This window comes from Engystomops pustulosus, chromosome 6 (assembly GCF_040894005.1).
Source record: "Engystomops pustulosus chromosome 6, aEngPut4.maternal, whole genome shotgun sequence".
Classification (NCBI taxonomy): Eukaryota; Metazoa; Chordata; class Amphibia; order Anura; family Leptodactylidae; genus Engystomops; species Engystomops pustulosus.
In genome coordinates this window covers 20,482,300-20,554,388 of record NC_092416.1, presented here as the reverse complement: position 1 = coordinate 20,554,388, position 72,089 = coordinate 20,482,300, and the positions used below count along the sequence as shown (strand labels likewise).

Below are 72,089 nucleotides of genomic sequence, written 5' to 3'. Positions count from 1 at the left end.
ATAGTAAAAATCATAGTTAGTAATGGCCACATCCCTAAATGCCCATTCTATCAAAATGTAAGATTAAAAATGATCAAACAATTATATAGGTCCCAAATTAATATAAATTAAAATCCCAGCATGTGTCGCAAAAAATGATACCTTGCATAGGTTGATACACCACAGTGTAAAAAGTTATTGCCAAAATAGAAAATAATTTTTTTTACAACAGATTCAAATTTTCTTTTTTTTTTTTTACTAAAACCTTAAAAAAAAACCTATATAAATTTGGTATCCCTGCGATTGTACCGAATCAAAGCATAAAGAGGAGGTGTCATCATTTAGGGCACAGAATGAAAGCCGTAAAAATAAAGCCCGCAAGAAAACGTGGCAAATGTGGGGTTTTTTTGTGAATTTCTACCCATTCGGAATTTTTCTTTTCGAGCTTTCCAGTACATTGCACGGAATATTTCATGGAATGAAGGGAGTAAAAGTCAGAACACATACACGAAAAAGGGCGGAAAAGTGTAAGGGTTAATAAAAGATCTACAGGATGTAATCCAGGATCTGTACAGAATAAGTCATGTCCTGTATGTACTCTGTGACTTATCTGAGCAGCATCTCTTGGACCCAGTTTTTACCCTCCTATCGTTCTCCTTCTTCTCTTGTGTGTCCTGAGTTTGCCAAGATCTGATCTGATATGTATTTTGTATATTTTCTCTTATCATGTATTTGCCTCTCATTATCTGCAGATGCTTTGTTATCTGTATTGTTTCTGAGCACAGGTTTTAAACATTTTCCTTTTTTCTTTAATCATCTTTATTCAAACCTTTAGACAGTATAATATTAAAACAAATTACAGTAAAGAAAGATTTCCCTTCATGCAATTTTTTTTTTAGCAAATATATTATTATAATATATATTATATTATTACATAGTACTTTTCCATAAAAAAACACACAAAATCTGGTATATAGGTACAGGCGGTCCCCTACTTAAGAACACCCAACTTACAGACGACCCCTTGTTACAAACAGACCTCTGGATGTTTATAATTTACTCTACTTTAGCCTTAGGCTACAATAAACAGCTATAACAGTTATCGCAGGCGTCTGTAATTTAACTTTATTGTTAATCCTGGTTCTTATGACAATCCAAAATTTTTAAAATCCAATTTTCACAGAGACCAAAAAAAATTCTGCCTGGGGTTACAATTATAAAATATACATTTCGCGTGTCGCTTTGCTTACCCAATTTTTACAATACAAAGTTTAACGTAAAATAATAGTTTTTCCACAACCCGGACCCTATGCCATCTTGTACATGTTCCATCTACTAATCCCAATATACCTGATTGGAGATCTGTATTGTTTCTGAGCACAGATTTGGAACAATTTTAGTGAGTTTACAGGTTTAATACCTATTTGCTGTGTTTGGCTTCTCTTATTTTGCTAACGTTGATACTTAAACAGGTTGGTCACTGCACCTAGTTCCTTGATAGTCAACAGGAGCCACAGGTCACGTGACCTGCAGGCAGCAGAACTCGGGACTCATCTTGTAGACAATACAAGACCTTACACAAGACAACACTAAAGCGTATGATTTATAGTGGAGAGAACAGCCTGTGATAGACTCCCATTCTGCACTGGTCACATCATAGAGATATTCAGATCTTCCATAAAGGAGGTATCTGACAGTGAGGTAGAGATATGAGATGAGAATATACAAGCTAGACAGAATGTAACAACTAAGAGTAGTAAAGAATGAATACAGTAGATAGGATGGAGGATGCCAAGGAGCATACAGCTCTGGTGATAGATTATTAGATACTACGTGTTATCTGATATTCTAGCTAAAAGATTTAGAAATCATATACATAGAATGGTAAAGAAATAGGAACAAAAAGAGCAGAAAAATGGAGCCAAAAAAAGTGTCATTACTCACCGCAAAGTTTTGAGATCTTGTAGGAAAGTGGTATCAGGAGAGAAAACTGCAGATACTTATACCCAAAAATGAGAGGAGGAGAGATGTAGAGGGAGGAGGATATATGTAGAGGGAGGAGAGAGGAGGAGAGATGTAGAGGGAGGAGAGGGGAGGAGACAGGAGGAGAGATGGAGAGGGAGGTGAAAGAAGCAGAGATGTAGAGGGAGGAGAGGGGAGGAGAGGGGAGAAGAGGGGAGAAGAGAGGAGAAGAGATGTGGAGGGAGGAGAGGGGAGAACCTAGGAGGAGAAGGGAGGAGAGATGTAGAGGGAGGAGAGAGGAGAAGAGATGGAGAGGGAGGCGAGAGAAGGAGAGATGTAGAGATGTAGAGGGAGGAGAGGGGAGAAGAGAGGAGGAGAGGGGCGGAGAGAGGAGGAGAGATGTAGAGAGAGGAGAGGGGAGCAGAGATGTAGAGGGAGGAGAAAGGAGGAGAGATGTAGAGAGAGGAGAGGGGATGAGAGAGGAGAAGAGATGGAGATGGAGGCGAGAGAAGGAAAGATGTAGACATGTAGAGGGAGGAGAGGGGAGAAGAGAGGAGGAGAGGGGAGGAGAGAGGAGGAGAGATGTAGAGAGAGGAGAGGGGAGCAGAGATGTAGAGAGAGGAGAGAGGAGGAGAGAGGAGAAGAGATGGAGAGGGAGGCGAGAGAAGGAGAGATGTAGAGATATAGAGGGAGGAGAGGGGAGAAGAGAGAAGGAGAGGGGAGGAGAGAGGAGGAGAGATGTAAAGAGAGGAGAGGGGAGCAGAGATGTTGGGAGAGGAGAGAGGAGGAGAGATGTAGAAGAAGGACAGTGATAAGGAGAGATATAAAGGGATGAGAGATGGAGGAGAGAAGAGGAGAGATGTAGAGGGAGAAGAGAGAAGGAGAGAGGAGGAGAGATGTAGAGGGAGGAGGATATATGTAGAGGGAGGAGAGTGGAGGAGAGATGTAGAGGGAGGAGAGGGGAGGAACGAGGAGGAGAGATGTAGGAGTGAGGAGAGATGTAGAGGGAGGAGAAATGAAGAGGGAGGAGAGAGGAGGAGAGATGATGAGGGAGGAGAGAGGTTAGAGATGTAGATGGAGGGGAGAGGAGGAGAGATGTAGAGTGAGGAGAGAGGAGGAGAGATGTAGAGGGAGGAGAAAGGTTAGATATGTAGGAAGGATGAGGGAGAAAGAGAAGTGTAAGGATAGGAGAGATGTAGGAAGGGAAAGAGAGGAAGAGAGATGTAGCGGGAGGAGAGGTGTAGAGTGAGGATAGAGGTGGGGTGCATACAACACAGTGGGTGTTTCCATCCATTGGCCCGAGTTTGCCGGTCTCTCCTATGCAGAGTGGGCCTAAGGGTCATTCAGAGGCCTGTATGGCAGGGAATGCTGCATGTTATTCCTAGCTAGCCTTGTGGTGAGGATCTACATGTGAAATGCACAATGCAGAGGATGAAGTGGTTAGGAACATTCTGGGTGACCTGGTGAAGAGGCTGGGGATGGGGAGGGCCTCTCTCCTTTGGAGGGGGTTCTTCTTTAGTGTTAGTTAGGCTGTCATCTCCCCTCCTAGTGATGGGTTAATGCTACACTGTAGATTTATGTTTTGTTTTCTGTAGTATGTATGCAGACATGTAAGCCTTGCAGGATCCACCGTGGGCTTTAGATTTTTGATTGATGATGTTCAGGTTATGCTTTGTATCATGTTTTCTTTATGTTTATGCTTTACAAACATAGTGTATACATTGCATATGATGTATATATTTGTTTTTGTGGGGTATAGTGTTAGGTTGGGAGGGGGTCGTTGTTTGGGGGATATGGTTGGTTTGGTGATAGGCTATTTGTTGAGGGGGTGACCTGTTATTAGAGGTTATGGGTTGTATTTATGTTATTTTAATTTTATTTCAATTTGTGTTTGTGGTTTGCTCTGTTTGGTTGATGGGTTTGTTTTCTGCCTTAAAATAGGTGCATGTGGTGGTATGTGGTGTTATTTAATTATTTTGGTGTGGGTAACAGTGTTATTTTTTTTTTTTAAACTGTTATAGATCAGAACGGAGCTTGACTAACAGTTGTATTACTGTTAATATTTTATATATATTGTATATAATAATGGAAGGGATTACCAATGTTTGGTTTCTGTTATGTATTCTAGTTATGTTCTATACTTTACATTTAAATAAAAGATTTTCAGGATGTAATCCAGGATCTGTACAGGATAAGTCATGTCCTGTATGTACTCAGTAGCGTATCTGAGCAGTATCTCTTGGACCCAGTTATTCCCTCCTATTGTTATCCTTCTTCTTTTGTGCTCTGAGTTTGCCAAGATTTGATTTGTAGCTGGAGGATTTTATGTACTTTGTATATTTTCTCTTATCATGTATTTGCCTCTCATTATCTGCAGATGCTTTGTTATGTGTATTGTTTCTGAGCAGATTTTAAACATTTTCAGTGAAGTTAGAGTATTAGTAACTGCTTACTGTGTTTGGCTTCTCTTTTGAGTTTGCTCCTTGATACTTAGAAGACACTGTAGTTAAGTAGTAGTTAACAGTAGTTAAAGGGGTTTTCCCATCTGGGCATTTACATTTAATTTAATTAATTTGCCATATGTAAACATTAAAATATGTTCCTGTGTGAAGATAATTTCTCATAAATGCAGTCATGTTGTCCCTTAGAAACAAGATAGCTTCCTTGGATACAACCACCCTGCACTCTGGTAGCGGTGGCCAGACATACGCTAGTGAGTCCTGCCGGACCACCTGGCTTCAGCAATCATTACCACAGGACGGCTGTGCGACATCCAGTAACTCCCGGACATTGTATATACAATAACCTTTTGTTTCTTTGTGCAATCCCTCCAGCAGAGGTGGCCGTATCCAAGGAGTCAGTCTTGTTTTAAAGGGACCATATGGCTACATTTATGAGAAATTATCTTCACACAGGGACATTTTTTTAATAACACCTAATTGAAGAAATGTTTATATATGGAAGATTAATGAAACAGAATGTGAATGCCCAGACGAGAATACCCCTTTAAGTGCAGTTGGACACTAACCTAATTCCTTAGTAGTTAACGGAAGCCACAGGTCATCTGACCTACTGGTAGCAGAACCCAGGACTCATCATGTGGACAATACAAAACCTTATACAAGACAACACTTCCTTCCTTCTTTCTCCCCTCCTGTTCTCTCTCCCCCTCCCTATAGACAATGGGGCAGATTTACTTACCCGGTCCATTCGCGATCCAGCGGCGCGTTCTCTGCGCTGGATTCGTGTCCGGCCGGGACTCATTAAGGTAGTTCCTCCACCGTCCACCAGGTGGCGCTGCTGCCTTTTTTTAAATGCGTCGTTTTTTCCGAATACTTTGGGTTTTTCGCTCGGCCACACACCCCGATTTTCGTCGCGTGCATGCCAGCGCCGATGCGCCACAATCCGATCGCGTGCGCCAAAATCCCGGGGCAATTCAGTCGGGAAACCGTGAATCGGGCCTTTAGTAAATGACCCCCAATATCTCAAATGGTTTCTTGGTATGTTTGGGGGTTGGGGGGAGAGAGGGTAGAGATGCGCGGTGTTTGACATTATCAGTGGCACCTACCTGCCTATGTATGTCTAGTGGAAACTCACCTTGTTAGAGCTTTGATTAAATTGGTTAGGAAAAGATGGGCAGTTATAGAATTTCATTCAGTATTTTCTACATCCTCCAGGGGGGTTAGTGTGTCCATTTATAATTCCATTGATTTTAATTTAATTCCCTCGAAAATTGATTTTTAGGGAAGATATATATTTTCCCTCACGTGAAATTATACGGGGTAGTTTGTATTTTAGCTTTCCCGTACATCCCACCACCATTTTCCCTGCAGGTCTTGAAGGTTTAACTAAAATTTGTAGAACAGAGGAATAACTGTCCCATGTGGTCCTTTGGAGCCCACAACTGTGTAAAGGACCCTATTGAAGATAGAATTACAATGGTGGGTGAAATGAAAATAGCCCAAAGATTTAACACTCCTCTTTCTAAATTCTGTACGGAAGTTGGTTTTTGGGATGTGTGCGGAATAAAATATGGTAATAAGAATGCTTTCTCATGTTTGCCAAGCTCCTTTGGTTCTATGTCTCACATTGACCTGGTTCTCGCTACAGAAAATCCATTTCTCTTTTGTTAAGGCCATGAAATATGATGTAGAAAGTCTCTCGGGCCATTCTTTGACTGTTTGACTGTGTTAAGTTTGGTAATGAAGGTGGAAGGTTTAAGAAGACCTCCCAGATTGAATCCTTACTGGTTAACTGTTTTGGCCAATGACCATAAGGACAAAGTGGAGATGATCAGTTTCTGGGAAGATAACAATGATTCCCCTCAGATTCAGTATGTTTGCATGGTGGTAATGAATCAAGCGCATGAGGATTATCTAAAATCCCCTGCAATAGGAATTTAAAGCAATTCAAAAACTCTCAACGCATTTTCATTTTTCACTCCCCACTCTCAAAAATCTTTAACTTTTGTATTTTTCCATGTAAAGAGCTGTTTATGGGCTTGTTTTATGCGTAACAAATTGCACTTCATAGTGATGGTATTTATTATTCCATACCATGTACTGGGAAGTGGGAAAACAATTCCGAATTTTTGAATAGAATTTTTAGGTTTTTTTTTAATATATATATTTTTTTATTTTACTATTTTTCCGACCCCCAAGAGTACTTTAACCCCCAGGTTGTCTGATTGATGGCAGTATGGCAGTATATGGGTATTTTGCACACCATCTATTACAATGTGCAAATCGCACATTGTAATAGATAGCCTAAAACATGACAGCTTTGGATCTTTGTGTGACCCTAGGCTGTCATGGTAATGGTTTGCCATTCCCCGATGACGTCACGTGGAGCGACGATCCAAGCCAAGTTGGCAGTTAATGCCACCGGCAGCTTTGCCGGCGGCGATCAAAGGGTTAGTACCTGCGATCGTTGCTAGCACCGATCACGGGTGTTAGAGACGGTTGTTTGCTCCATTGTGAAGCAAACATCCAGTGAATATGAAGAGGGCTCAGCCCGTGAGCACGCTTAATACTATCCTATACGCAAAAAGTCATATAGGGTCAAAAAAGAATATGAAAAATTTATTGAGAACAAAGCGCAACAAAGGGTGTTTTTCTCAGGGCACAGAAATACTTGTAAGAATCAGGCCAGTCAGGGAAACTTCTGTCAGATGTAATTCGTCAGCAACAAGGGAGCCATAGGATTGAACTAACTAAAACGGATTTATTGTTGAGTTTATGGATTCTATTCTTAAAACTTTTGTCAACTTTTATTCTGCCCTATATTGTTCCCAGTTAAACAACAGTAATGAAGAGTTTTTTTTATATTTCACTGCCAAGTATTTCCAACTCTCAGAGGGAGATGTTAAATGGTCCTTTGATAGTGGAAGAACTATGTCTTACTCTAAGCACTTTTTCTGGAAATACTATCCCGGTTTTGGACGGTCTACAGTTTGATGTTTATCAGAGATTTAGTGATACATTATTGCCGATGTTGCTGCCAGTGTTTGACGGTGGTATTGGTATGGGGGAATGAAGAAGTTCAATGAGTGAGGCATTGATCATGCTTGTCCCTTAAAAAAATAAGAACCTATCAGAAAGGTTGAACACTGATGTAAAGATTCTGGTGAAAGCATTATCTATTAGGCTGCAAAAAGTAATAGAGGAGTTGGTCCATCCTGACCGGTGTGGGTTTATTCCATGAAGGCTAGTTCCGAACGACTTTGAGTGACTCTTTCCGAGTATGCAGCTGTGACAGGAGGTGGGGGACCGTTCCATCCTGTCATAAGACGCTGCAAAGACATTTAACAGGGTGGAGTGGTCCTTCTTCTGGGCAGTCATGTCTTGGTTTAATATGGGAGATAGGTTTTATTTCCTGGGTGAAACTATTACACAGTTTCCCCATGGCAAGGGTTAAGATAAATATATTATATGGAGGGGAGAACAGCCTGTGTTAGACTCCCATTCTGTACTGGTAACATCATAGAGATGGTCAGATCTGCTATAAAGGAGGTATCTGGCAGTAAGAAAGAGATATGAGATGAGAATATACAAGCTATATGCATTGTTACAACTAAGAATAGTAAAGAATGAATACTGCATATATCATGGAGGATGCCCAGCAGCATACAGCCTCAGGTTATAGATGGATACTACATGTTATCTGATATCCCAGCTACAAGATGTGGAAATCACAGGAAGAGAATGGTAAAGAAATAAGAACAAGAAGATCAGCAAAAAATATCAAGATGAGAGATGTTTTGTAATCATTTAAGAAATGGCTCCCAATGGCATCAGGTCCAACGATGTGTTGCCAGAGTGGAAAGTAATGATGCAGAAGGGGAATCTACAAATATGTATACCCAAGAGGGAGAGGAGGAGAAATGCAGAGGGATGAGAGAGGAGGAGAGATGTAGAGAAGGGAGAGATGAAGATTTTGTGTCGATGCACGTTGACCTGTTTGTATTTTTTGCTGATGTATCGTGTCTAGTCATGTGTACTTTTTAACATATGAAAGTGTGAAGCCTGCCCTGGAGTGATAAAGTTTTCCTCTTGTTAAAGGGGGGATCATAACGGCATAACGTAGCACATGTGTGGGCCGTCCAGGTTCCACCCAGTGTTCTCAGGAGAACGTACGTGCTGAAGAGACATGGGAGCTCCGGGAGCCGTTCAGCTGGAGATGCTTAACATGATTGGGAATGCCAAGGTCCTGGGCTGCCATGTAGTTGCCACTCTGGATGAGACACCGAGATGCCACACTGTCCATCAAGGTTGTTCCTCTATTGAGCTTTCATCTAAAACCTCCCCTTGTGGTTGTGCAGGGTGTCTGCATTTCATTGTGTTGATAGTCCCTGTTGCCTTTGTGCAGTGAAGAGGCTTGAGGGGGTCCGGCTGTAAGCGGTCAACCAGGCGACTGTGACCCTTTGACTTTATACATATTGGAGAGGAGGGTGATATTCCAAATACCTTATTTTCTTCTGTCGGGGCATAAATGAATATAGGAAAACATGGAAAAAAATGTAAACTCAAAAATGTCTTCAGCAGGATCTGCAAAAATATTATAGTGTTAATCTTTTCATTCACTGAGTATTAAGTATCAGAATCGTAAACCGCTAAATTCATGTTTCAAAAATTACTAAGAGACTGGGGGATTTGATTTATTCTAAGCTGCACCAATATTCTACTAGACTTTGCTCATTGGAGCTATCTCAGTACTAACTATATTACATTTTGTAGTGAGAATTTTCTTATGGACCTCGTATTTGGAGACTGAGTAATAATTGGCAAAAGCAAAAGTCTGACTGGCTGTTGGATCTAATTTAGACTAATCTTTATCAGCATCTTAGTGTGAGTTGGACTCTATTTAGATATCTTACTTCTAATTTGACTTGGGTTTCATATTTTGATGCAGGTTTTTTTCACAGAGATGATGCACACTCCCTAGGGGGCACAGTCTCCGTTTGGAGAAAACAAGGTTTAATCACCAAAGGCGACAGGCCTTTTTACTGTGAAATAGCCTGCCTCAGGCACTGGTCACAGCAGGGACAGTGGAGAGCTTCAAGAAGGGTCTAGATCAGTGATGGCGAACCTTTTAGAGACTGAGTGCCCAAACTACAACCGAAAGCCACATATTTTTCACAAAGTGCCAAATGCCAATTTAAAGTAACTTATTGCTCCCTGCTGTGTCACAAATTCAAACGTATTGGAGTCCTGAAGACACCAATACAGTAGAATGATGGAGAAATTCGGATTATTATTGAAGCTTCCCTCTAAGGTCCCCTTAACAGGATGAATTGCAGGCCCTGAGAAGGGGCTTCAATGATAATCCAGCTCTGCCTACTCCTCCTTGCTCCTCCCTTACTCTTCAAGTTACTTTATAATAGTGCTGAACATGGCACGGTCTGGGCTGCTTGTGACTGCAGGACGAGGAGTCCTGAATGGTGACCTTTGTGCTGGGTGATGGCATGGGTGCCCACAGAGAGGGCTCCAAGTGCCACCTCTGGCACCCGTGCCATAGGTTCGCCAACGCTGGTCTAGATGCATTTTTACACCTAAATAACATTGATGGTTATGTTATATAGAATTGCTTCCCATAAAATTCTTCCTCATCCAATCATTTCCCTTCCTTGGTTGAACTTGATGGAACTGGCTGTAACTGCTGTTGGCATTACTACCTGAGATGGCGGCAGGAGACTAGATGCAATAAAGTCTTTCATACACTCTCACTCAGAAGTTGCCTGAGTTAAAAAAGAAGAGCTTACCATGAGTAGTACTAATCCAAGTCAAATACAGAAATATTGAATATTCCTGCTATGTAATACAGTACATACATGATTTAGAAAATATCTGTCTTACTGCTCCAAAACTATCTGTAAGAATAAATGGATTCATTGATATAACTATCCATTCGGCTCTCTGGCTGGGGAGGGAGGAGAAGGGTAGAAACGCTGAATGGAGGTGTGAATAATTAGCAGACTACAGCCAGAAGGGCATTCTGTGAGTATTAGGCCATTAAATTAGAGACAATTATCTTAGAGTTGAGAATGAAATGAAGGAGTGTTAGAGAGTTAGCTGGGAGGCCACGGAGAAGAATATTGCAGTAGTCCAAGCAGGAGATGATGAGGGCATACAATGATTTTGTAGGCTCCAGATTGAGGAAAGGTTGGATGTGAAAGATGTTTTTGATCTGCAGATGAAGAGTATTTTCTTGAGAGCCAGGTGCCATTGCTGGGCCTTTGTAACAGTAAGTCAGAGTGGTGGGAGATGTTCAAAAAAAGGGTGGCGAGATTCTTCCGCAGGCTCTTGAGCCTCAGAAATATTGATATCTACTTCCTGTATCAGGGCCTGATGAGGAAACTTGAGCATCTCGTCTCAGCTAGAGGTAGTTTTGAGGACAACGCCAGAGTGAAATTTTTGCTCAAGAGTTGTCAGTACGATGGACGGGCATCTTTGATTTTTGTGGGGGATTACAGGAAATACCGCTTGTCCGACCCTTACAAAAACTGCAACACGTCAATGAGTAGTGCTGTTGTCTTAGAACTGGTAAACAATATGGGATTATGGGCACAACGTGTTATATTGTAGGTTGACTGCTACTCATAGGTTTCTGGGTCCAAGTTCAACCTGGATATGTATGAAAGTCTCTGGATTTTGATCTCCCTCTTCTAGGGCCCCATAACTCATATAGTAGGCTTAAGATTGCTGCTCAAAAGGTGGTCCAGTAGATAGGTTGTGTCTTGCCAGAGTTTATCTGGATTGAGGTCTATAGTTTGATTTTTCAGTTGCTATGGGGGAATAGGCTTAACCTAATTAAGAGGAAGGTTACTTACTGCACATGGAAATGAGAAGGGTTGTGTATGGTCAACCTTGAGGTATTCCTACTAAAACCTTTCTGAAGGTCAATGTTGCAAACCTCTATAACGAGAGGGCTCCTCCATGGGTGTACTCTGGCAGTGCGTGTGAAGGATCTCCGCACACTGCATGGACATGTTCCAGCTAACACTACCCCAGCTCTGAAGGTGATCAACTTGTGGGGTCTTAGAATGAGGAAAATCTGGATTATGTTAAGGAAACTCCTTGCCAGGAGGGTTCTTTTGACTCTGGCCCTCAGGGATTGCCCAAGTCGGGATCTTGGGGTGGGTCTGAGTTTATTGAATTCTATCAGGATCCCCTTGAAGTTTTGGGACTTGTCTTGGTGCTGCTTCCATGGAAAGCTGTGTGTGAAGGGTCAATCTGAAGTTTAGGAGTTCTGAGGAAAGGGGTTGTCCCCTTGAGGAGTGCAGTGGCCTGCTGGAGAGCATGGACCACTTCCTGCTTCATTGTCCCAGAGGTATACAGCAGGTTGGACGATTCCATCAGTTGGCCCAGGTTGTCTGGTCTCTCCTGTGCGGAGAGCCTTTCTCCTGTGGATGGGATTCTCCTTTGGAGGGGGTTCTCCTTTAGTGTTCTTTAGTCATCTCCCCTCCTAGTAATAAGCTGATACTGCACTGTAGATTTTTGTTTGGTTGTTTGGTTTCTGTATCGCAAGTATACAGAGATGTTGGACTTGCAGGCGCTGAACTTGGGCTTGTATTTTTGATTGTTGTCGTTCAGTTTATACTTTGTATTATTCTATGCTTTATGTTTATGCTTTGCATAGTATCTATACTGTATATAGTCTAGTTTTGGGGGGGTATAATGTTAAGTTGGGAGATATGCAATGTTGGGAGGATGTTAGTGTTGGGATTTCTTTATAAACTCATTTTGGACAATGGTCTTAACACAAAATTGGGATGTTTGACCAATGCCTGAGAGTAAGGGGAGAGAATGGGCATGGGGTTTATTTTAGTGTATATTGTGCATTCTGTGTTTGTAATGAAAAAAAAAGAAAAAACAATCCATGTTATTAGTGGTGGGTGGTCTGCTATTATAGGGTTGTGGGGTGTGTTTATGCTATTTTAATTTTATCTTAATGTGTGGGTGTGGTTTGTTGCTTTTGGTTGTTGATGGGTTCTGGTTCCTACTGTAAAAAACAAGGGTGGGGTTTACAGGGGTTTTAAAAAAATTTCAAAAAATTGGGCTGGACCAGCAGTGTTACTATAAATATCTTGTGTATATTTTATATAATAGAATGGGGATTATCAATGTTTGGTTTATGTTATGCATTATTGTTATATTTTATATTTTCAAAACCAAAAAGAAGTTAGTGCTCTACTAAATTTTATACTTTATTTTATACTTTACCTTTTAGTAAAAGATCTATATGATGTAATCCAGGATCTGTACAGGATAAGTCATGTCCTGTATGTACTCAGTGGCTTATCTGCACAGCATCTTTTGGACCCAGTTTGCTTTATCCTATTGTTATCCTTCTTCTTTTGTGCTGGAGGCAGCTCTGAGTTTGCCAAGTTCTGATCTGGAGCTGGTAGATATTATGTACTTTTTATATTTTCTCTTATTGTGTATTTCTTCTCATTATCTGCAGATGCTTCTATATCTGTCTTGTTTCTGAGCAGATTTTAAACATTTTCAATGAAGTTACAGGTTAAGTAACTACTTACTGTTACTGTATTTGGCGTCTCTTATTTTTCTCTCGTTCACATTCAGTTTCATTAATCTGCCCTATATAAACATTTCTTCAATTAGATGTTATTTTAAAAAAAAATGCACCTGTGTGAAGATAATTTTTCATAAATGTAGTCATGTTGTCCCTTAGAAACGAGATAGCTTCCTTGGATACGACCACCCCTGCAGGAGAGATTGCACAAAGAAACAAAAGGCTTTTGTATGAAATGTCCTGGAATTACTGCAGGTCCCACAGCCGTCCTGTGGTAATGATTGCTGAATCCAGATGGTCAGGCAGGGCTTAAATAGGCCATGTCTGGCCACCCCTGCCTGAGTGTGAGGTGGTTGTATCCAAGGAAGAAATTTTTATAACTTTTCATTATTCATACACCCCTTTAAGACTATTATATAACATACATTGGCTAATACTTCTATGCAGATATTTGTATCTTTGTCATCTGATGTCTCATAATTTACATAATACATCCTATTGTCACTCTGGACGGTCGTTGGAGATTTCTCTGGCTACCGACATCTCATTTATAACTTATTACCGGTATTTCTTCATTTTATTTTACAATTTAATTTATCTCTGATTATTTATTCCATCTGTATTATAGTTGTTATCTCCTTTCTAATGCCATCTATAAGTACCTGTCTGACTTTCAAGAAGTTGTAAACTTTCCCTGCTTAAGAAAATTACGAGCAGAATATGTGCTTAAAATCCAAATCGCTTTTATTCTAAAGCAAGTTCTCCCATAGGATATCATTGAAACCCAAATGTTTAGCTCCACAATGACAGAATACCTTGGATTTAAAGCAGAAATTGTGCTTAACCCCTTAACAACCTGGTCCTTTTTAGTTTTTTCACTTCCATTTTTCACTCACCACCTTCAAAAATCCATAACTTTTTATTTTCCACATAAAGAGCTCTCTGACGGCTTATTTTTTGCGGATCAAATTGCACTTCATAGTGGTGGTATTTAATAATGCTGCATCTATGGTGGAATAAATATTCACTTTTTCACTACTCCTGGAGTGCTGCTGCTTCATCTTCCTTCATTGACAGTATTTAATATTCCATGCCATGTACTGGGAAGCGGGAAAGAAATTCCAAATGCGGTGAAAATGTTGATAAAACGCATTTGTGACGTTTTCTTACGGGCTTGGATTTTACGACTTTCACTGTGCGCCCCAAATGACAGGTCTAATTTATTCTTTGGGTCGGTGCAATCACGGGGATACTGAATTTGTATAGGTTTTATAATGTTTTCTTACATTTACAAAATTAAAACCTCCTGTACATTTTTTTTTTTTTAAGTTTGCCAATAACTTTTTCAAACTTCGATGTACCGAGCTTTGGGTGGTGAAGTTTTTTTGCGAAATTTGATCGTATTTTCATTGCTATAATGTTTAGGACTGTGTGACCTTTTGATCACTTTTTATTGATTTTTTTATATTTTTCAAAAAGGAAAAAAAAAGTGCCATTTTCGACTTCGGGCGCTATTTTCCATTACGGGGTGAAAAACCATTATTGTATTTTGATAGATCCGGCATTTTTGTAAGCGGCGATACCTAATGGGGCAGATTTACTTACCAGGTACATTCGCAGTTTTTCCGAATCCGTCGGGTTTTCGTTCGGCCACGCCCCCCGATTTCTGTCGCGTGCATGCTAGCGCCGATGTGCCACAATCCGATCACGTGCGCCAAAATCCCGGGGCAATTCATTGAAAATCGGCGCAAATCGGAAATATTCGGGTAACATGTCGGGAAAATGAGATTCAGGCCCTTAATAAATGACCCCCATTGTGTTTAAGTTTTTTACTGTTTATTAATATTTATATCAGTTCAAGGGAAAGGTGGTGATTTGAATTTTTAGGTTTTTTTCTAATAATTTTTTTTTACTTTTTTTTATTTTTACTTTTACTATTTTTCAGACTCCCTAGGGTACTTTAACCCTAGGTTGTCTGATCGATCCTATCATATACTGCCATACTACAGTATAGTAGTATAAGGGGATTTTCCTGCTTATTCATTACAATGTGATGACCCGAGCCTGTCATGGCGACAGATCGACGCTCCCCGATGACGTCACGGGGAGCGACGATCCGCGGCAAGATGGCGGGGCAATGCGTCCGGCGGCGATCGACGGCAAAACAAAGCAAATGCTTGCCGGCTATGGAAAGGGCTCAGCGTAAGTTGGGAAGAGGTTACAATCCAAAGAAAAATCCATAGGAAATCATTGAAACGATTGATTACAGCAGATGCGGGGGTGCGCTTACATAATGTTGTATTTTGATATTTTTATCGTAAACCTAGTTACAATTGAAATAAGATCCGGTTTTACAAAACGCTTTCAGACCAAGTTACTCGTAATCCAAGGTTCCAATATATTTTACTTTCTCTACGGTTCTGACCAATCATCATGGTAACAAAATAGGTGATGGGTTATGTAGTGTAGGATACATAGGATTATACACTACACGTATCAAAATACAGGAAAGACTATTAATACAGTGCAATATGTATACAGCATCTACATGATATAACAGGGTCCCCATTACATCCACTGAGCCCCCCACCTCTAAAGGTAAAAGTTGAGGATCCATACAGGAGGTTCCTAGAGATTTACTATATACAGATTTTTGAAGGAAGATGACGTTAATAGAAGGGAAAGTCATATAAAGCTATTAGAGGGATCCTTGACTGTGCATTTGACTCATTGACCCAATTACATGAATTGCCCAACAGATAGTACAAAATAATTGGTTACGCAATTTTGACTGATCTCCTGTGACATCATCATATCACTGAAGCCTTTACTTATAAGTCGCTGTGTGTGAGCAGCTAATCCCAATATCCCTGAAGACTGCGGACAGATAGTAAGCTAAGGACTATATATGTGTATAATCTCCAGTGTGTACTATGAGGTGTAGGGTCACACTGCTTGTCTATACTATGTGTGTACTATGTGTATAGTCTCCTGTATATACTATGAGATGTAGGGTCACACTGCTTGTCTATACTATGTGTGTACTATGTGTATAATCTCCAGTGTGTACTATGAGGTGTAGGGTCACACTGCTTGTCTATACTATGTGTGTACTATGTGTATAATCTCCAGTGTGTACTATGAGGTGTAGGGTCACACTGCTTGTCTATACTATGTGTGTAATCTATAGTGTGTACTATGAGGTGTAGGGTCACACTGCTTGTCTATATTATGTGTGTACTATGTGTGTAATCTCCAGTGTGTACTATGAGGTGTAGGGTCACACTGCGTGTCTATACTATGTGTGTACTATGTGTATAATCTCCAGTGTATACTATGAGGTGTAGGGTCACACTGCTTGCCTATACTATGTGTGTACTATGTATATAATCTCCAGTGTGTACTATGAGGTGTAGGATCACACTGCGTGTCTATACTATGTGTGTACTATGTGTATAATCTCCAGTATATACTATGAGGTGTAGGGTCACACTGCTTGTCTATACTATCTGTGTGCTGTGTATAATCCCCAGTATATACTATGAGGTGTAGGGTCACACTGCTTGTCTATACTATGTGTGTACTCTGTGTATAATCTCCAGTGTGTACTATGAGGTGTAGGGTCACATTGGTCTCATCTTCCTCCTGCTTGTAAGAGTTGAAATGGAGAAACCTATGTCCAGCAGGAGGCAGGGGACAGACTGAAGCTACAAGACATAGGTTACACTGATAGAACTCTGCACAATGAGGTGAGGGACAGAATGTGATGGTGAAGGAAATCTTGCCTATTAATCATTAGCCACCATTTCTGACTAGAAGCTGACATTTGCTTTCTTTTTACTAGGAAACCTCCAGTTACATTGGGACAATGCGTCTTCAGATTACAATGTCTGTGGTTTTGGGTGAGTTTTGTCTGTTAGAGAGAACAGAGCGATATCTGATAGACAGTCAGATATATGACCAGTAGAAGATGGGACATGGATTTTATGTATAACTATACTTTGTATGTTACAGGGGATAATACATAACAGGGGCTGGACTGGCATAGACTATCCCTCATCATCGGGATAATGAATCTCACATTGTATTCCCACAAAGACAAGTTACAGCATTTCAGATATCATTCCAACCTGTCTCTATCAGTCCTGGTGTACACAATTTTGGTTGTAAATCTTATGACTATGGTTGGATTCTTCTCATGAATAGCTTCTCCTCTCTGCACACTACAGTTCTCTCTATCTCCTGCCCCTCCCGCCTGCATTACAAGACCTGCTCAGACAGTCACTTCCTATCAACAAGCAGCAAAGTGCATAGACTTATAGGGCATATAGCAGAGCTGACTCTGTGCTGAGAGTGTCATTGTGTGTTATATCCATCTCGTGGATCTCATCATCTCTCATTTCAGATCTATCTCATCTCTCTTTATCTATGTCAGGTAGATACTACTCTGTTTCCCAAAAAATAAGACAGTGGGGCACATTTACTTACCTGGTCACTGGAGTTAACAGAAATTTCATTGTCCATCTAAAATGCACCTTGTGGCGATTCACTACAATTGTGCAACCGATATCCTGAATGTGTCACTTCCTCGCTCAGGTCCGACAGAGTTCACCATCTTTTTAGTCGTGCATGTAAGTGCTTGGGCTTGCGGCACAATTTGAAAGTTAAATCCCGCACTCAGCCTGAATCAGTCATACTCTTCAACAGCACGAACCCTAATTTGCGTCGCATAGAAGCAGCGCAGCTGCGCCACAAAAGGGTCGCTTACGCCACAATCCCAGTGCAGACACTTCTTAAATACCTGTGCAAGCCATTTTAGCCCCGAAAACGGTGCACAGTCCGACAAAAGTGCAGTGTGGTCCTTAGTAAATGAGTCCTAGCGTCTTATTTTATTTTAGCTCCTAAAGACGCATTAGGTCTTATTTTCAGGGGAAGCTGCTTGTTACTTCGGTCAAACTTTTCCCGATGCTCGAGTGCTCGTTACTCGGGTCGAACTTTTCCCGATGCTCGAGTGCTCGTATCGAATAATGAACCCCATTGAAGTCAATGGGAGACTCGAGCATTTTTCACTGAAAGAACACATTGAAAGAACACAGTGAACACAGTGAAGAACACATTGCAGATGTTCTGTACATCTTCTAATTTATCAGAAGACACGAGTGCCGAACGGTGTTCTTCACTATAGTATGTGAGGAACAATATGTGTGACGAACACATTGCAGATGCTTCCATACATCTGCAATGTGCTTTTCACACATAATGGGGCAGATTTACTTACCCGGTCCATTCGCGATCCAGCGGCGCGTTCTCTGCGGTGGATTCGGGTCCGGCCGGGATTCACTAAGGTAGTTCCTCCGATGTCCACCAGATGGCGCTGCTGTGCTGAAGTACCCCGAGGCCCGTCGGAATGCACTGAAGTACACCGGCCTATTCCTAGTGAAGGTAAGCACGTGCCGAGCGACACTTTTTTTTTTTTTTTAAATGCAGCGGTTTTTCCGAATCCGTCAGGTTTTTGTTTAGCCACGCCCCCAATTTCCGCCGCGTGCATGCCAGCGCCGATGCACTACAGTCCGATCGCGTGCGCCAAAATTCCGGGGAAAATCGGCGCAAATCGGAAATATTCGGGTAACATGTCGGGAAAATGCGATTCGGGCCCTTAGTAAATGACCCCCAATATTCTTCTCATACTATTGTGAAAAACACAGTTCGGTGTGCGTGTCTTCCGATAAGTTAGCAGATGTACAGAACATCTGCAATGTGTTCTTCACTGTGTTCTTTCTGTGCTTGGGGTGGGCTGTGATGTGAACAGGGTTGGACTGTTGGTCCTGCTCCGGCCCGCTCCACTCCAGCCTTCACTTCAGCCCCCGCTCCTCTCCTCCATGCCCGCTCCAGCTCCCCCCCCCCCCGCTCCGCCATGCCCGCTCCATCTGCACTGTGCTCTTTCACTGTGCTCTTTCACTTAAATGATCCTCTGTTCACTGTGTTCACTGTCTTTTCTTAATTATGCTCAATCTCAAGAAGGGGAAATACTCATCCGAGCAACAAGCCGTTCCGAGTATGCTAATATGAACGAGCATCAAGCTCGGACAAGTATACTCGCTCATCTCTATTTATAACCAATGAATTCTTCACCCATGTCACAAACTCTGTTAATGATCTACTAATGTATGGTGTGCGGGGAGCTGCCAGTAGGTCTTCTTTTTGGGGGGAGTTTTTATTTGGTGAAACAGTGTAGTAGATTGTTCAGAAGCTAAATAAAAGTGTATATAAACCTGTACCCTGATAATCTAAGCACATTGTCAGCACACAGCTTCTCAGAGCACTAGATGGATCATGAAGTGTCTACTCAGAGAGTCCCCACTCACAATCTGGAATATTACACTGATCATCACTTAGGGAATTGAGCTAAAACAGTAATAAAACAGAGTAACATTGTAAAATAAGGGATTAAAATGGTGGTTTCTGTCTTTAGCTAAATAAAACCTTTTCCCAGGATAAATAAGATGAGTTTTATAGACGTAATCTGTGTCCAATTTGTAAGATACTAGTTATTATGTCTCGTTCACCAGTTTTGTAGGATATTACATGCTCTATTTCTGGGCCTTTTTGGGGGTTTTCCAATTTTGTTGTGGTATGTGGTAATATTTTTCATCACTTTTAATTTTCTTCTTCTTCTCTATAGTTCTGGCTGTTTTGTGCGGTCTTGAGCCTGCAGTCACCACAGGTAAGAATCTGCTGTGATGTAAGAAGACTGTAATACCTGCCCTATATCATTATATGACATGATGCTATATGTTTATATTCCATGCCTTCCTTTGTGTTTAGCAAATCCCATAATTATTAAACCGTGTAATGGAACATCGTGTGTCCCCCGCTGCCGCCCCTGTCCTCCTGGACGCTTCTGCCCTGCTGTCTGCATTGAAGAATCGTGATCCTGGGTGATCATCGAGATAAAAGAAGGATAATTGTGTATCTGTAATAATAAAATCCTCAGTATCTTGTACTGATCACTGCTGTGGTGTCTGATTATTATTATATAAAGAGATCAATGTGGGCGGGGCTTCTGATGTGTGATTGACAGCTCTGCTCTTCGGTAGAAGATAATTGATGGAGGCAGGAAGCATGCGCCACATGTACCAGGCTGATACACAAAATGTATTTCCCCAAAGGGAAATTCAAATATTGTGAACAGCTCAGACACACAGTATAAAGTACATAAAAGAACATACAATAAAATACATAAACATGTTAACAGGTTGACAAGCACAAGACAAAAAATATTCACACCACAAACGTAACAGCTTGTTCTGAAATCTTATAGTCATTGGAATAAAGGTTCCTTTGAGCCTATTGGTCTTGCATTTCAGATAAATGAGGCTTAGGGCCTCAGGACAGGGGCACATTCTGGACTGCCAGCTTTCTTCCCTCTGTCAGGTATCTGCCTATGGCTGAGAAGCAGTGGCCTAGGAAGACCACCTTCTCCTGGCAGTACTGGAGTGTATCTCTGGAAGCTTTGCAACCCTTCTGGAACAGAAAAAACATAAGGTCAATAGATGCATCCTGGCAAATCTGGAAAATGGGGGTACAGAAAGAGTAGGTCATCGGCATACTGTAAAAGGAGAACATCCAGGTCAGGGCTAGTCTGCCAGTCTACTCTCTGTAGGGCCGTGGAGTACTGGCTGGGTGAGTTTTACCCCCCTTGTGGGATTCTGCACCAGGTATACTGGAATACTGAACTGGTAAAGGCAAGTAGGTACTGTAAGGGCACAGAGAGGAAAACATTTGCCAAATCAATAACAGTGAATAATATGTCATTCTCGGGGACTGCTGCAAGTGTGGGACACTCATTTGCAGCTTGGAGGTCATAGACCATCCTACATGTATCTGGATGTTCTTTCTGATTCTTTTTCTTGACTGGAAATAGGTTAAAATGATCATCGGGCTAGCAGGCGAGGAGTCCAACTTCAGTTCTACAATGAGAGGAGCTAACTCTGTCTGGTGAACTTGCTGACGTCCTCGTTCATTACCACCCTTCACCCCCTTTCCCACCCTTTTGGGGCCGTCTCCGTTTCCTAGAGTCACTTCGGTAATGTCTCTCCTCCCCGCAAGTTGAAGAACGCCCACTGTTGGTTTTTAATCAAAAAGGAACAAAAGTCAGTCATAAGCTCTGTCATACAGTTGGGGGGCTCGTTCTTGCTTATTCTGTTCTTGGAGTACACAGGAGGACATAACATCATACTGTATTCTTGTATAGTCTTCAAGTCTTCTAGGTAGTCTTGGTCTTGCATTTCAGATAAATAAATCTACCACTGAAAAAACTCACTCTATCTTCTACAAAACTATACTATGGTGTGGCTCTTCTATACACAACAGTAGATCTCCCCCTGTCCTGACCCCAGGCTCCGGCCTCCTCCATACACTACAGTAGATCTCCCCCTGTCCTGACCCCAGGCTCCAGCCTCCTCCATACACTACAGTAGATCTCCCCCTGTCCTGACCCCAGGCTCCGGCCTCCTCCATACACTACAGTAGATCTCCACCTGTCCTGACCCCAGGCTCTGGCCTCCTCCATACACTACAGTAGATCTCCCCATGTTCTGACCCCAGGATCCGGCCTCCTCCATACACTACAGTAGATCTCCACCTGTCCTGACCCCAGGCTCTGGCCTCCTCCATACACTACAGTAGATCTCCCCCTGTCCTGACCCAAGGCTCCGGCCTCCTACATACACTACAGTAGATCTCCCCCTGTCCTGACCCCAGGCTCCGGCCTCCTCCATACACTGCAGTAGATCTCCCCCTGTTCTGACCTCAGGCTCCGGCCTCCTCCATACACTACAGTAGATCTCCCCCTGTCCTGACCCCAGGCTCCGGCCTCCTCCATACACTACAGTAGGTCTTCCCCTGTCCTGACCTTAGGCTCCACTTTACACTACAGTAGATCTCCTCCTGTCCTGACCCCAGGCTCTGTCCTCCTCCATACACTACAGTAGATCTCCCCCTGTCCTGACCCCAGGCTCCGGCCTCCTCCATACACTACAGTAGATCTCCCCCTGTCCTGACCCCAGGCTCTGTCCTCCTCCATACACTACAGTTGGTCTTCCCCTGTCCTGACCCCAGGCTCCGGCCTCCTCCATACACTACAGTAGATCTCCCCCTGTCCTGACCCCAGGCTCCGGCCTCCTCCATACACTACAGTAGATCTCCCCCTGTCCTGACCCCAGGCTCTGTCCTCCTCCATACACTACAGTTGGTCTTCCCCTGTCCTGACCCCAGGCTCCGGCCTCCTCCATACACTACAGTAGATCTCCCCCTGTCCTGACCTCAGTCTCTTCCATACACTACATTAGATCTGGCAGGGTTGCGGAGCTGTCCGCTTCTTGTGGTGCTGAATTACCCAGAAATAATAAAATCTGCTGCATAGAATTCTGCATGCCATTCTGCAGAACAGCTTTATATGTGGTAAAGGAAACTATCCACGAAAGAGATTCAGGGATATATACTGAGATCTTGGGATGTCTTAAATATTACGATCTGATTTGGGACTTTGTGGTTCTATGAGTTTGAGTGAATTGAGTGAACAATTAGAAGATGTAGGTGCTATGTCTCCTTTGAATTTTAATGATATTTCCCCTACTACAGAAAGGAATATCCTATGCACAAGGTGTAATGTATTGGGAGCCATGAGCCATTTGCGAACTAAAGAGCTAAGGAGTGGCCAAGAGGACTCACTTTCTCCTGATTGCTGCATAATGGGGCAGATTTACTTACCCGGCCCATTCGCGATCCAGCAGCGCGTTCTCTGAACAGGATTCGGGTGCGGACAGGATTTATGAAGGTAGTTCCTCCGCCGTCCTGCGCTGGTAGTTCCTGCGCTGAAAATCATCAGAACGCGCCGGAATACACCGAGCTGGACCAGGTGAAGGTAAGCGCTTCCCAAGCGACACATTTTCGGTTTTTAAATGCGTGCGCCAAAATCCCAGGGCAATTCAGGTACAATCGGCGCAAATCGGAAATATTCGGGTAACACGTCGGGAAAACGCGAATCGGGCCCTTAGTAAATGTCTTTAGTGGGGAAATCTCTTATGAGCACTCTACCATTCCTACAGACAAAGTAGAAAAAATTGCTTAGGAAATTGCAATTTCCTGCACTTTGACAACTCTGGAGTTTGTAACCTTTGACCCCCTATCCAAGTGCAAAAGACAGATGCAGGTGTTGTTTTAGGCTATGTTCCCGATGAAGACCGCTCCAGAAACTTGTTGGGATGTCTTTATAGGGTATTAACAGGGCATGTTAGCCAACCACTTGATGGAAAGCGTTTGTACTGCCTTTGTGGGTCTAATTAGGGTATAGTGTGAACCTACAGGGTGCTATGGGGGAGCCTCCTCTAAGAAATTTTGCTTGGCTGCTATGCCCCTAACTATTGGATGTTTTGCTCGTGTAATCTCACTCATTATTATATTATACAAGGTAATGATTAGTGTGCTTTATGGTTTATAGATTTGACTAAGAAAGAGCTTACATATGGTTTTGGGCTGTGCTTTTAATGTACAAACAGTAAAAGTTACGTTTTATGTTGAATACTGTTAGAAATTTTTATCTAGGACTCAAAACAGTCCTTACTTCAGTTGTACAGGTGACTTTAAAATTAACTCTTTCATGGCTGCCCCGGTACCGGGAGAGAGAACAAACCCAAGACACAGACACGGTCTTCAGCTGCAATTAAATCACACTGTTTATTTCAAAACCAGTTGTATATATCAAAACAGAAAAAGCTTGCAGAGGGCGTGAAAAAGGAGATAAGGTGCTTGGATGCTATAGGCTTAGTTTAAATGTACTACAAATGCCCCTCTAATACTTTCTAACAAAAGGTTAATAAATTGTGCTCGGTTCTCAGGGACCTTGTTTATACTGAGAAGAAAATTTAGGCAAGTCAAAACAGGAGATAAGCAGCTGCTAGAACCAAAATATATACCAAAAGATGAAGGACAGACTGGCTTCTCATTAAATATCAAGGGAATTACCTGGCAGGCAAGCGAACAGGTTACATAAAAATGAAGTTTGAATCATGATATTAGCGGGACAGAGTTTGACCCCCAACGTGACCCTAGGTTAATACTTAAAATGGGCGCTTGATTATTCAAAATGGCAACTGTCTGGTTCTCTTGGGTCAAGATGGTCACTGTATCTAAAATGGTTGACAGTACGCAAGATGGCATCCGAAACCAGTGCAATCTCCTTAACAATTCCCCCCCTTTTGATTCTTGCTGGCCTGTAACTCCATCCTGAGCGACCTCCTAAAGCTCCAGGTACTTACAGGTACGTTAAGCCCGTACCTCATGGACTTGTTAACTCTTCACCAAATCCCCTGGAGGCCAGTCACTCAGGGGTTAAAGGTCTGCACACTCAAATCACATCACTGAGTTTCCATAGTTCACAGGTTTATAAACAGGCTGGTTCTCCAACAGGCACCATCATCCTCCACTCCGGGCACTTCTCCTGTTATGGTGCTTACCTGGATGGCCATCTGGGACATGGTGGACTTGATGAGGGGGACCTCACAACACACAATAAGTGACAAGAGTAAAATCACAATCCCCAATATCACCCCAACTTAAAGGAAACCCTTCAAATCCCCTCAATCACAAAGTGAAGGACAAAGTGTCCACCCCAGAGTTTCTCTTGAGGTTCCCTGGACAGTCCTTCAATCTTTTCAAGAGCATGGGTAATGGATCCATGGGGGGCGATGTCATCTGGGATGTACATTCCACAAGTCGCTCCCACCATCTTTCAGACTCCTCCCTACTCAGCAAGAGTCATGTCTAAAACCATGCTTTGGAAAGCATCTCCGATATAATACACAAATCTCAGTGATGTCATTGTTAAAGTAGGTCATTGTCTTGTTGCACCGACCGTAGGTAAAGTCTCCTACCCTGAGGGGCATCCTGGTCAGCCCTATAGATACAGTGATAGTCTTAGTTGAGGTGTCCCTGAGCATACAGTCAGTGAGAAGAGACCAGCTAGCAAGAAGAACAAGTAAGTTTGCAAAAGAAAGCGTGGAAGCATGTTGGCTTCCCCTCAGCTTCACAGGTGTGGCACTGGTCAGCAGGACTTGGAAAGAACCATCGTAGTGAGGCTCCAGACTCTCCTTTGGTGTGTCTCTTTACCACCACGTAGTCTCCAGGCTTTAGGTTATGCATCCTGAGGTCTCTGTCTGGATCTGAAAAGGAATCAGAAACACTTTTGCTGACCTTTACCAAGGCCTGGCTCAACTGTGGCATATTCCACCTGGTTTCCTGCCGTCAGCTATAGGGTCTGTGGGAAGTAGAGGCTTAGTCTTGGTGCACAGCCAAAAAGTACTTCAAAGGGGGCAATCCTATCCTTCTGTTAAGGTGGTCCTAACTGAATAGTGGGAAGCAGGAAGGCACTCGGGCCGTGGTTTCCCTGTTACTTCCATGGCCTCCTGGATCTTTAACTTAAGAGTGCTGTTTAATCTTTCAATCTTACCACTAACTTGAGGATGGTAAGGGGTGGTCAGGGCCTGTTCTACACCCAGGAGGGACAAGTTTTGAGTCTTTACCTGTCCAGCGAAGTGGGTTCTGAGACTGGACTCTATGGTCTCTGGGAGTCCAAAACCTGCACAAAATCTCACTCACCAACTTCTTGGCTGCAGCTCTGGCAGTAGCCTTGGTGGTGGGAAAAGCTTCTGGCTACCCTGGAAAGAGATCAATGCACACAAGCATGTATTCCTACGTACCAATTTTTGGTAGCTGGATAAAATCCATCTGCAGTCTCTGGGAGGGATACAGCAGCTTGGGTGTCACCTTCTGTGGGGTCTTTACCACTTTACCTGGGTTGTGGCGGGCACAGACTATAGAGGCTTTCACTAGTTTGATGGTTTATGAGCACTAGCATAGCTATTTTGGATGTGTGTGTGTGTGTCCATGGGCTACTTGACTTACTGTCGGGTGCAGGGCTCTGGGCAGGCACACTCTCTCTCCCAGCATCCAGGTCCCATCGGCATCTGGACTCCAGCTTTCATCCACACTTCCTTCACTTCTGATGACTCTTGGGCCACCAGGGACTGGAACACCTGTGGATCAAACTTTTTAGCTCAGAACTCACCGCTGAGACTTCATATGGGGAAGAGGCAATGCAGCAATCAAGGGGCAGCAGACCTTATCTCAGGCTGCAGTAGCTGGCCAGTCCTAGAAACATGTGAAGAGGCTTAGGGCCTCAGGACAGGGGCACATTCTGGACTGCCAGCTTTCTTCCCTCTGTCAGGTATCTGCCTATGGCTGAGAAGCAGTGGCCTAGGAAGACCACCTTCTCCTGGCAGTACTGGAGTGTATCTCTGGAAGCTTTGCAACCCTTCTGGAACAGAAAAAACATAAGGTCAATAGATGCATCCTGGCAAATCTGGAAAATGGGGGTACAGAAAGAGTAGGTCATCGGCATACTGTAAAAGGAGAACATCCAGGTCAGGGCTAGTCTGCCAGTCTACTCTCTGTAGGGCCGTGGAGTACTGGCTGGGTGAGTTTTACCCCCCTTGTGGGATTCTGCACCAGGTATACTGGAATACTGAACTGGTAAAGGCAAGTAGGTACTGTAAGGGCACAGAGAGGAAAACATTTGCCAAATCAATAACAGTGAATAATATGTCATTCTCGGGGACTGCTGCAAGTGTGGGACACTCATTTGCAGCTTGGAGGTCATAGACCATCCTACATGTATCTGGATGTTCTTTCTGATTCTTTTTCTTGACTGGAAATAGGTTAAAATGATCATCGGGCTAGCAGGCGAGGAGTCCAACTTCAGTTCTACAATGAGAGGAGCTAACTCTGTCTGGTGAACTTGCTGACGTCCTCGTTCATTACCACCCTTCACCCCCTTTCCCACCCTTTTGGGGCCGTCTCCGTTTCCTAGAGTCACTTCGGTAATGTCTCTCCTCCCCGCAAGTTGAAGAACGCCCACTGTTGGTTTTTAATCAAAAAGGAACAAAAGTCAGTCATAAGCTCTGTCATACAGTTGGGGGGCTCGTTCTTGCTTATTCTGTTCTTGGAGTACACAGGAGGACATAACATCATACTGTATTCTTGTATAGTCTTCAAGTCTTCTAGGTAGTCAGCTCTGTCGCCCACACTTTTTTGTAAACACACTTATACTTGCAAGGTCACTTTTACTGTCTGCTAACGCAGATAACGCAGCTACACAGCCCCCGAGATCTCCCTCTCTTTAACCCTTTAAACTCCAGACCGCAGGTACTAGAGACATTGCAACACTTTTTATAGTAATTTTTCTCTAATCGTTAGGATAAAATAAGTTTTAACTGGGCCATAATAAACCAAAACAGCGTCCCACTTCAAGAATTATCCAAACAGAGATCTGAAATTAGATGAAATCATCATCAGCCGGCATTTATTTCAGACATCAGTCAAGACCCTTCAAGGGTGCTCAGCTGCTAAACTACAACAAAGTAGAGTCAACAGAGTAGAGTCATAGGCAATTGACATGAAGGGAATATAAACTGTCCTAAGATGGCCACCACTGAAAAATACTGTCCTAAGATGGCCGCCACTAAAGGATGGTAGGGCGTGTCATCTTCTCTAACCACCAGATACAGGGGTGGAGAATGCATTCCGGACACCATCTTTCCCTCCCGATGAAAAAAAAAATGTAATAAACTTTCTTTTTCTCAAATTCTCTCCAATAAAAAACTTTGAAATGTCCCTCATCACCTGTCTCTATCTCAATGGGCACTCTGAAGGATTCCTGTCACTCTGTCCCAGTCCGTCTGTCAAAGCCAGAGGCTTTAACCCCTTCCCGACATTTGACGTACTATTACTGCATGGCGGGAGGTGCGTTCCCGCAATAGAAAGTAATAGTACGTCAAACTTCTGGCCCCAGCTCCTGAACGGAGCCGGGGCCAGAAGCTGCGGGTGTCGGCTATATATTTATATACTAAATATACTTTATTTAGGCCTCTCAAAGTGACTTGAAACCTGAGCAGGTCCCTCAATAGCAGGATTTTGCTTTTTTTATGAAAATGTGAAAAATTGCACCTAACGTTCAAAGCCCCATAACATCTTACAAAAATAAGAGTATGCATAAAAAACCACGGAGGTATAAAGTAGACATTCGGTGAATGTTAGTTATTACGTTTTTTGGTGTTATGACTCCTGTGTGGAAAAAGTAGAAAATTTTGAATTTCGAAAATTGCTAATTTTTCCAAATTTTCACCAAATATCTGATTTTCTCATAAAGAAATGCAAAACATACCACCAAAATTTTTTAACTAACATGAAGTACAAAGTGTCACGAGAAAACAATTTCAAAATCACTTAGATATGTTAAAGCGTTCCAAAGTTATAACCATTTATAGTGTCAGAGGGCAGATTTGAAAAAATGGGCCGTGTCAGGAAGGTGAAAAGTGGCTTCGGCGTTAAGGGGTTAAGTGTCTGTTTGCAAGTCTGATCAAGTTTTCTCACCACAATGCTACCAGCCCTTATGTTCCATTAGGTCAACTTTTCCATTTAGGACACTTTTCCAACAGTCCTACTTAACTCAACAGCCAACCTTTTGTCTGTGCATCTTTCCCCTTCATGTGAAAAACAATCTCCCTCCACAATGCACTTGGCTCAATTCCAATTAACTACTCCTCATAAATGCCTACTACTACAACACTGCCAAACTTGTCCCCACAGACACAGCGAATCCAACACCTCATGTGACCGACCCCAAAGAAACTAGATACCAGACTTCCACAGAGGACTCTTTACCAAGTATGTGTGTCTATGATGTATATATGCTATAAGTATATAATGAATATACAAATATGTATATTTTGTTAAGGTTGCAGGGTGGTCTCATTCAACTATGGAGACCAGCCTTCCCTAGTTACATCCCTGCCTAAAGACAGCATATAATAGTATCAGTATCTAACAAGATGAAATGTGTGAGAGGAACTACTGAAAGTAGGTAAGTGTCCTCTATATTATACTTCTCCTCTATAACTTGATAGTATTAGTCCTGTAACTATAAGGTAGGGGGTAGAGATGAGTCTAAGAAGGATTTTCATCCTCCCTTTAGGACTAGATATTCACTGTAGCTTTACCCATCCATGACCATACATTGAAACATACATCTTATATATAACAGAGAATTACATCCATGGGGGAATATTAAAGGTTGCATCTGTATCTTTGTTAAAAATTGAAAGGATTTGGATAAAATAAGCGGATTGGTTGGATATGATATAGCTTACAATTTGCACTTTACATTGTGCTGAGATTTCCTTCTCTGAGAGGGGAGAGAGAGGTGATCTGTTTACTAGTAAATGTAAAAATGGATCCTATCTACAGCCATATGTTGATCTGTTACCTACTGTATACTGACACTTATTTACATTTTTTCAATTAGGAGAATCTCTCTTTTACATATAATAATGAAGTACTTTAAAAAATAAAGAAACTACAACTTACTCAGGCATGACAGTAGCACCACAGCAGTTCGGGCCATGTTCAGTTATAAGGATCAGACTTTTACTGTAAATTATTAATGGATTTGATAAGAGTCACAAATCTTGATTCAAAATTATACCAGTTTAACTCTGTGCGCCATTGTGATACATGGTGGAATCAATAAAACACATCCGAGGTGTGACTTTAGGGATTGTCCAATCTGATCCACCTCTTCGTAGAATGAAGTCACCCCCATGAATAACGAATGGATGTGACTGTGACTTATTGGGGAAGTTCAGTCGTTCAATTCTGATGCAGCGGCCACTACAGGAGAAATGTGGTATTACAAGGCAACCTTACCAATAAATGAAAAACTGTTTCATACATAGACATGTTGAGTCCTCCAGAGCGGGAGACTCTCTTTGCAGTAGCTTTCTGCTCTGGATCATGCTCTATGAGATCCATATGGATTAATCATTAGGAGAAATGTTTGGTACTATACATGAGAGATAGACCAGTGAGACATATGTACCGACTGGCCTCATCTTGCTTTCCTATTGGTGATAAAAGTATGAGAAAGACTCTAATTTCCCATGGACGATGCCATAAAGGAGGCAAACAAGCAATGGGTCAGAGACATGCACCTGGAGGTAAAACTACTCAGTAAACCCCCAGAGACGTTTGTCTTAAGGATCATTATATTATATGGGTTTTCACCTTATATGATACAATATTTCCTATAGATGTATATAATTGTAGTATCTCTGGTACTTACCTGGATTATGCACTGGGTACAGACTTTTGGCTATGGAGGGGTAAGTGATGAGTTTATATACATTGAGGGTTAGGGTGTGACCTGTGACCTGTGCATTATTTTTCATGGGTGTCACAAGAATACATGTAATAGGACCAGGAAACCAGAAGTACAGACAATTATATTGATGTAAGAACAGGTACAATTGGGAAAGATGCTGCAACTTTATGTAAATGAGTTTATTGTTGGGTAACATGAAACATATTGGGGGTCATTTACGTCGTTTTACCCGAATTTTACCGATTTGCGCCGTTTTTCCCTGAATTTCCCCAGAGATTTTGGCGCACGTGATCGGATTGTGCCGCATCGGCGCCGGCATGCATGCGACGGAAATTGGGGGGCGTGGCCTGTATATATTTATACAGTATATACTTATCTCTCTGTATCGGAGAACAGTATAGACAGAATATATTTATCTCTCTCTATCGGAGCAGAGTATAGATGAGTATTTCTCTGTAAGGGGCATCCTATTTATAGATCTATCTTAAAAGGGACACAATATATATAGATGTATATTCATCACTGATGTCACTGTATACAGTGGGTGGGGGGGGGTCACTGTATAAACTGAAATGAATTCTGGGTAGGCACTGTATAGACCAACTTAGTGTGATGTTGCTGCGTACTCTATTATCAATCAAGCATTGTATGCAGAATTTTTAATTTAGGGGAGGATTGGGGATAATTTGTGTAAATTTTTAGCATTCGCCCTGTTGAGTAAATTACATAGAAATTGCCCTGGGACAAATAATGGGGCAGATTTACTTACCCGCTCCATTCGCGATCCAGCGGCGCGTTCTCTGCACTGGATTCGGGTCCGGACGGGATTTAATAAGGTAGTTCCTCCGCCGTCCACCAGGTGGCGCTGCTGCGCTGAAAAACATCTGAATGCGCCGGAATTCACCGAGGCCGGCTGAGTGAAGGTAAGTGCGTCCCGAGCTACACATTTTCCGTTTTTAAATGCGGCGGGTTTTTTCTGAATACATCGGGTTTTCGTTCGGCCACGCCCCCCTCGATTTCCATCGCACGCATGCCGGCGCAGATGCGCCACGATCCGATCGCGTGCGCCAAAATCCCGGGGCAATTCAGGTACAATCGACGCAAATCGAAAATATTCGGGTAACACGTCGGGAAAACACGAATCGGGCCCTTAGTAAATGACCCCCATTGTGTCATTACATCCTAATATTAGACCAGGAAATATAGGACTCCATATTATGTAATAACATCCTGATAAGTCCAGGATAGGGAAGAGCAGCAGGTGACACATGGCTTCATCATATGGAGAGTCACAGGTCACAATGACTTATAAAACACAACTGATACAATATATCTTTAGTAAAAGCGCAGCCAACCGAACAAATACAAGTGTAGAGATGAGAATCTGATCCTTGGGTAGGGATGTAATGAAGGAGATTATATCAGGAATGTTATAAGACGTTTTAAAATTTGAGCATTTATAGTAAAACGTCTTCCAAAAAGGTGCAGCTACAGACACAGATTTCTATTCTTTATAGGGAAATTTATTACAGATCTTTTCCAAGATTGTAATTTAGTATCAGGAATAATTTGGGATCCCATCCATCTAATGGTCACATCTCTGCATCTGCTTTTTAATACATTTAAAAAATGTCCCCTTCCTGTCTTCTATATTAAAAAAAAACCCATATTTGTATTTGTGATATGGCAGAGTATTTTGATATTTTGTTTTCCATTTACTTAGGCTGAGTTCACATTTGCGTCCAAACCTCGGTTCCTTAACCCTTTCAGGATGCAGCCAGTTTGTACGTTAAGACTTCTTTTTTTTGGGGAATATGGCACATGTTGTTTTACATGGTTATAACTGTTGACACATTGTACTTCATTTTAGTGGTAAATTTTGGTTAATATGTTTTACATTTATTTATTTTAAAAAAAGCAAAATTTGCCCATTTTTTTGAGAAATTCCACATTTTAAAAATTTTAAATGATCTGCATTTGAGACTGATAGTTTTATCACTGAAATGAGTTATCCTATATACCCGAGTATAAGCCAACCCGAGTATAAGCCGAGGCCCCTAATTTTACCACCAAAAACCGGGAAAACCTATTGACTCAAGTATAAGCCGAGGGTGGGAAATGCATTGGTCACAGCCTCCCAGTATGTAGCCAGCAAGTCCCCTGTAGTATTTCGCCTGCCAGTCCCCTGTAGTATACAGCCATCCCCCTATAGTATGTAGCCAGCCCCTGTAGTATACAGCCAGGCCCCAGAAGTATACAGCCAGCCCCCATTAGTATACAGCCAACCCCCTGTAGTATACAGCTAGCCTCCTGTTGTATACAGCCAGGCCCCAGTAGTATACAGCCAGCCCCCATACAGTATACAGCCAACCCCATGTAGTATACAGCTAGCCCCCTGTTGTATATAGCTTGCCCCAGTAGTATACAGCTAGCCCCCTGTTGTATACTGCCAGGCCCCAGTAGTATACAGCCAGCCCCCATTAGTATACAGCCAACCCCCTGTAGTATACAGCTAGCCTCCTGTTGTATACAGCCAGGCCCCAGTAGTATACAGCCAGCCCCCATACAGTATACAGCCAACCCCAAGTAGTATACAGCTAGCCCCCTGTTGTATATAGCTTGCCCCCATTATTATACAGCTAGCCCCCTGTAGTATACAGCCATCCTTTGGATAGGGTCCAACTTGTGTTCATGGAAAAACCCCTTTAATATTGACCCTGCAGTGTAGGCTATAATGTCCAAATATTCTTTTCCCTTCCTCTGACAGGAATGTTGTAATAATAAACATTGTAAATAATGTGAATAGAGGAGAATCCCCCCTTTAATATACTATCAGGATTGTGTTTCTGGTCACCATAGAACCGGAGATACCAACTGTTATATTTGCAGTAAAAGAATTAGATTTTTACGTACAGATCTCTCTTCCAGAGTATAACAATAACAGTAGATATCTCCGGTGCTGTCACCTATAACAACAATAATCTTTATTTCGTAGCACTTTACAAACCATAGGGAACATATACAAGTAAAATAAGACAAGAAATTAGAGAACACTGGTTTTTTCTATGCAATGTATTAAGTTAAGTACTTGCTGCCATATATACTCGAGTATAAGTCGAAAAAAATGTGCTGTAAAACTTAAACTCTGTTTATACCCAAGTAAAAAAAAATAAAGTCAAAACTCACCTTTCCAACACCCCCCGCAGGTCATCTTCTTAGTTCCAGGAGCAGAAGGTCCGTCCATAGGGACACACTATGATGTCCCTATGGATGGCTATATTCTGTGGGCTGGCTATATAGTGAGGTTGGATTGCTGTATACTGGGGGCTAACTGGATGGCTATATACTAGGGGATGGCTGGGGGCATGAACTGGCTATATACTAGGCGCTGGCTGTCTATATACTGGGGGTCAGGAGACTGGCTATATACTGGAAAGCAGGTGCTGGATGGCTATATACTGGGGGCACAGGCTGGCTATATACTAGGGGCTGGCTGGCTATATACTGGGGCGCAGGGGACTGGCTATATACTGGAAAACAGGTGCTGGCTGGCTATTTACTGGGGGCCAGGGGACTGCCTATATACTGGGAAGCAGGGGCTGGATGGCTATATACTGTGGGCTGGCTGGCTATTTACTGGGGGCCAGGGGACTGGCTCTATACTGGGAAGCAGGGGCTGGATGGCTATGTACTGGGGGCATAGGCTGGCTCTGTACTAGGGGCTGGCTGGGTACATGCTGGGGGCATAAAATGGCTATATACTGGGGGCATAGGTTGGCTATATACTGGGAGCAGAGACTAGCTATATAATGGGGGTAGAGGGCTATGTGCGGTTTTCCTGTGAGGAGTGCAGAGGGCACCAGATTAAGCATTTCTGGCTCACATTCTTTAATAATCTGATGCCCTCTGCACTTCCCCGACAGAGTGCATCAACTACATGTGCCCCATTAAGGTTGTCCACAAGCTGTCCTTAACGATAAAGTTATGGCCAAGAAATCAACAGTCACAGAACTGTGGAAGAGATTGGAAGAAGAGCGGAGCAGATCCCAGAGACCAGTGATGTCCTGTGACCGGTGCCGAGCTCCTGTGCTCTCCCTACTGATTGGTGACTTGTGGAAGCTTTAGATGAAGACATTATAATCTTTCTCTGTGCTACAGTCCATTCTGTTCTCTAATTATCATCATCACATTTTTAGCAAATAAAGGTTATACGTTGATACTTAGGAGATTTGGTAAAACCCTGTTCTAGTGACATGGTGACCCCTGACAAAAAGTCCATCAAATGCTCATCAATGGAGATGACCTTATTTCTAAAACAAATCATAACTGGTGTCACTCATACATATAATTTAAGGAAGAAAATATAGGGCCACATTTCCTAAGGTCCGTGCACCAGTTGTCGGCTGCTCTTTTATGTGCAAACTGCTTTCACAGGTATTTAAGAAGTGCCCTGCCCTGTGTGCGCAGCTGCACTATTTCTGCGATACAAATTACGGCACTGAAGGGGGGTCCGGTGCTCAGTCGGACCGTGTGCCATATTATTCATGCAAAGTCTGACAGAAATGTGTTGCATGTCCCATGTTAAGGGTGCACCAAAAAAAAGTTGGTGCAGTCTGTCGGCGCAGCGCAGGGGGCACCAGATTCACGAAGAACCTGCACCAAAAATCCTGACTCTGGAGCCCCCTGCATTATACATAGGCAAACTTCACTTAGTACGCACTGCACTGTTTTTTGTACATATGGGCCATAGTGTCTAAATTGTTGTATTAATAGCAGTGGCGTAACATCAGTCGTAGTGGGGGTCCGAGTACAGGGGGGCCCGTGATGGACAGGCATTTGGGGAAATAATAATTTGATATGAGCTCAGGAAGGGGGATAAATGACCTCCATTGTGCACCAGTTGTGTACAATTAAGAGGATAAATACTTAGGATGAAGACTTTCTCAGTTTACAGGTCTCTTTGTCACATAAGATGAGACCAGTATTTTAAAATGTAGGGGGCAGAGGGTGGGGATGATACACATTTTGTCCCGGATCCTATAGCTCTGGATCCTGTAACTTTAGAAAACTATTATGTTTTCTAAAGGTCTAGGGGGATATTTATCATACGCTGGCGCTCGTGCCGCCGCCCGATGCAAATTCGCAGCCCGATATATGAAGAGGCTTCTGCCTCTTGATGTATCGGGCTGCCTGTTGCGCAGCGTATGAAAAGTCGCCGGCAGCAGCAAGTGCGCAGGCACGGGGACAGTAACGCCCCGCGCCGGCCCACTCCCGTCCGGCCGCGCCCCCCACTCGGCCGGCCGCGCCACCCCTTCACGCCCCTGCACGCCCGACTGGAGTGAAGGTGGCGGATTGGGGGAAATAATCGCAAAAGCTAGCAATAAGCTAGCATTTGCGATTATTTCAGGGCCTCTGCGCCACTGGCGGTGCGCAGAGGTCCTGATAAATATGCCCCCTAGTCCCTATCTAGATTTTATTGGGCCAGAAGTCAGCCCAGGTAGCGTACATAGACCAAGAACACAAATGTGTAGATTCATGACTGAAGGTTTTGTAGCCTTGACTTTTACTGTCTTTTGCCAAGCAAGATAAAGATGTGTGTGCTTGGTCTTCTATGAGGTCAAAGTCATTGGATTTTGTTAATGATTGTTTTACTACCGAAAGGTATTCCCTATCCACAGGAAATGGTAGAAGTGTGTATGTGAGAGTCTAACTTCCCTCACCCATAATGATCAAGTGTATGGGACTAGGTACATGTGAATGAAATTATTTGGTGCATAGAGATCATGGGACTGCAAGACACTGCAAGATATCATTGTCCTGGAAATCCTATAGAAGTTAATGGAGTGGTTGCCATGATTGGAGACTCAAGGGCATTGGAGGGGACTAGAAGACGCCCTTTCTCCTGATTCATTAATAGATTATTTACACCTGTGATTGGACAGAGATTGATAACAGATCTGTGGATGTAGTCACAGCCAGAGAGGAATAAGACAGATAAGAACAATGTTTAACCATCATTTTATTTCCATTAGATGCATCTCCAGGACATTGGACAGTGCCCCTGTATATGTGGACAGTGCGATGGAGTATTGTAGGAGTATTTTGGTATTTAGTATTTTGGGCAGTCCTCCGGTAGGATGCATCTGAAGGAGCCATATTCCTCGTACACATATCCGGGGAGACAGAAGCAGCCGATATAACAATCTCTTAATATGCACCTTATGTCAGGTTCTTGGGGCTTCTCACAGTAGCGTCCACAGGCGTCACCACATGTGGAGTAGGTGTTGTTCGCGATGCAGCAATCTTCATATTTCACACATTTTCCAGTCTTATCAGCTGCGGTGCCAAACTTACAAACATATCCTGGTGTACACTTACAAACCGGAAAGAAGTTATCGCAGGTCGGTGGACATTGGCCCCCACATTCACTAAATTCTTTATCTTCTTCTCTGGGGGCTACAAGAAGAAATAAGCAAAGAGAAGTAAGATACACTTCAGGGTTGTCATAAATCTGAACATATAGGGGCTCATTTACAAAGGGGCCACGGAGCGCATTTTTTTCGGGTTTCCCACCGATTTCCGTTTTGCGCCGAATTGCCCTGGGATTTTGCCGCACATGATCGGATTGTGGCGCGTCGCCAGCGGCTTGCAAGCACCACGAATCGGGGGGCGGGCCGTCGGACAACGCGCAACGCAACGGATTCAGACAACGCGCAAGATTTAACATTTAGCACCGGGAAGAAGAATGTGAACTCTGGCGGACCTCGGCGGGGAAGCGACGGATACACAAACTCGGGTGCATGATATTCATGAATTACGCCGGACTTCATCCTCGTTGGACTGTCCGAATCGGGGATCCCGACTGGACCAGGTAAGTAAATTTGCCACATAGTTATTTAAGACAGCGCCACCAATGTCTACAGGTTGTATGTGGTATTGCATGAAGATGAGCTTTAATACCAGACACAGCCTGGACAGCTGTGCTGATGGTTCTGGAAGTATTAGCCATGTCTTCATGGTCTTGGACTTTGGGGAAATATTTTTGGTAAATAATATAACAAAAAGGACCCCTGGAGATGAGGGCGCTCTAGTCTTGCTCTGGAATGACACTGCAGTAGAGAGGGGAGAACGTTTCCATGTTACATAAATACAATTCTTTTCTAATATTCAGAAAAGATAACTAATTATGTCTGTAGTGTCCCTTTAAGAAGTCATTGCATTGTTCTGTTTTATATTAAAAGCCATCTATCACATTGTTAGCAGGGACTAGGGATTATGGATCCTTAGGGTATGGATTAAGGATTACCGTATATACTCGAGAATAAGCAGACACAAGTATAAGCCGAGGTCCCTAATTTTACCCCCAAACTCTGGGATACCTAATGACTCGAGTATAAGCCGAGGGTGGAAAATGCATTTGTCATAGCCTTCCAGTACATAGCCATTGGAGACGAGTGCCCAATCTACAACCCAAACCCACTTATATGTCGCAGAGTTACAATTTAAGCAGTAACTTATTGATCCCTGATGTATCACAGGTTTTAATCGTATTGGCAGCCTGAGTTCACCAATGCAAAAGAAAGATGATGGATACATTTGAATTGCAGCTTCCTTCCAGGGTCCCTGAAGAGGAAGGATCAGGGGACCCAGAGCAGGAGCTCCAATGACAATCCATCTCTATTCGCACCTTCTTGCTTCTCCTGTAGTCCTGGCAGCTAAATAGCGCTGAGCATGGCACGTCCTGGGCTGTATTGGATCACAGGAGAAAGTCCTAACTGGCAAACTCTGTGCTGGGGGTGAATGCCTGGGTGCCCACGGAAAGGACTCTGAGTGCCACCTGTGGCACCTGTGCCATAGATTCAACACCACTGCTATATAGCCTGCAAGCCCCTGTAGTATATAGCCTGCCAGCCCCCTGTAGTATATAGCCTGTCAGCCCCTGTAATATATAGCCTATGAGACCCATGTAGTATATAGCCTGCGAGACCTCTGTAGTATAAAGCCTGCCAGCCTCCTGTAGTATATAGCCTATAGTATAGTACTATAGTACTAGTCTTCTCCAATGGGAAAGTGATAGCTTTTGGGCCCCCTAAGCCTCTTGGGCCTGGTTGCGACCGCACCCTCTGCACCCTCTCAAGTTACACCCCTGCCCTTAAGTATACAGCCAGCCCCCTTAAGTATACATCCAGCCAGCCCCCTTTAGTATATAGCCAGCCTGCATATAAAATAAACTTACATACTCACCTTCCGGTGTACCCGATGCTCGTTCTGGCTTCTAGATGCTCGCCAAGGCTCCTCTTCTGTCTTCTTTCAGCTGTAACAGCCGGCAGAGCCGCATCCATGGGAACTGCTGGCTGGTGCATACTATCACCAGCGGCCGCATCATAGTGTGTGCCGGCCAGGAGATCGCATGGACGCAGCTCTGCCAGCTCTTTCTAAGGGAAGAAGACAGAAGAGGACCTGCGACCATTATCGGGAAGCCAGTGGTGAGTATGTAAGCCCAGTGACTCGTGTATAAGCCCAGGTGAGATTTTTCAGCACATTTTTTTGTGCTTAAAAACTTGGCTTATACAAGTTTATATATAAACTTGGCTTATACAAGTATATACGGTATTGATGTGTGATGATACATTGTAGAATACCACATGGAATAAACATGAAATACAATTAACACATCTTTATTGGTCCTCACGTGTTGTTACATCTTGTGCTGTTACCATCATGAGGAGCAGACCTGCAAAATAAAAGACAAATTCCTGGTATTAAGACAAAAAAAAATCCTTAGAAGATAAACAATGAGAGTATGTAGATAGTAACCAGAGCACAAGGACAATGAGAGGGCGTAGCTAATGACCTGAGCAGGGGTGGAAATACAGCGGCAGCAGAAATAACAACTGCTATGGGGCCCACAGTGTCAGAGGGCCCGGGCACCAACCTGCCACACTAAAGAATGGAGGGTTTGCACTATTGTATACCTATAATGCTGCATATTGTAGAACATAATGGGGCACATTTACTTACCCGGGCTCTGCGTGATCCCCGATCCGGAATGTCCGACGAGGATGAACTCTGCTGTCATTCATGTAGATTGTGCGCCCAATATCTTGCATTTGTCGCTTCCCCGCTCAGGTCCGCCGGAGTTCACCATCTTCTTCCCGGGGTATGTAAGTGCTTAGCTTGCGACACAATTTCAAAGTTATATCCTGTGCTTAGTCCAAATCAGTCGGATCGTCCGACACCTCGATTTGTGTCGCATGATAGCTAACGTCGATGCGCCAAAATCCTCTGCTAAATGCGGCACAGATTGGAAATCGTCGGACTGTCCGACCAAAGTGTGGCCGCAGGACCCTTAGTAAGTGAGCCCCAATATGTATATAACAGTGCACATCTTCCATAATACACAGCTGATGCAACAACTCAGATAAGAAATGTCAGGGGAGTGGACTAGAGATGAGCGAGCACTAAAAGGCTCAAGTGCTTGTTACTCGAGTCAAACTTTTCCCGATGCTCGAGTGCTCGTTTCGAATAACGAACCCCAATGGGTGACTCGAGCATTTTTCAAGGGGACCAAAGGGACCAATAAAATGTGTCATTTTATTGAGAAATAAGGAAGTCAGTCCTGTTTCTTCATTTTTTTTTAATCAATGGAATATTCGTGGAACTTCCAAAAGGAGAATGACCCGTGTTAAACATCTGCAATGTGTTCTTCACACATATTGTTCTTCACATACTAGTGTGAAGAAAACCGTTCTGCACGCGTGTCTTCTGATAAGTTAGCAGATGTAAGGAAACATCTGCAATGTGTTCTTCACTGTGTTCCTCACTTAAATGATCCTATGTTCACTGTGTTCACTGTGTTTTTCACTGTTCTTCACTGAGTTTCCTTAAGTGAAAGCTCGTTATCGAGCCGGTAAAATACTCGTCCGAGCAACGAGCCGTTTAGAGTACGCTAATATTCGAACGAGCATCAAGCTCGGACGAGTATACTCGCTCATCTCTACTTCATACACTCTACTTCCCCCAGGTGGTCAGCAACTACTGAGAGCAGCTTCTAGTGCTAAAGCAAACGCAGCAGTGTTACACTGTTAGTGTTATCGGAGTTATCCAATTATCCAATAACGCCATCTAACACCACCGCGGAGTACAATAGAAAAGCCGTACCGCTCTCAAATCGGTCAGGCATATTCATGAGGGGGCAGGATTGAGGGCGTGTTTATGGCCGATGACACGCGGGAGTCTCCACTGCCTGTTAGGATCAGTGGATCCTCTGGACCACCGCGGGAGATGTAACTAGCCAACACCCGGAACCGGAGCCTAGCGGCACCTGGTATTCGCCAGAGACCGCCGCAAAGCGGGTTGGACTTGCTGCGGCAGGATACCACTAGGTCGTTCCCAGGTGTGACTAGCCCACGGTGGCAGCCGAGGTCGAGGTACCTTAGCGGATGACAATCTCGTAGACAGGTCCAGGCACAGGGTCAGGGCAGGCGGCAGAGATGCAACGTCAGGTCCAAGTCCGGGGTCAGCAACAGGAGGTCCAGGCAGGTGGGAACGGGAACACAGGCACACGGAACACAGCAACACGGAGGAACTCAGGTAACACGGCAACACAGGACTCGGGAGCGGGAACACACAGGAATACGCAGGAATACACGGGAACGCAGGAATACACGGGAACGCAGGAATACTCGCTTGAAAGCTTTCTCTAAGGCTATGAGGCACAAAGATCCGGCAAGGAACACAGGAAGAGGCAGGGTTCTTAAAGGTGAGGTGTTCAGCCAGTGCACCAATTAGCGGTGCGCTGGCCCTTCAAATTTTCGGCAGGAGCCGCGAGCGCGCCCTAGGAGGCGGGGACGCGCGTGCACGGCAGTCCGAGGAAGTGCAGGAGCCGGGAGAGGTAAGTGAGACCGGGCAGCAGCGGGGGCACATGAAGGAGCACGGATGCGCCCGCGATCCGTGACAGGGATCGCGGGAGCACCCGTTACACTGCCCTATGGAACGTGCGGGGCGGTCTTGGGAAGAGGCAGCGCCTCGGACTGCCCCCTCATGAATACTCCGGATTCCATTGAGAGCGGTCTGGAAATTCTATTGTACTTTAGTAAGCAGCTCCTAGTGCCGAATTTATGGGTGACAGGTCCTTTTTAAGAATAATATATTTGCCACCAAATTCAAATTCCCTTGTGGTCACACACATCACTGCAAAATCTCCTCTACATTAACACAAAGACAGCTCTGCTACATGCACACAGACAGCTCTGCTACATGCACACAGACAGCTCTGCTACATGCACACAGACAGCTCTGTTACATGCACACAGACAGCTCTGCTGCATCCACAGACACAGCTCCTCATCTGCACAGTATATACTTCCATCCGCTTCTCCTTCATCTCACTCCAGCTAATCATCCCTTCAGTATATACTGCTCTCCCCTTCATCTGCAGCTCCTCATCCCCCTCAGTATATACTACCACCCCCTTCATCTGCAGCTCCTCATCCCCTCAGTATATACTGCCACCCCCTTCATCTGCAGCTCCTCATCCCCTCAGTATATACTACCACCCCCTTCATCTGCAGCTCCTCATCCCCTCAGTATATACTACCACCCCTTCTCCTGCAGCTCCACCAGCTCCTCATCTCCCAAGATAGCAGCCATTGAATACAGTTGCATCAAAATCATTGCAAAATATTGCATCTCTCTCTCTCTCTCTCTCTCTATATATATAGTATTAGAAAATGTTATAGATATATATTTATATACAACTTACTCAGAGGTGACAGCAGCAGGACGGTGGTGAGGGACATCATTAGGGTTCAGGCTTTTACCTGTAATTTATTACATTTTATCAGTCAGGGATTATATCAGAGAACAAACTGTTACTTTAGATGTGTGATGTCAGATGAGATACTAGAGCTGTGACAATTTCTTTTCAGAATAAACCTGCGCCCTGGATTAGGCACCTATATGTGGCCGGCGCCAGCACCCGGCAAACCAGGGTAAGTGCCAGGGCCCACAGCTGCTGGGAGGACCCAGTCTTGGCCTCATCCCTGTCCCCTGGCCCCACCAGTTGTTTGGGCCGTAAAGTTGTGCCGCTGCCGACAGGAGGAGAAAGACGGCAAAGGCGAAGCTTCGGGCCTGAGCAGAACCCTGAGTAATATTCTTTTATTTTGAATGGTCACATTAACTAGTCCATGGGGGGTGAGGAAGGGGCTGTATATAATGAATGGGGTGTATGGAGGGGGCTGTATATAAGAATGGGAGATGAGGAGAGGCTGTATTTAATGAATAGGGGGTTGAAGACTGGGCTGCATATATTGAATGAGGAATGAGAAAGGGGGCTACATTTCATGTATGGGGTGAGAATGGGGCTGCATATAATAGTTTTTTCCGTTTATATTATTGTTATAAATTGCCAGACATTATGTCTTATTTTATGTTTGTTGTAATTTTTTTCACTTTTATATAAAATAAAAAATCTACAGGATGTAACTCAGGATCATTACAGGATAAGTAATGTCATGTATGTACACAGTGACTGCACCAGCAGCAGAATAGTGAGTGCAGCTCTGGAGTATAACACAGGATGTAACTCAGGATCAGTACAGGATAAGTAATGTCATGTATGTACACAGTGACTGCACCAGCAGCAGAATAGTGAGTGCAGCTCTGGAGTATAACACAGGATGTAACTCAGGATCAGTACAGGATAAGTAATGTCATGTATGTACACAGTGACTGCACCATCAGCAGAATAGTGAGTGCAGCTCTGGAGTATAATACAGGATGTAACTCAGGATCAGTACAGGATAAGTAATGTCATGTATGTACACACTGACTGCACCAGCAGCAGAATAGTGAGTGCAGCTCTGGAGTATAATACAGGATGTAACTCAGGATCAGTACAGGATAAGTAATGTCATGTATGTACACAGTGACTGCACCAGCAGCAGAATAGTGAGTACAGCTCTAGAGTATAATACAGGATGTAACTCAGGATCAGTACAGGATAAGTAACATCATGTATGTACACAGTGACTGCACCAGCAGCAGAATAGTGAGTGCAGCTCTGGAGTATAAAACAGGATGTAACTCAGGATCAGTACAGGATAAGTAATGTCATGTATGTACACAGTGACTGCACCAGTCATGTAAGAAGATCTGCCCGGAGCCAGGGACGCAGCGATGTGACCTCGGCTGCCACCCCCAAGACCCAGGGAAGCTGCAAGGTCTCCGGTTCACAGAAGATCAAGGCAAGTAACATCAGCCTGAGTGCTCCTCCTGGAAAGCTGAGTGACTGTGCGGGAAAGCTGGGTGGTTCAGCTGGAAAGCTGGGTGCTCATGGAGGTGTCCCCAGTTCACCTCCATGAACTTTTCCTTCGGCGATGATATGCCAGATGATGACCAAAAGAGGAAGAAGAGACCCAAGGAGACCAAGGCGTCTCAGGAGGTGAATCTGGTGTTTCGTCCCCTCCTTGTTCCCTCCGGGCGGGCAGCAGTGCCAGCCTGTCGTGTAGGCCCCGTTACCCAGCCCAGCACGAATCCTGCAGTGGACTCGGTGCCAGGGTGCGAGGAGATTGCAAAGCCACATTCCATCATGGCTCAGAGCACCACGCTTGTTTGTAGTAGCAAGGATGGTGCAGGGAAGGCATCGGCCGAAAGGCCGGACAGTGAGGGCGATCCAGTAGGTCCTGATACTGTGCGCTGCCCCCCAGTGGGAGGGGGTGGCCCGGTGCCAGGGGCGGTGGCTCCTCCTGAAGATGAACTTCAGGGCTAGTGACATCTTTGCCCTGATACATCCTTATGGTACTCCGGAGTTCGATGTCAGCTTTGTTCGGCCGGAGGGCTTAGAGCTCTTCTGGTCAAATTATGAGCTGGCAAAGAACGAGCCCGCCTGGCAAGACTTTGCTGTGCAAGCAGTGTCTCGCCAAAACGCAGTCAAGAAAGTGACCATTTTGACCCGTAATGAGTCACTTTCTTGCATGGACATCATGACTTGACTCAGTCTTTATGGCGAAGTAGTTCAGGTACCTCAGAAAAACCACAATGAATTTGGCATTTGGTCTGGGGCCTGGACCTTCATGATGAAGCTGAAGTGTTCAGGCGGCACAGTCGCCCACATTCCCTCTTCAGCCTTTCTTGGGCGAGACAGAATCCTGATTTTCTACCAGGGGCAGCCGAAGGTCTGTCACAGGTGCGGTGACCCCACACACTTTAGCGCCAGCTGCCAAGTGCAGAAGTGCGCTTTGTGTGGTGGGCTAGGTCATCTCGCTGCATCCTGTAAGGACATTAGGTGTAACCTGTGTGGTGAGCTCGGTCACCCTTTCAGCCGTTGTCCTCGCTCCTTTGCCAATGCGGTTGTGACCCCAGTGGAGGAGAGCCATGAGGTTGCTTCTGCTGGGGAAGGTACCAGCAGAGGCAGAGGTGGCCTGTGAAGAAAAGCAAGAATAAGTCACCTTCTCAGTTAAGGCGGCTTGAAGCCAGACAAAAATGGAGAGACCTGGGGAAGCCTCAGGTTGCTGGGGTGACCCTTGGTCCTTCCTCAGAGGCTGGTCTTGCTACTGAGGCCCTGAGGGATGATGAGTTGGATGAGTAGGTCAGGAGGATGGAGCGCGAGAAAGGTGCCATGTCCTCCACGTCCTCCCATTATGAGAGTATGGATGAGGATAACAGGATTTGGCTAGAAAATAAGCGCAAGCAGAAAAAGGTACCTAAGGAAGGGAAAACTTCCTCCCCTCTGGTTGAGCTTTCCAACCGGTTCCTCACCCTCGATGAGATCGCCTCCTCGGGAAGAGAGGCTGAGGGTGGGGTTCTGGAGGTGGCGGCGGAGCAGCCTGAAGGGGGCGCCGAGTCTCTATCCTCTGGGGATGCTGGGTCCTCAGAGTGGGAGACTGACTCAGAGTCAGGAGACAAGGACGAAGGAGAGGGTTGTCCGAGTGGGTCCTTGGGGGCCAGTAATTTCATGGACACCTCAATTTCGTTAAAAAGAAGTTGCCCCAATTCTGAAGGGAAAAGGGTTCATCTTCAGAGGAGAGTCGGGGGAAGGGAAATAGTAAGAAAAAAGCCGCCTAACTCAATCACTCATGATGGCGGCACCCACTCCGTCCATTAATGTCGCCAGCATTAAGTCTGATGCGGCTAGATTTGCGGCCTTTGATTTTTTCGGCCGTGTTGAGCCGACATTTTATTTTTGCAGGAGACCAGGCTGCCAGATTTGGCGGCCGTGTTTAAAGCTAAGAGGGAATGGCGACATGGGCCTTCCTATTGGTCTCTTCCGGCCGAGCCGTATAGCGGAAAGGCGGTCCTTTTTAGAATGCCGACGAGTTATTGAGTTAGAAATGGGGAGGTGCCTGATCCTGGATGTCCTCATAAAGGGACAAGTACTTAATCTTATTAACATCTATGGTCCCCAGTCCAAGTGGGACAGGAAATGTCTCTTTATGAGGATCAAGCCCTACCTTTTTACAAGTCGGCAGGTGGTCTTTGGAGGGGACTTCAATGCTGTCACGAGGTCCCAGGATAGGGGAGGTTCCATAGACAAGCTGACTTATGATAGCGTCGCTCTTAATAGCATAGCTAGTGAGGCTCGCGTGGTGGATGTCCACATCCGGCACACCCCAGGCCACGCGGGGTTCACCTATTATAGGGGTAGCTGCAGGTCTAGAATAGACAGGTTTTATTTAAAGGAGGAAGCCATTTCTTCACCAGTGTCCGTTGTTGAGGTGGAGTTCTCCGACCACTGTTTAATTTTGTTTTCTCTGAATGTTACAGAGACCCCCCCGGATGGGAAGAGGCTATTGGAAGCTCAATTTGTCTCTCCTGGAAGAAGCGGAGATCAGACAATCCTTTGAGGACTTTCTTCAGAGCCAGATACCATTGCTGGGCCTTTGTAGCAGTAAGTCAGAGTGGTGGGAGATGCTCAAGAAAAGGGTGGCGAGATTCTTCCGCCAGCTCTCGAGCCTCAGGAGCCTGGACAGGTACCGCATGTATCAGGGCCTGAGGAGGAAATTCGAGCATCTCGTCTCGACTGGAGGTAGTCGTGACGACATCTCCAGAGTGAAATCCTTGCTGAAGAGGTGTCAGTACGATAGACACGCATCTTTGGTTTTTGAGAGGGATTACGGGTAATACTGCTCGCCCGACCCTTACAGAAACTGCAAGATGTCAGTGAATGGTAAAGTTGTCACAGGACTGGTTGACAGTACGGGATCCCTGAAAAGGTCCAGATCAGGGATTCTGGAGGTTGTCAGATCCTTCTACTCGCACCTCTTGGGCAGGAGGGATCTAGATCGGGATGTGATGTCGGCTTTCCTGGCAGAAACTGTCCCTGAGCCAGATGTAGACCCCTCTCTTGATGTTTTGACAGAGATGATCAGTGAAGAGGAAGTCAACCGGGTGATTGAAGGGCTCGCCCTCAAGAAGTCGCCAGGTCCAGATGACTTAACATCTGAGTTTTATAAGACCTTTAAGGACGCCTTGGTTCCCCTCTTGACTGAGGAATTCAATGAGTGTCTTTCCTCGGGCGCTCTGCTGAAGTCAATGAGGAGGTCTGCCCTGATCATTCTGTCAAAGGGTAAGGACCGATCTCGTATTGAGAACTGGCGTCCCATAGCACTTCTCAATACCGACAGAAAGGTTTTGGCAAAGGTGCTGTTTAATCGGCTGGTGCAGTTTGCACCCTGTCTCCTTTCGGGGACCCAGCACTGCTCTGTTCCAGGCCGCAGTACATTTAGTGCTGTGCTTTGTGTCCGGGAGGCAGTGGAGCAGGGCAGGGCTGGTAACTGGAAGGGGTACTTGCTGTCCTTGGATCAGGCAAAAGCGTTTGATCGGGTTAACCACGAGTACCTCTGGTCTGTCCTTCTGAGGTATGGCCTGCCGGGGGAGTTTGTCAATTGGCTAAAGGTTTTGTATGCAGGGGCAGAGTTTCCCGCTTGTGAATGGTTGGATTGGCCGCTCTTTTGAGGTTGGGTCTGGTGTTCGCCAGGGTTGTCCTCTGAGCCCACTTTTATACGTGTTCGCGATTGACCCATTCCTTAGGAGGGTTGATCGTGGGCCATTGGTGGGAGTCAGGATGGACCAGGCGGCACCGGAAGCCACTCTAGGGGTGGTAGCGTATGCCGATGATGTCACCGTTTTTGTGTCCTCGAGAGGGGTGATGTCAGAGGTCGACAGCTACTCAGAGGCTTCTGGTTCCAAGATCAACCGGGATAGATAAGTGTGAGAGTCTCTGGCTGGGAGAGGGGGATCCAGGCTTTGATCTCCTGGACACTCTTCCAGGGCCCCAAGACTCTGCCAAAGTTCTCGGCATCGAATTTGGCCAGGGGGATTACCCCATGCAAAACTGGAATGGCAGGCTTAAGATCGCCGCTCAGAAGGTGGACCAGTGGAAGGGTTGATCTTTGACCCTCAGGGAAAGGGTGAACTTGATTAAAACTTACCTGCTCCCATTGCTGATATATCTGGGCAGTGTGTGCATGTTGCCAGAACCCCTCTGGACTCAGGTGTACAGTCTGTTCTTCCAGCTGTTATGGGTGAATAGGCTGAACTTAATCAAGAGAGAGGTTACTTACCGCACGAGGCGACAAGAAGGGTTGTGTATGGTCAACCCTGTGGTATTCCTAGTGAATACCTTTCTTAAGATCAATGTAGCAAACCTCTGGAAAGAGAGGGCTCCTCCGTGGGTATACTCCTGTAGGGGATGGTTTCGGCCTTTCTTCCAGGAATGGGGGACAGGAGGGCAAGTGAAGGATCTCTGCACACCACATGGGCATCTTCCGGCTTATGCTACCCCGGTTCTGAAGGTGATTCGCCGGTGGGGTCTGGGAATGTGGGAGATCAGGACCATGTCGAGGAAACTCCTTGACAACAGGGTTCTGTTGACCCATTTCCAGAAGCCTCTGGCCCTCAGGGTTTGCCCAAGTCGGGATCTTGGGGTGGGTTTGAGTTTATTGAATTCCATCAGGATCCCCTTGAAGTTTTGGGACGTGACTTGGCGCTGCTTCCATGGAAAGCTGTGTGTGAGGGACAATCTGAAGTGTAAGAGCTCTGAGGAAAGGGGTTGTCCCCGGGAGGAGTGCGGTGGCCTGCTTGAGAGCATGGACCACTCCCTGCTTCAGTGCCCCTTTAACACAGAGGTGTACAACCGGGTGGGCGCTTCCATCCATTGGCCTGGGTTGGCCAGTCTCTCCTATGCGGAGTGGGCCTATGTGGCATTCAGAGGCCTGAGTGGCCAGGACCGCTGCACGTTATTCCTAGTCAGTCTAGTGGTTAGGTATCACACGTAGAACGCACGGTGTTTAGTATCGACGCAGCGTAAAATCCTCCCGGTGGATGAGGTGGTTAGGAACATTCTGGGTGACCTGGTGAAGGTGCGCTCTCTGGAGTATGAGAGGCTGGGCACGGGGAGGGCCTCTCTCCTTTGGAGGGGGTTCTCCTTTAGTGTCCCATAGTCTGTCATCTCCTCTCCTGGTGTTGGGCTGATGCTGACACTGTAGATTTTTGTTTTGTGTTCTGAGGTTATAGTAATGTAGGGCTTGCAGGCGCCAAACCTGGGCTTTATGTGGTTTGTATTTGTTATTTGTTGATATGTTTAATGTGTTTGTATCTTGTGTGTATATAGTTATATGTAGTTATAGTTCTTGTATATAGGTTGGTTGGTTTTGGGCTGTTGGTGTTAGGGTACTAGGTTGGGAGGGGGGTGGACGGGCACTGGTCTGGACTATATAATGCGAACTTTGGACGTTAGACCAGTGTCTGGGTGGGAGGGTGATGGGCGTGGGATTTAGTTATATTTAATGTTATTTCTGTTATATTCATTGTTATTTCTGTGTTTATTTATTGTTTATTTATGTGTACTTTGCTGTGTATTTCAATATAAAAAAGAAATAAAAAATTAGGTGTTGGGACTGAGTGAAGGTTTTGTTTGTTCTCATGCTGAGTGTGTGGTGTGTGTGGGCCAGGAGGTTTTGTAAGTTTATTTTCGTTTATATTTGTTCTTTTGTAATTCTTTTGCCAGAAGTTATGGCTTCATTTATGATTTTATTGTTATGTTTTTTACTTTTATATAAAATAAAAGATTTACAGGATGTAACTCAGGAACAGTACAGGATAAGTAATGTCATGTATGTACACAGTGACTGCACCAGCAGAATAGTGAGTGCAGCTCTGGTGTGTAATACTGGATGTAACTCAGGTTCAATACCTGAGTACTGTGTTTGGCTTCCCTTTTTTTCTGCTCTCCTTAATACTTGAGAGTGTTTGCCTGTTATGTTCTGCATCATGTGGATAATATGCAAGACAACAATGAATCATATGGTATATAGAAGAGAGAACAGTCTGTGCTACATCATAGAGATGGTCTATGTTATAAAGGAGGTATATGGCTGTGAGGTAGAGATATGAGAATATACAGGCTAGACACAATGTAACAACTAAGAGTAGCAAAGAATTTACACAGTATATATGATGGAGAATTCCCAGCAGCACACAGCCTCTGGTGTTACTAGATACTACATGTTATCTGATATCCCAGCAAGAAGATGTGGAAATCATAGGGATAGAATGGTAAATAAACGAGAACAGAAACAGCAGAAAGAAATGCAGCCAAAAAACAAAAAGTGTGATCACTCACCTCAAAATATCAAGAGGAGAAAAGTTGTGTGATCTTGTAGGCAACTATTATCACGATGGAAAGGTATGATGCAGGAGGGGAAACTGCAAGTAGTAACACCCAAGAGGTAGAGGCAGAGGAGAGATGTAGAGAAAGGAGGAGAGAGGAGGAGAGATGTAGAGAAAGGAGGAGAGAGGAGGAGTGATGTAGAGAGAGGAGGAGAGATGTAGAGAAAGGAGGAGAGAGGAGGAGTGATGTAGAGAGAGGAGGAGAGATGTATAGAAAGGAGGAGAGAGGAGGAGAGATGTAGAGAAAGGAGGAGAGAGGAGGAGAGATGTAGAGAAAGGAGGAGAGAGGAGGAGAGATGTAGAGAAAGGAGGAGAGAGGAGGAGAGATGTAGAGAGAGGAGGAGAGATGTAGAGAGTGTAGGAGAAAGGAGGAGATGTGCCGCCATGTGGTGTAAAATGCATCCAGCGTGCCGCCATGTAGTATAAAATGCATCCAGCATGCCGCCATGTAGTATAAAATGCATACACTGTATCACCATGTCCTATAAAATGCATACAGCATACCGCCATGCAGTATAAAATGCATCCAGCGTGCCGCCATGTAGTATAAAATGCATACAGCATAGCACCATGTAGTATAAAATGCATCCAGTGTGCCACCAAGTAGTATAAAATAGACTGTAAAAGGGAAATTGCCGGCTCACCTTCGTTGAGCGACCGGACCCGGCACGGGCCAACCCTATGCTGGGGTAGGAGAATATATGTCAGAAAAAACATCTTTAAAATTAGAATAACTAACAGACCCCATAAGAACTAACTACATATAAGGGATAAAGATCACATATAAGTGTCATAAGGATCATATAAGAAATGTAGAGTTCTGTATTAATAACCTCAGACACCCGTGTAGGCGGCCGCTCGTAGTCCTGGTAGCAAGATTCTAGGTCATGTGACCGATCATGTGATGTGGGCTCGCTGTGGATGTTGGAACCGTTGCTGAGCAACATACAGACAGTCCTGATGACGTGATTGAAGGTCACATGACCGGTCATGTGATATGAGCTCACTGAGGATGTTGAGGCCGTGGCTGAACAGCATACAAATGATCAATCATGTGGGAGGAGATGCGATGTGACTACAGCGGTAATACAGGTAAGTGGGATTCCATACAGGTCACATCGGCGGTGCAGCAGGGATCCAATGGCTTGATGGCAGAGGGTTGAGATCACTTTAATGTGAGGGGATCCCGTGCGGCACAGTAGAGGCTGCCCGATGGAATGGAAGGTACATGAGATCTAGGGATAACAGGAACTCCAGACTAACATTAACCTGACTAAAGCCTTGATTAAAGAGAGGTCTACGGAGGAACAACTTAATGCACATCTGCAGAAAATTGACCAACACATCATTGGCCTTGAAGAAAAAATTGCTGAAGGCAAAAAAATCAAATTCCAACGGGATGAATCAAAACCAACAGGTCTATGAGTGGGGCTGTTGGGAGAGACCGCCACACATGCTCAATCCTGAAGAAATCCCGCCGCAAATACAAATATGATAGAACTCAAAAAGTCGTTTTTTTGTCTTCAGACCAGGATTCGTCAGAGTACCATACACAAGAATCAGAGTCAGAACCCGGTACGAGCACCCCAAAACGCCCATCCTACTACAAAAAGAAAAAATACAAAAAGCCCATGAAAAATGGTGAGACAAGCATGAATGCCTCAGATAGTAATAAAACCAACAAGAAATCGGCCTCAAAAAACGTAGAGGGGGGCGGAAACACCGGAAAAGACAATAGTATCCCCTCGAGAACCTTGAGGAGCAAGAAAAAGTAACCAACAAGCTGGACATGGTTAACCTGTCAAGTCGTACCTTGACACCCAGCCAAGTTGAACTGCTATCACTGGGACTAAACTTTGTTCCGGACAGGGACTTTGACGTATATTCCACCATCTGTAACATCAATAAGTTCGTAAGGGACTTAACGGTCAAATGTCATTTCTTTAATCATCAAGGGGAACATACAATATCCAATACTAGCTGTCATGTGAGTAATAACGAATTTGTGTCCCTTAATTTTACTCATCGAAATGTATTGTTGAATCTTATGTCTTTGGAGGATGATCTCAGTGGACAAGTATCTGATAATGTATTAAGCGACTTTAAAATAAAAAACCCTAAGTTTTATCCTGTCGGTTCACGAGCCGACTGCATGGATGTATTTCAGGAGAGGATTGAACGTGATTTAAAAGATCTTAAAAATTCAGTTTCTCAGAGTAAATCTAATCTTTCTCCTCCCCTGAAACATGCATTGCATGAAATCAAAAAATGGCAGGACACAATAATTAAAATGTCAGAAAAAGGCAGTTCAGTTGTAGTAATGGATAAAATCTTATATAAATCACAGATTCTGTTATTGTTAAATGATACATGTACTTACCGTAAACTGAGAGAAAATCCAACCAAGTCATTCAGTTGTCAACTGAACAGACTTTTGGGGGAAGGTTTATCTTTGGGAGCTTTCACCCATTTTAAACCAAACAAATCTTCATAGAGGATCCGGTGGTGCCTGTCATGCACGCCTTGCCCAAAACTCATAAGGGACTATCACCCCCCCCCCATGCGCCCAATAATCTCGGGCATAGGATCCCTAAACGAGAATTTATGTAGCTGCCTAGGCTGGGTGCTCCAACCTTTAGTTCGTAGGCTCCCTGGCTTTCTACAGGACTTAAGGGATGTCTTGATGTCACTGGATCAAAAGATGTGGAGATGTAATTATCACTGGCTCAGTTGTGATGTTGTATCTTTATACACGTCAATCCCACATGATGTAGCCATACGGGCACTCTACTACCATTTGAACAAATACCCTGACTATACCCCAGAATTCAAAGAGTTTGTTGTTATGGTTTGCCAGTATTTGATCACCCATAACTTTTTTATGTTTGACAACATTTATTATCTACAGATTAAGGGAGTCACTATGGGTGCCAAGTTTTCCCCATCCCTGACTATAACCTGACTATGTCGTGGTGGGAGGAACATTTCATTTACTCACACACCAACCCCTCTTCTGGATACATTGAGTGGTATGGCAGGTACATCGACGACATTCTGATCATCTGGAGCGGTGATGTGCCTGCCATACCACTCTTTGTTGATTACCTTAATGATAATACATCAAATCTACAATTCACCTTTGCTACACACCACAGCGAAATCTCATTCCTAGATTTACATCTCATGGGTGTTGTTGGGGAGAACATCATCTTCGACACCTATCGAAAACCTACGGCTGGCAATACGATATTGCACGCCAAGTCCCAACACCCATTACACACTATTCGGGGAATTCCAGTGGGTGAACTCACTAGATCTAAGAGGAATTGCAGCACTGATGCCCTCTTCCAATCAGAAGCAACACAAGTTTGTGCTAGGCTAAAAAAGAGGGGCTACCCACAGTGGACATTGGACAGAGCGTATAGGAGGGTCACTAATAAAAATAGACATTCGCTCATCTACCCACAACAACCGCCTAAAACAACAGGCCCGACATCTAACACCATACCGACACTTGTCCTTCAGTTCAGTCCTCAATTTAATACCATTTCCAACATTATCCAGCAACATGTCCCTTTACTAAAAGCTGATCCCATTCTTGAACAGATACTGAACAAGGGGTGTCGGATTGTGTCCAGAAGGGGTGAAAGTTTGGGTAATATGTTATCCCCTTCGCTGTATACCACACAGTCGAAGACCACTTGGTTGAATTTCCAAGGTTTCTATAAGTGTGGTGCCACAAGGTGCACAAGTGGTGCCACAAGGTGCACAGCTTGCACCTTTGCTTGGAACAAAAAGAAACAGTTTACCGATAGTAAAGGTTATCGCAAGTTTACTATTAAGGGATTTCTGAATTGCAACACTGAAAATGTAATTTACATCATCCACTGTACAGCGTGTAATTTAATATATATTGGACAGACCTCCCGTAAATTTAAAACACGCTTTACAGAACACCTTCACGATATTACAAATCCACAAGGTCGGAACCTATCTGGTGCATCTCAGCACTGCATTAGAGTCCACCATGGAGACACCAAAACACTTAGCACTTATGCCATTGAGAAAGTGAAAAACAATGTCAGGGGTGGTAATGTTAAAACACGTTTAGCCAATAGGGAGGAATTTTGGATTTTTTCACTTGAAACTTGTTTTCCCTTAGGTCTCAACCTTAAAAAAGAATGAATGTATCACTATCAATAATTCATAAATAATAGGTTGATACACTTGGGCTCATATGTAGGTGTATAGCCACCCATCACGCACCTACCAGTTCTTCACCTGCTCGCCATATAGATCAATGCTACATGTTTGACTTATCCTGCAGTTCTTCGTCCGCTATACCCCGCTTTTTAGGAGTATATTTTATTCAAAACACTGTACTTTAATGCATTTTAACTTTTATATGTGTTATCCCTAGATCTCATGTACCTTCCATTCCATCGGGCAGCCTCTACTGTGCCGCAAGGGATCCCCTCACATTACAGTGATCTCAACCCTCCGGCATCAAGCCATTGGATCCCTGCTGCACCGCCGATGTGACCTGTATGGAATCCCACTTACCTGTATTACCGCTGTAGTCACGTCACGGCATCTCCTCCCACATTTGTATGCTGTTCAGCCACGGCCTCAACATCCTCAGTGAGCTCATATCACATGACCGGTCATGTGACCTTCAATCACGTCATCGGGACTGTCTGTACGTTGCTCAGCAATGGTTCCAACATCCACAGCGAGCCCACATCACATGATCAGTCACATGACCTAGAATCTTGCTACCAGGACTACGAGCGGCCGCCTACACGGGTGTAGGCGACCACGGTCTTTCTGAGTGGATTTGTTATCGCTATACATGCTTCAATAAAGAAAATTTGTAGACCATGGACCTTGGCTGGACCGTCAATTGCTTGCCAAGTATAAAATAGATACAGCATACCACCAAGTAGTATAAAATGCATACACAGTACTGCCATGTAGTACAAAATAGAAGCCCTTATAAATATCAAATGCTGCATATACATACAGCATATATACATATACACACACACATATATACACACACATACATATATACACACACATATACATATATACACATATATACACAAACAAATACATATATACACATACATATATACACATATACAAACATATATATATATATAGATATATATATATATAGATACATACACACATATATATATATGCAAAGATAAAGTAACCTTACCTCTCTGTTGTGTTCTTGGAAAGTTTGGTGCCTTGTCCTGCGGCGATGGCGTGGTGAGTAAGCCGGGAGCGGGTAGGTTGAGAGCCGGGAGCGGGGGGGGGGGGCTGGCGGAGGGAGTGGGAAGGGAGCCTAGAGCTTGAGCAGGGGCGGGAGGAGCAGGGAGCCGAGAGCCTGGAGGGGGGCGTTAGCGGAGCGGGGTTGAGACAGAAGTGGAGGGGAAGCCAGGAGCGCAGAGCCGAGAGCAGGTAGAAGCCTGAAGCTTGAGCAGGGGGAGGGGGGGGCCGGGAGCTGAGAGCCGACACATGAGCGGAGCGGGGTTGAGACAGAAGTGGAGGGGAAGCCAGGAGCGCAGAGCCGAGAGCAGGTAGAAGCCTGAAGCTTGAGCAGGGGGAGGGGGGGGCCGGGAGCTGAGAGCCGACACATGAGCGGAGCGGGGTTGAGACGGGAGTGGAGGGGGAGCCCGGAGAGCGAAAGTATGCTGAGAGTAGGGGGCGGCAGCACATTGTTGGCCGGCGGCCCGGAGCATGGTGCCAGACAGAGCACTGGAAAGTGGTGCTAGCCGGCCGACAACAGTTTGATGCAGGCCGGCAGGGGGGCAGAAGCTCGGTGCTGGCGGCGTCAGGGGACAGGTGGAAGGTGCCGGCAGCGTTGGGTAGCAAGGTGCCGGATGGAGGGCTGCAACGCGGTCCCCTCTGACGTGTGGGAGTTCAGTGGCGGCCGGTGCTGCCCCCTTGTTGAGCAGGAGGTGCGTCGCCTGAGGCGAGATGCTCAACTCGCCTCATGGCAGGTGCACCCCTGGCTCTTCCCTATGACCCCCCTCCATACACTACAGTAGATCTCCCCCTGTCCTGACCCCAGGCTCCGGCCTCCTCCATACACTAGAGTAGATCTCCCCCTGTCCTGACCCAAGGCTCCGGTCTCCTCCATACACTACAGTAGATCTCCCCCTGTCCTGACGCCTGGCTCTGGCCTCCTCCATACACTACAGTAGATCTCCTCCTGTCCTGACCCCAGGCTCCGGCCTCCTCCATACACTACAGTAGATCACCCCCTCGCCTGACCCCAGGCTCCGGCCCCCTCCATACATTACAGTAGATCTCCCCCTGTCCTTACATAAGGCTCCGGCCTCCTCTATACATTACAGTAGATCTCCCCCAGTCCTGACCCCAGGGTCCTCCATACACTACAGTAGATCTCCCCCTGTCCAGACCCCTGGCTCTGGCCTCCTTCCTACACTACAGTAGATCTTCCCATGTCCTTACCCCAGGCTCCGGCCTCCTCCATACACTACACTAGATCTCCCCTTGTCCTGACCCCAGGCTCCGGCCTCCTCTATACATTACAGTAGGTCTCCCACTGCCCTGACCTCAGGCTCAGGCCTCCTCCATACACTACAGTAGATCTCCCCTTGTCCTGCCCTCAGGCTCCGGCCTCCTCCATACACTACAGTAGATTTCCCCCTGTCCTGACCCCAGGCTCCGGCCTCCTCTATACACTACAGTAGATCTCCCCCTGTCCTGACCCCAGGCTCCGGTCTCCTCCATACACTACAGTAGATCTCCCCCTGTCTTTACATAAGGCTCTGGCCTCCTCTATACATTACAGTAGATCTCCCCCAGTCCTGACCCCAGGGTCCTCCATACACTACAGTAGATCTCCCCCTGTCTTGACCCCTAGCTCTGGCCTCCTCCCTACACTACAGTAGATCTTCCCATGTCCTGACCCCAGGCTCCGGCCTCCTCCATACACTACAGTAGATCTCCCCTTGTCCTGACCCAAGGCTCCGGCCTCCTCCATACACTACAGTAGATCTCCCCTTGTCCTGACCCCAGGCTCCGGCCTCCTCAATACACTACAGTAGATCTCCCCCACGCCTGACCCCAGGCTCCGGCCTCCTCCATACACTACAGTAGATCTCCCCCTGTCCTGACCCCAGGCTCTGGCCTCCTCTATACATTACAGTAGGTCTCCCACTGCCCTGACCACAGGCTCCAGCCTCCTGCATACACTACAGTAGATCTCCCCTTGTCCTGACCTCAGGCTCTGACCTCCTCCATACACTACAGTAGGTTTCCTCTCTGCCCTGACCTCAGGATCCGGCCTCCTCCATACACTACAGTAGATCTCCCCCTGTCCTGACCCCAGGCCCTGGCTTCCTCCATACACTACAGTAGATCTCCCCTTGTCCTGACCTCAGGCTCCGGCCTCCTCTATACATTACAGTAGGTCTCCCACTGCCCTGACCTCAGGCTCAGGCCTCCTCCATACACTACAGTAGATCTCCCCTTGTCCTGCCCTCAGGCTCCGGCCTCCTCCATACACTACAGTAGATCTCCCCCATGTCCTGACCTCAGGCTCCGGCCTCCTCCATACACTACAGTAGATCTCCCCCTGTCCTGACCCCAGGCTCCGGCCTCCTCCATACACTACAGTAGATCTCACACTGTCCTGACCCCAGGCTCCGGGCTCCTCCATACACTACAGTAGATCTCCCCCTGTTCTGACCTCAGGCTCTGGCCTCCCCCTTCATATGTTTTGCACTGAGGAGAGGCTTCTGTCAGCACATTCTGCAATAATAGCGGGACTGGAGTGTACACCCGACTGTATAAGAAGGGTACACACAGACTGTTGGTGTCCATAGTTTTACTCAAGTACAAAGGGGTTAATCATGCACTTTAGGAAGAGGGTGGGATGTTCTGTTTCCCATGATGCAGAGTTTTCCCCTCCCTCTCCCAGCAGCCACTTTAGGGTATAAAAGGGGGATGTGGTCTAGGGTTAGGCCTCTTTGAACTTCACCTCAAGCTTGGCATAGCCGTGAGCAGAATTGGAGACTGTTTTCCTGAGGCGCTTCCCTGCCAGGTATTATGGGCGATCCCCTCATCGCGGCCCTGCGGGACGGTGTTAGGAGAGAGGGTGTAGGCTGGCTTTCCCAGGTAGTGTCCCTTGAGGGATCTGCCTCTGTGGCGCTTATGCCCCAGTCTGAACCCCCCGGCCGGCTCGGTGGTCCGTGCGCTGCTCACGGCCGCCATCGCGCTTGAGCCCGTCCCCTCCCTCTACTCCCGCCTCTCACTTACCCAGTTCCGGGGTCCGTGGCGGGGGTTCGCGATCATAATCCGGAGCGGCACCCCGAGTCGTCTCCGCTCTTGCGAGATGGGCACGTGGGCAAGCTCTCCTGTCTCCTCGGAGGAATTCAATGCCGCGGCGCAGCCGGAACGGGTAGCAGTGCCCGATCCACCTCAGGCACCTTTGCCACCCCCGGCAGGGGCCGAAGCCGCCGCAGCCACCTGCCCCCACCCCCGCGGGTGCGGGGTCCGGGCCTCCACCGGTGGCAGCATTAATCCCTCCTTTGCCTCCAGTTAGTCTCCAGCTATAGATCAAGTAGATCCCGCTCTAGCTCGCCCGCCCGGGAGGATCGCAGGCGGCGACGCCACGACTCCGTGGAGCGTTATTATTCCCACAGGAGCATATGTTCCAGATCATCCCGCCTGTCGCGGCGGTCCAGATCCTCCAGATGGCGATCCCCGTCATCTTCAGACATGTCATCCAGCAAATCCGAGGTGCCTGGGTCCCGTGGCTGGGAGCGGCCACGTCGGGACCGCAGGGGGTCTTCCAGGGTACAGAGTGTGGATCAGCGGCCGGTTTTACCTGCAGCACCAGCTCCGTCAGCCAGTGCTCCAGCGGCAGCTTCAGGATCTGGTGAGTTTCAGTTCACTGGTGCTTGGGGGGGTGATGAGGGTCAGCATGGGGTGGGGGCGGAGATATTGCAGTCCATAAAATCGCTGTTGGATAGGTTCCCACCCTCTGGCACTGTGACCTCCCCCTGTGTTGCCTCTGCACCCCAGTCAGCAGGGGTGCACAAGGATTCAGTGTTTTGTGCAGTCAGTCCTCCGGGTTCGCATTTAGATCAAGAGGTAAAAGAGAAAATTTGGGCGAATGCCTATGTGGACATTTGGACCCTGGTTACGGCAGATCAGCACACCGTGGATAGAGAGAGGAGGGTTTGGTCCGAGAAGCCTCAGGAACGTACGCCCAGAGTTGCGAAAACCATAAATAATTGGTTGCAAGCTTTTATGGTGCTCGGCTGTGTGATGGGTGAGAAGCATCCGGAGCGATGCGCCGAGCTCTTTACATATATGGACGTGATCTATACGTTGTATAAGACACACGGGGGGCAGCGTGGTGGCGCTACGATGAGGATTTTTGTAGACGCTTAGCATTAAATCCGGAGATAGGATGGGGGGTAAAAGCAGCGGACGTGCGCCTCATGGTTTCCCCAAAAAACCTCTTTCAGCCAACGGCCACTTCCGCATCCGCAAATTCAGCGGCCAGGGGAGTGACTGTTCGTAGACCTGGAGCCTGTTGGCTCTTCAACGAAGGCCTTTGTAAATTTTTCGGCTTGTTTAAGTACAAGCACGAATGTTCCTCATCACGGTGCACTCGACCAACCGTTAAAGCGGGTAGAATGGTTACACACGGTCAAGAATAAAAGGACCCTGGTGAGTGTAGCCGCAATGGGGCCTTGGCTAGACAGGTACCCCAATAAGTCGGATGCGGCCACCCTGCGCGGGGGTTTGGCTTCTTTATCCCCTTTTCCTTAGAGAGGTCTGGGTTTTTCACGGATAATTTGAAGTCTGCCCGCGAATTTCCCGAAGTTCTCAGGGACAAGGTACATAAGGGGTGCATAGTTGGCCCATTTCCCCCCCCCCCTTTTCTAATTTTCGGGTGTCCCCACTGGGGGTAGTGCCAAAGAAGGAACTAGGTAAGTATCGCCTGATACATCACTTGTCGTTCCCAAAGGGCTCCTCTGTGAATGATGGCATCCTTCCAGAGGAGTCCTCGGTGACATATGCGTCATATGATAGGGCTGTCACGCTATTGCGCTTTTCTGGCCCAGGGGCTTTGATGGCTAAATCCGGCCCAGGGGCTTTGAGTCGGCGTTTTGCCTGTTGCCAGTTCACCCTGACTGCTACCATCTGTTGGGGTGCTGTGTGGACGGTCAATATTACTATGACGCATGCCTGCCCATGGGGTGTTCCATTTCCTGCCGTTATTTCGAGATGTTTAGTTCCTTTCTCGAGTGGGTAGTGTGTCAGGAGTCGGGTCATCGTTCCGTTACCCACTATCTTGACGATTTTCTCTTCATTGGCCCTGCGGACAGCCCAGTGTGTTCCTTTTTGTTGGTTAAGGGACAAAAATTGGGAAACACAGAGGGTGGCACCTCGGGTTCCTTTTTGTTATCCACTTTTCGTTTTCTCATGCAGTTTTCGGGGGCCCCCTGTCGGAGGAGAAGACGGATTGTCCTACCCAGGTTATCACTTTTCTCGGAATGGAGCTCGATTCCGTGGCTATGGTCTTCCGCCTTCCTAAGGAGAAGCTCGAACGCCTGCTGTCCGTGGTAGATGGGTTTTGTTCGGTACGCAGGGTGACGCTCCAGCATGTCCAATCCCTGCTCATAATGCTTGTCTTTGCGTGCAGGATAATGCCCATGGGGCGGGTATTTTCCCGCCGCTTGTCTCTCGCCATGAAAAGCGCGACTAGGCCTAACCATCACATTCGTATCACTCGTTCTCTCCGTGAGGACTTGATGGTGTGGCGGAGTTTCCTTCTGACCTACAATGGTCAGACCTGTTGGCTGCCACTTCCTAATTCTGAGCTGTCGCTGTACACAGATTCGGCTGGTTCGACAGGTTTCTGGGCGGTTTTTGGCACCGATTGGTGCGCCGCTCCTTGGCCGGTTGGGTGGCAGGAATCTGGCCTGTGTAGGAACCTGACTCTCCTGGAGCTGTTTCCCATTGTAGTTGCTATCGAGATTTGGGGACCGGAGATGGCAAATCGGAGTATATGTTTCTGGACAGATAATTCTTCTGTGGTTTATTGTATTAACAAGTTATCTTCTTCCTCTCTACCAGTGCTTTCTCTCCTCCGTCACCTGGTGCTACGTTTCTTGCAATACAATATCGTGTTCAGGTCCCGTCATGTCCCGGGTGTTTTGAATGCTGTTGCTGACTCTTTATCTCGGTTTCATTGGCAGGAATTCCAGTCCCTGCTGCCTTCATCCCTCCCAGAGGGGCGGGAGTGTCCGTCCCTGCTGTGGGACTTGATCCAGGTTTGATGTCCTTAGTAAGGGCGTCATTGGCCTTGGCAACGTGGCAGCAATATGGTAAGGCATGGGTGACCTGGCTGGCCATAGCGGGAGAGAGACCGGTGTCCACTAGTGAGTCTGATCACCTTGATGTCACGTGCCAATACCTGTCTGCGGGGCGGTCAGGTGTCTGGCTCTGTGGCTCAGAGGCGCCTTGCTGGCATTTCGTTCCATTTCCAATTGCTGGGATAGGCGGACGTCACCAAGGCTTTCATAGTCCGTCAAATACTGAAGAGTTGGAAATGGGAGGGAGTGTCTGAAGAATGCCGCCACCCGGTATCTTTTACTTTGCTTTGCTCCTTAGTCCAGGCATTTGCGGTGGTATGCTCATCCGAGCATGAGTCGTTACTTTTCTCCTTGGCGTTTAGTTTTTCCTTTTTCGGTGCCTTCCGCATTGGGGAACTAGTACCCCTCTCCTCTCGCCCTGGCGGCCTTCTGAGAAGGGATGTGGTACTGGGCCCTGAGGTGGTCCGCATAAGAGTGCGCAAGTCTAAGACAGATGTTTACGGGAGGGGAGCTTGGGTTCGGTTGCAGGCAGTATCCGGCCCCGTTTGCCCTTTTGCGCTTGCATCTCGTTTTTTGGCGCTCCCTATAGCAGCAGAGCATTTGCTGCTTCACGAGGACTGTTCACCGCTTACGCGTTTCCAATTTTCCTCGGTTTTCATGAAATGCTTGGAGGTCTCGGGCATGATCCCTTCGGAGTATGGCACGCTCTCATTTCGCATTGGCGCAGCTACGGAAGCGGCCAGGGCAGGCCTTCCCAATTCGGAGGTGATGCGCATAGGGAGGTGCCGCTCAGCTTCTTTTTCTAGGTATATCAGGCCGGACCTACTACAGTGATTTTGGTTTAACGTTTTTTCTCTTTTAGATTCTGCTCAGCAGCAACGCCAGGTGCCATCTGTTTGGTTATTAGGTCATTCCTACATTTTCTGGACAGCGCAAAGAGCGGAAATACGGTCGGGCGGCAGAAATCTTGGCTTCCGAAGTGTTAACCTGCATTGGAGAGGGATTCGGGGCCTGTGGTGGTCTCAGGTCCTTCCGGAGGTCGTCAACATCAGTGTCTCTGCAGCCGGCCCAGTTATTTTAGTGATACACACTGGGGGGAATGATTTGTGCCTTACCAGGGCGGCTGAGCTGCTCACGCTGATGCGCTCAGATATAGAGAGGCTTACCTCTTTTTTCCCCGAAATGGTCCTGGTGTGGTCCGAGATAGTCCCAAGGGTAGTATGGCAAGGGGCTAGGGACTCGGGGGCTGTTGATCGCGCTAAGGGGATAGTTAATGCCCGTATGGCCAGATTTGTTAGATCCCGGTTTGGTGTGGTGGTTCGCCATTGGCAGCTGGAAGGGGATAATGCGAATTTGATGAGGGAGGATGGTGTGCACTTAAATGACATTAGCCTCAGGACGGCATAGAACAGGCTTTGTTTTTGTTGGGTGCCGGTCGGAGTGCAGTATAGGAGTATACTGATCTCCTTGTGGCGGAAAAGGAGACGAGTGTGTTACCAGGTGGACGACTTGCCAGCCGGGAGTCCGGCTGGGCATACCGCTCCTGGTGGTGGTGTGCAAAATAATATTTACTGTTGGTGCCTTATAAAACCTGATGGCTTAAATTGGCCCAGCTGTTTTCCACAAGGATGTGCCATTAAAATATGCTGTGACCGTTTTACACCCAACAACAAGCCTCTGCCTCCATTATTTGAAGGGGTGGGTTGGTATTTTGGTTATTAAGTTGCCAAAGTGCACTTTTCTCAGATATTTAAGTGTAAATGGGTTTACTAACAATAGTCTAGTGGAGGCTGCAGTGATAGTTGACTTTTTGAAACTTTCTAAAATCTAGATATCTAGATTCTTTCATGTGAAAACATGACCAAAAAAAATCAAACTATATAAATAGATCATTACAAAGCTTTATTAATTCATTCATGAAATTAAAATGTAGCAAATAGTAAAAACCGGAATTAAGGGGGGCGTGGCTAGACCCTGAGCCTGATGGCAGCACATTGATAGAGCTCCGCAGCCCCGGTGCCTATTTTGTCCTAAAGGAGGGGATCTACCCTGTCCCCCAAGGTTAAAAAGACCCGCAGAAGGGGAGTGAAATCCTTGGGATCCCGAAACGCGGGGCGGACAGGCGGGACGCCACTCACCCGCTTTCTCCTCCGGTCATCCACCGCAGACAGCGCAGGACCACGTGCTCCCCCGGGATCCGACGGCCTGCAGAGACCCCCATCATGGCCCCCTCACCTGCAGCGGGTAAGCGGGGATCCGCGGCGACCACCGCCGCACCGCCTCCACATGCGGCTCGCAGCGATCCTGCCAGAGCTCCTCAGGCCGCGCCAAGCCGCCATCTTGGCCCTCAGCCAGTCAGGCAGCGCGGCTCCCCTGTGGCGCAGCAGCGCCAGAATAAGGTGGCGCTCCCGCAGACCCCGGAGCAGAGAGACAGCCAGCGACACACTGGGGGGGGGGGGGGGGGGGGGGAATGGGGGGGGGTGGGGAATGGGGGGGTAATCCCTTCACTTAGAAAAGGTTACCCTTCCACAAGTTCAGACCCCAGAGGAAGAATGTGGCCCTATGGAAGAGGGTCAAGATGAAAATGGAGAGCAGGGGCGAAATCTTGGGGCCCTTCCACTGAGATCCCCCCAACTCTGCTGCACCTTCCCCAGAGTGGGCATCATCACCTGAGCAATTTGGTACAGAAGGTGTGGCAGATAAGAGACCATCGACATCAGAGCCGTTCTGGCACGCTCACCTCCAGAATCTGCCTACTAAAGAGGACTTTAAATCTTTAATTGCCAAAGTCAAAGAGGCATTCAGATCTGAAATATTGGAGGTACGACGTGATATTCAGTGTATGACGCAGAAGATTGATCACCTAGAAGCGGAACAAGCAGACTCAAGGCGTCAGATTTCACATACGCAACATGCTTTGCACTCTCAATCGGTCACACTTCTGCGACATTTGGAATATCCCGACTCCACGACTGGACGACTGGGGAGATCTCTCCCCTCAGTTCCGCCAAGTGCAGAATAAGTCTCAACTGCAACAACAGAGGCGAAGGTCACAAACCAGAGCTCCATCCCAGTACTCTTACGATTAGAGGAGAACGCCTGCTGAATATATATCCTTTATAATTCTTGCATTTGATTGTATGAAGGGGGTCTTATGTTCGCCCATGTTTGCTTATATTCGGGGTACCCTTCCCCTCCTTAGTAGTTTTGGGAGTAATATGCATAAGGGCACCGGGGTTAGTGTTTGGATAGTTAGAGATATATCAAAGTGTTTGATTTGGTGTAGTACTACACTTGACAATTTCTTTTTTCTTTACGAGGTTCCATAGCCACGTTTCCCCCCACTAGGTGGGTCTTTTCCGGATCCCGCCCTCTGGCCCTGCCCTAGGGCTAATACAGGAGGTGGTGAATCAAGATCAGCCGACTATACTCCCCCATTTTAGGGGTAGACCGGCTGAGTAGACGTGCACTAGGGTCAGGAGGCTTCTCCTCTCCCTGGTTATAGTATTGGGAATTTACCCTTGTTTTCTATTACTTTTTTACGTGTTTTTCTTTTTATCAGTATTGATTGTTTGTTTGTCCTGTGGTGTGCAAGTGTTGTCCCCCCCTCATTACCCTCCCTGTCGTTTTTCCCAGTGTTTCTGATACTCTAGGCATCTACATACCGACACTCTCCCTTACCCCCATACTAGAGCCTTACGAAAAAAGCTACTCTCCTACCCCCTCCCCCCCCCCCCCTCCCCAGAACTAATCCAGTCGCGTCTTATTCAAGAACGCCCGAATACCTTGCCCAGCAGTATCGGCTAGTCAATTCACCATGGTCCGGCTCTTGACTCTAAATGTAAAAGGGCTCAACTCAGCTCGCAAGCGACGACTTACGCTTAATGAGCTGAAGAGAAGTAGAGCAGATGTGGTGTTCTTGCAGGAGACACATTATGATGCTACGGGGAATTTTAATTTTGCTAAGCACCTTTACCCGGTATCTTATATGGCTTCTACTGAGAACAAAAAAGCGGGAGTAGCGATCCTGTTCTCAACCTCGTGCCCCATAGTGCCTGAAACTGTGACGTCGGACCCCATGGGCCGCTTTATCATTGTCCAGGGTAAAATGTTCGGTTCGCCTGTGCTTCTATGCAATATATATGCCCCCAATTCATCGCAGGTCCGTTTCATTACTAAAGTCCTGAATAAGTTAGCTAAACTTCCACCAGCGCCCCTACTGATAGGGGGGACTTTAATGTCATTTTCTCAGAAAATATGGATCGATTGGCAATTGACCCCAACCCCACCACTAGGTCGCAGACCACTATTTCGGCGGCCTTCCGCAGAGTCATCAGGAGGTTTGCCCTGTACGATTTATGGAGAGTGGGTAATCCGGGTGACCGTTCATTTACCTTTTACTCTGCGCCACATGGCACCCATACCCGTATAGATTACTGGTTTGGAGATATACAATTTTTGCGAATGATGCATACCGCAGAGGTGGGAGACATATCGTGGTCAGACCATGCGCCAGTTTTTCTGCAGCTTAGAGAGGGTCCCTCCGCAACTAGGGTATGTCACTGGCGCTTAAATGAATCCCTTCTTAAAAAACCCCTGATCAAGGAGGAACTAAATGGAGCATTACGGGAATATTTCCAGTTTAATGAAGATTCTATTCCCTCTATTCCTATAATGTGGGAAGCTCATAAGGCGGTCTTCCGAGGTCATTGTATAAAGCAGGGATCCAGATTGAAAAGAAATAGAGCCCATCTGGAAAAAGAACTGAGAAAAGAGATTGGTAAGCAGGAGGCAGCTTTGTTAGCTAAACCAACTAAGAGGAGGCTCCAACAGCTGATTGAGGTTAGGGAGCAGTTGCGAGAGGATCAGACCCAAGAGGTAGAGAAATTATTGGTGTTTACTAAGCAAAGGTACTATGAGCAAGCAAACAAACACCATTCTCTCTTGGCAAAACAACTGAGGGAGAAGAGGGACCATCAGATTCCCCACATCATACAGGATTCTGGGGGGAACCTATTACATGACCCGAGAGCGATTGCCTCTCGCTTCCAAGAATTCTATGCTAAATTGTATTCCCTGCCAAACAATCTACCCCTAAATGAGGGCCTTAGAAAAACATTGCTACGGGATTTCTTGAACTCTTGCTCCCTTCCTGGACTCCCCTCGGAAGCCATTGAGACACTCAGCTCAGAACTAATGTCGGATGAGATAGAGGAGGTGATTAAAGGAATGCCCAATGGGAAATCTCCGGGCCCAGATAGGCTCACATATCTGTACTATCTGTGTTTAACGCGTTCTTACAAGGTGAACCCATGCCTACAACTTTCACTCATTCTTATATCACCCTTATCCCCAAGCCTGGGAAAGATGCCACTGATTGTGCCAATTACAGACCGATTGCACTTTTGAACGCTGATTTGAAAATATTCACAAAACTACTGGCCAATCGCCTGATTCAGTGGATCCCTCACGTAATCCATAAGGACCAGGTAGGCTTTGTGCCGGGACGACAAGGTGGCGACAACACAAGGAGAATGATTGATCTCATTGATGTAGTTAATAAATAAAATGACCAGGCCCTGATTCTCAGTTTAGACGCTGAGAAGGCGTTTGATCGCCTCAGCTGGCCCTTTATGTTCCAAGTGTTAGAACACATCGGAATAAAAGGTCCCTTTCTCCAGGCTTTGAGAGGGTTATATTCAAATCCTACAGCGGAAATTAAGCTCCCACATGCGTCCTCCCCACCTCTGCGGATCAGAAACGGCACACGCCAGGGCTGCCCACTTTCTCCTCTCCTGTTTATACTTTGCATTGAACCCTTGGCCTCCATTATCCGTCGGGACCCTAACATCCACGGCATCATGGTTAGAGACAAGGAATTCAAATTGTCGTTATTCGCAGATGGTATCTTACCCACCATTACTCAACCTCTAATCTCCCTACCCAACCTACAAGCGAGGTTGCAGCAGTATGGCCGCCTTTCTGGCTATAAAGTGAACACTTCAAAGACGGAGGCATTGCCTCTTAATCTTTCCCAACCGTTGGTAGACCAACTGAAGGCCGCATTCAGATACAATTGGAAAGCAGATGCTATTAAGTATCTGGGGATACTTCTGACCCCCTCCTACAATACGCTCTATGGGCAAAATTTCCCTGGCAGTTTTCGGGAAATAAGGACCCTGATTGATAATTGGAATAGTCTCCCCCTTTCCCTCTTTGGCAGGTTAGCAGCGGTTAAAATGACTATCTTACCTAAGCTGCTTTATCTTTTTAAAACTCTGCCAGTGCCAGTGCCGTTGGGTGCTCTGAGATCCCTGCAAGCATCAATATTACACTTTATTTGGGCGAAAAAGAGACACAGAGTCTCCAGGTCTGTTCTACTCTCTCACAAATCTAGGGGCGGCCTATCAGTGCCGGATATAACCAGATACTACTGGGCAACACATTTGCGGCGTATTCCAGCATGGTCCACCTTACTGGCATTCTCTAAGTGGATGGAGATAATGGAAATTGTGGTTGGCCCCTTTTCATCCTAACTCTTACCTTTGGCCTAAAGAAGCGCCTGCACTGCCCGACCCCCAATTAGGCCCTATCTCATTCACGATTAAGTTATGGAGGGCCTGTCTGACCAGGTTCCCACTGGTGTCTCAGTGCTCTCCTATGCAATCTTTCTTACACACTCCCCTCATGCAACAAGCCGGGGCTGGACAGGAAATTAAACCTTGGCATGAGAAGGGTTTATTTAGATTTGCAGACATTGTGGACTACAGGGATAGGAAGATTTTGCCTTTTGCTGCCCTACAGGATAAATTCCATCTCCCGCATGCGGCCAATTTTCACTACATCCGAATTAGGCACTTCTTACAATCCCTGGACAGTGCTGAGACGGTTTCGGCACCCACTACGTTTGAGCACATTTGTAAAACTGCTTCCCAGACTTCTGGCCTTATATCGGATATCTACATGATACTACTGCATCCCAGTCCAGACAAACCCATCACACACCCGTACATGGCTAAGTGGGAGAGCATAGTAGGGGGATCAATATCTCAAGATACATGGCGATTGATATGGCACAGGGCGGCTAAGACCTCCTTGTGTGCTACACATAAGGAGAACCAGTACAAGCTGATGATACAGTTGTATCATACCCCATCCTTGTTACACAGACTATTTCCAGATACACCAGACACTTGCTGGCGATGTGGTTCTGCTGGAGGTACTCTTCAACACATCTTCTGGACGTGCCCGTTAGTTCAGCCTTTTTGGCAGGAGGTAAAGACTCTCCTTCGGGAGGTCGTAGCGGTGGATATCCCACTCACCCCATTATTCCACTTGCTGAATGTTTCTCCACACCCCATGGCCAAGGCGACCACAAGACTGAGCTTGCACATACTCACAGCTGCGAGGTGCTTGATAGCACAATTCTGGAAGAGGCAAGCCCCCCCCCCCGAATGGACCTCCTCTCTAGGGTAAGGGAAACCCGTAGTATGGAATATCTGACTGCCTCCCTGAATAATCGTATCCCATTGTTTGACAAAACCTGGGAGCGTTGGGACCGCTTCTGGATAGAAGAACGAGCAGGAGGAGGAGAGTGATATGGCCACCCCTTTAGTTTCTACCCAAGTGTTTATTGTTGTCATAGTGAGTATGTATGGATGTCTCTTGTTTGTACCCTTTTCCTCAACCCCTCTAGACCGGTTAGGCATAGTGTTGATGCCGTCCCTGGTATTTGTATCACTATCATAAACATATTATACCGTTAGATTTCACATTCTGATACGCGAATGGATGATTTATACTGTTGATATCCTTTGGGGGGGGAATTTCCCTGCTTTTTCTCTTTTGTCTTTCAATTGTTCTACTGTTGAAAAACTTCAATGTGAAATGTGTACATGATAATTTGTCTGTTATATATATTTGAAAAATGATAATAAAAATACAATTATATAAAAAAAAAAAAAAAAAAAACGGAATTAAGTGTGTGTTACAAATTATGTGGAAATCATTACCACCTGGTTGGTTAAATATCCCATGTAACCTAATACACTGTAATCCACAAAGATAATAAATACATATAACATAATAGATAGTTATTGTAAATATGAATATAGTAGAAACATATTATACTCATGAATACTATAAAGGGGAGCTGTGATTGGTTGCCATGGGCAACTAGAAATATACTGACTCTGATAAATCTGACCCATAATGTTTAAACATACTAATAAATATGCAGGGATGGACAACACACCAAACAGCCCAGACACGTGTTTAACAATAGCGCTTCCACTGGTGGAGTGTCTGGCCAATGTTATTCCATTAAACTGCGCATGCGCCAAATTCATGTCTCGCGATACATAGTCCACATAGACGAAGAAGCTCAGCATGCAGTGTACATCAAAATATTGCCGAACATATAGCTGTCCACAAATACGCAAGACCTAAAAGGATCTCACATTAGTAAATATGGGAACACCTTGCGATTCACGCATGCAAAGGCTCTGATAGCATTAAGTGCTGTGCATACGCAGAAAGAAATTGTTACAGCCTTTAGCAGAAAAACATTAAATAAAAGGTACACAGATATTTGAATACCAGTTATCGCAATGGCTCATACAACATCCAAAGTATGATTCATATACCGTATATACTCAAGTATAAGACGAGTTTTTCAGCGCAAAAAATGTGCTGAAAAACCCTAACTCGGCTTATACTTGAGTCAAGAAAAAGAAAGTGTACTCACCTACCAACTGCCCCCCTGGCAGGTCCTCTTCCATACATCACGGCACCGGCGTCGGCTCCTTGTCCCGGTCCGTCACTGGCATAGTGATGTCAGCCGGAGCCATGATGGATAGAAGAGGGGGCCGTCAGAAGATGAGTACACTTTTTGTTTTTTTCCTAAAGGCATTATATTGCGGGCAGGGTCTGGAAGGCAATATGCTAGAGGGGGCTGCCAGGCTATATACTAGAGGGGGCTTGCAGGCTATATACTAGAGGGGGCTGGCAGGCTATATACTAGAGGGGGCTGGCAGGCTATATACTAGAGGGGGCTGGCAGGCTATATACTAGAGGGGGCTTGCAGGCTATATACTACAGGGGGCTTGCAGGCTATATACTACAGGGGCTGGCAGGCTATATACTTAGAGGGCTGGTGGGCTATATACCACAGGGGCTGGCAGGCTATATACTACAGGGGCTGGCAGGCTATATACTACATGAGCTGGCAGGCTATATACTAGAAGGGGCTGGAAGGATATATACTAGAGGGGCTAGCAGGTTATAAACTAGAGGGGATGGAAGGCTATATACTACAGGGGCTGGCAGGCTATTTACTACAGGGGGTGGCAGGCTATATACTACAGGTGGCTGGAAGGCTATATACTACAGGAGGCTGTGACCAATGCATTTTCTACCCTCGTCTTATATGCGAGTCAATAGGTTTTTCCCATTTTTTTGTGCTAAAATTAGGGGTCTCGGCTTATACTTGGGTTGGCTTATGCTCGAGTATATAAAGTAGTTCAAATCCTAAAATATTGCACAATTCCCAAAGTAAATAAATAAGTATAAAGTGCATATTGAAAATACATAAGCCAGAATTATATATCTGTATATAATTAGAAACAAAACATATGGGGGCACATTTATTACCTGTCCGGAAAAGTTTCCAAAAGTGCATTGTCCGATGACAATGCACTGTGCCCCAATTCACTAAGATCATGCGCCCGATATCCTGCATCTGGCGTTTCCCCGCTCAGGTCCGCCGGAGGTCACCATCTTCTTCCCAGTGCATGTAAGTGCATTGTCTTGTGACACAATTTTTAAGTTAAATCCTGCGCTCAGTCCGAATCCGACGGATTGTCTGACGACCCGCCCCCCGATTTCTGTCAAATCAGAGTCGGCGTGATTGCGCCAAAATCCGATCGTGTGCGATACAATCCCCTTCTGAATAGCTGTCACAGCCGCGCTTTCCCCAAAAATTTCTAAAAGCCGACGAAAGTGCAATCTGTGGGACCCATAAACCCCAAGGAGTAAATATTACACATAAATAGGCTTACAATTGCTTAACAACCAGAATTTAATTTCTAGACCTCTTTATCCAGTTGGGAGGTGCCGGACATTTCTTGACCATCACCCATTTTAAATCAATTGACGTTAGCAGCTATCTTGACTTTACCATTGCTCACCACAAACCTTGGCTTCAAAACATACCATACGAACAGTTTAAGTGAATCAGAAAAAAATGCTCGAACACCACAACTCATCGACATCCAGCTGAAGTCCTGAAACAACGTTTTAAGGCGAAACACGATCCATGAAAACCTGTCCAAGATGCTTTCAAAAAAACAATACAACTCAACCAGAAACAACCCATTAACTCATTCCCAACCAAAATCTGTAACACCCCCTAACCTCAACTTCATGACCACTTACAAAAAAACACTGTACAATCAAACAGATCCTTTCCATGTATTGGTACATTCTTCTGAATGACCCGCACCTCAACAAGTCCATTTCAAAACTCCCGGAAGTCACTTACTGAAGAAGCAAAATTCTCTGAAATATTCTAGCGACTAGTAAACTTAAAGAGGACCTATCATTAGAGATGAGCGAGCACTAAAATGCTCGGGTACTCGTTATTCGAGACGAACTTTTCCCGATGCTCGAGTGCTCGTCTCGAATAACGAGCCCCATTGAAGTCAATGGGAGACTCGAGCATTTTCAAGGGGACCAAGGCTCTGCACAGGGAAGCTTGGCCAAACACCTGGGAACCTCAGAAAAGGATGGAAACA

The 72,089-nt window shown here is 45.7% G+C and overlaps 1 protein-coding gene and 1 long non-coding RNA gene across 4 annotated transcripts; one reads left to right on the top strand and one right to left on the bottom strand.

Moving 5' to 3' along the window:
* Nucleotides 1-16,817: 16,817 nt before the first annotated feature.
* Nucleotides 16,818-19,946, top strand: LOC140065571 (uncharacterized). The gene is made up of 3 exons (XR_011847956.1): nt 16,818-16,877; nt 19,658-19,699; nt 19,801-19,946. It is a non-coding gene; the product is annotated as an uncharacterized lncRNA (long non-coding RNA).
* Nucleotides 19,947-36,252: 16,306 nt separating this feature from the next.
* On the bottom strand, nt 36,253-50,605 carry LOC140065570 (serine protease inhibitor swm-1-like). 3 transcript variants are annotated; one of them, XM_072113163.1, is made up of 4 exons: nt 50,566-50,605; nt 42,015-42,072; nt 38,943-38,984; nt 36,253-36,706 (listed from the first exon to the last, which is right to left on the bottom strand). In XM_072113163.1, the coding sequence occupies exons 2-4, from the start codon at nt 42,052-42,054 to the stop codon at nt 36,360-36,362; spliced, it is 429 nt and encodes a 142-aa protein (XP_071969264.1). In that variant the 5' UTR covers nt 42,055-42,072; nt 50,566-50,605; the 3' UTR covers nt 36,253-36,359. The 3 variants fall into 3 exon arrangements, with proteins under 3 accessions (XP_071969264.1, XP_071969262.1, XP_071969265.1); XM_072113161.1 differs by lacking the exon at nt 50,566-50,605 and adding an exon at nt 49,875-50,012; XM_072113164.1 differs by lacking the exon at nt 50,566-50,605 and adding an exon at nt 42,208-42,317.
* Nucleotides 50,606-72,089: the final 21,484 nt, after the last annotated feature.

Excerpts from the sequence above, each read along its gene's own strand:
- LOC140065570 (XM_072113163.1), bottom strand. The coding sequence starts at position 42,054 with ATGATGTCCCTCACCACCGTCCTGCTGCTGTCACCTCTGA. Across the intron at positions 38,985-42,014 it reads CCTGCTGCTGTCACCTCTGA|GTCTGCTCCTCATGATGGTA; the intron begins GTAAGTTGTATA and ends TTTATTTTGCAG. Across the intron at positions 36,707-38,942 it reads AGCACAAGATGTAACAACAC|CCCCCAGAGAAGAAGATAAA; the intron begins GTGAGGACCAAT and ends TTCTTCTTGTAG.